General features: G+C 37.2%; 9 protein-coding genes and 1 non-coding gene across 12 annotated transcripts; 5 read left to right on the top strand and 5 right to left on the bottom strand.

Moving 5' to 3' along the window:
• The first annotated feature begins 686 nt into the window (after positions 1-686).
• LOC108996740 (UPF0057 membrane protein At4g30660-like) lies at positions 687-3,016 on the top strand. Of its 2 annotated transcripts, none has more exons than XM_018972761.2 (3): positions 687-904; positions 1,217-1,382; positions 2,435-3,016. In XM_018972761.2, exons 1-2 carry the CDS (start codon positions 815-817, stop codon positions 1,352-1,354), a joined length of 228 nt encoding a protein of 75 aa, XP_018828306.1. In that variant the 5' UTR covers positions 687-814; the 3' UTR covers positions 1,355-1,382; positions 2,435-3,016. The 2 variants fall into 2 exon arrangements, with proteins under 2 accessions (XP_018828306.1, XP_018828305.1); XM_018972760.2 differs by having other exon boundaries at positions 704-904; positions 2,791-3,016.
• A 1,704-nt stretch (positions 3,017-4,720) lies between these two features.
• Positions 4,721-6,352, top strand: LOC108996828 (F-box protein SKIP1). Its single transcript, XM_018972858.2, has 2 exons — positions 4,721-5,143; positions 5,531-6,352. The coding sequence occupies exons 1-2, from the start codon at positions 4,779-4,781 to the stop codon at positions 6,099-6,101; spliced, it is 936 nt and encodes a 311-aa protein (XP_018828403.1). The 5' UTR covers positions 4,721-4,778; the 3' UTR covers positions 6,102-6,352.
• A 772-nt stretch (positions 6,353-7,124) lies between these two features.
• Positions 7,125-7,869, bottom strand: LOC108996829. The gene is made up of 2 exons (XM_018972859.2): positions 7,534-7,869; positions 7,125-7,434 (listed from the first exon to the last, which is right to left on the bottom strand). The coding sequence occupies exons 1-2, from the start codon at positions 7,664-7,666 to the stop codon at positions 7,196-7,198; spliced, it is 372 nt and encodes a 123-aa protein (XP_018828404.1). The 5' UTR covers positions 7,667-7,869; the 3' UTR covers positions 7,125-7,195.
• Positions 7,870-13,652: 5,783 nt separating this feature from the next.
• Positions 13,653-22,760, bottom strand: LOC108996818 (eukaryotic translation initiation factor-like). Its single transcript, XM_018972838.2, has 9 exons — positions 22,366-22,760; positions 21,079-21,150; positions 20,713-20,808; positions 19,682-19,882; positions 18,706-18,803; positions 16,018-16,105; positions 15,561-15,911; positions 15,192-15,437; positions 13,653-15,052 (listed from the first exon to the last, which is right to left on the bottom strand). Exons 1-9 carry the CDS (start codon positions 22,540-22,542, stop codon positions 14,000-14,002), a joined length of 2,382 nt encoding a protein of 793 aa, XP_018828383.1. The 5' UTR covers positions 22,543-22,760; the 3' UTR covers positions 13,653-13,999.
• LOC118348852 lies at positions 21,600-21,704 on the bottom strand. The gene has a single exon (XR_004801859.1). It is a non-coding gene; the product is annotated as a small nucleolar RNA snoR103 (small nucleolar RNA).
• A 15,926-nt stretch (positions 22,761-38,686) lies between the features above and the next one.
• LOC108996805 (heat shock 70 kDa protein-like) lies at positions 38,687-41,176 on the top strand. Its single transcript, XM_018972821.2, has one exon. It carries the CDS (start codon positions 38,919-38,921, stop codon positions 40,875-40,877), a length of 1,959 nt encoding a protein of 652 aa, XP_018828366.2. The 5' UTR covers positions 38,687-38,918; the 3' UTR covers positions 40,878-41,176.
• Positions 41,177-42,490: 1,314 nt separating this feature from the next.
• On the top strand, positions 42,491-48,338 carry LOC108996806 (translation initiation factor IF3-4, chloroplastic-like). Its single transcript, XM_018972822.2, has 9 exons — positions 42,491-42,813; positions 42,900-42,939; positions 43,126-43,185; positions 44,568-44,620; positions 45,254-45,309; positions 45,407-45,440; positions 47,066-47,138; positions 47,230-47,322; positions 47,616-48,338. Exons 1-9 carry the CDS (start codon positions 42,542-42,544, stop codon positions 47,757-47,759), a joined length of 825 nt encoding a protein of 274 aa, XP_018828367.1. The 5' UTR covers positions 42,491-42,541; the 3' UTR covers positions 47,760-48,338.
• A 2,652-nt stretch (positions 48,339-50,990) lies between these two features.
• On the top strand, positions 50,991-56,598 carry LOC108996803 (cellulose synthase A catalytic subunit 7 [UDP-forming]-like). Its single transcript, XM_018972819.2, has 13 exons — positions 50,991-51,123; positions 51,262-51,457; positions 51,649-51,854; positions 52,011-52,113; positions 52,453-52,573; positions 52,698-52,964; positions 53,202-53,547; positions 53,644-53,907; positions 54,010-54,222; positions 54,327-54,537; positions 54,640-54,839; positions 54,933-55,286; positions 55,800-56,598. Exons 1-13 carry the CDS (start codon positions 51,049-51,051, stop codon positions 56,379-56,381), a joined length of 3,138 nt encoding a protein of 1,045 aa, XP_018828364.1. The 5' UTR covers positions 50,991-51,048; the 3' UTR covers positions 56,382-56,598.
• On the bottom strand, positions 55,690-60,179 carry LOC108996804 (pentatricopeptide repeat-containing protein At4g30700). The gene is made up of 3 exons (XM_018972820.2): positions 57,708-60,179; positions 56,911-56,983; positions 55,690-56,349 (listed from the first exon to the last, which is right to left on the bottom strand). The coding sequence occupies exon 1, from the start codon at positions 60,101-60,103 to the stop codon at positions 57,734-57,736; it is 2,370 nt and encodes a 789-aa protein (XP_018828365.1). The 5' UTR covers positions 60,104-60,179; the 3' UTR covers positions 55,690-56,349; positions 56,911-56,983; positions 57,708-57,733.
• A 1,535-nt stretch (positions 60,180-61,714) lies between these two features.
• Positions 61,715-68,052, bottom strand: LOC108996841 (AUGMIN subunit 8-like). 2 transcript variants are annotated; one of them, XM_035691348.1, is made up of 7 exons: positions 67,841-68,052; positions 65,057-66,526; positions 64,277-64,399; positions 63,554-63,670; positions 63,379-63,468; positions 62,596-62,703; positions 61,715-62,093 (listed from the first exon to the last, which is right to left on the bottom strand). In XM_035691348.1, exons 2-7 carry the CDS (start codon positions 66,380-66,382, stop codon positions 61,992-61,994), a joined length of 1,866 nt encoding a protein of 621 aa, XP_035547241.1. In that variant the 5' UTR covers positions 66,383-66,526; positions 67,841-68,052; the 3' UTR covers positions 61,715-61,991. The 2 variants fall into 2 exon arrangements, with proteins under 2 accessions (XP_035547241.1, XP_035547240.1); XM_035691347.1 differs by lacking the exon at positions 67,841-68,052 and adding an exon at positions 66,632-67,086.
• Between the last annotated feature and the right edge of the window lie 1,103 nt (positions 68,053-69,155).

The raw sequence follows: 69,155 nt of genomic DNA, 5'->3' as shown, positions 1-69,155 counted from the left end.
TAATATATAATATAATATAATATAATATATATATAGAAATAGACCTGTCTCGAACTTTCATTCCTAAAATTTTATAAGTAGATTTACTAAAATTGATATTAAAGAATAATTAAGTATATAATTTAATATAATAAGTTAAACTTATTTTAGATTAAGAAATGAGACCTCAACTAATAAAAATAATGATATATACAAATTCTAAATGTACAAGCCCGATGCAGATATTTTATAAAAAACTAGATTTTACTGTAAAAATGTATAAAACAAAAATTCAATTTTAAACCGTTAATATTCCATGATTTAATTTACCACGGATGGCAAAATAATATGTAAACTCTTAAATTAGACTATTGTTTTTTTACATATATTTTTATAGGAAAATATTCTACTTACAAAAAAAAATTTATAAAAAAAATTTTATAAATTAATATAATTTGACGTGGTTCATCAATTTATAAAATAATTTTTATATTTGAGCAGTACTATTTTTGTACGAGCTGTTGGGTCGGTTAGATATTGGTGGACCAAATTCCTTAATGGGTTCCCCACACCGTTTTGATGAGATGTCAAAGTTTGATAGGTCAATGAATGATCCTCAACTACCGTTTTTGTCCGTTGTTGCCGCGGTCGCAGAGAAGTCCGTAGTCCTTACAAGATCGGAACCTCTCTCTCTCTGTCTCTCTCTCTCCCTACCTCCTATTTGACTCTTTTGTTCCCTTCTCCATTAAGATTCCTCACCGCTATTCTCTTATCTCAAAAATCGCAACCGAACGAACTCTGTTTCTCTCTCGGTATTTACGGACACCAGTTGAAAATGCCGAGTCGCTGTGAGATCTTCTGCGAGATACTCATCGCAATCTTGCTCCCTCCTTTGGGCGTTTGTTTCCGCCACGGTTGTTGCAGCGTATCTTTCTATCTCTCTCGCTCGCTCTCTGTTTCTTAGAAACTAAAAAGACAACGAACTGAATACAATTTTATTTTTTTTGTCTGGAATTCAGGAGTAATTGAAGCTATTCTTTTCTTTTTATTGTCTTCTGAGCTCCATGATTACTATCTTCGTAAAAGTTTTGAGAAATTTTGCTATGTGCTAAGATCCACCGATGAAATCAATAAAATTTCTTGCTTGCCTATTAAAAAAGATATTATTGATGTTCGTTTTTGCTTGTATGCATTTTGATGAAACAAAGTATGAATCTCTCCGTTTGTGATTTTCCAGGTTGAGTTCTGCATTTGTTTGCTCCTGACTATTCTAGGTTACATTCCCGGAATCATCTATGCTCTCTATGCCATCGTGTTTGTGGATCGCGATCAGTACTTCGACGAGTACAGGCGTCCCCTCTACGCCCCCGCCTAGTCGCGTTCGCTCGCATGCTCGCCCTTATGTATGAGTTGATTTCGTTTCTATCCAATTCATTCCTTAATTATTTCAGATGTTGCTTGTTCACTTGGATGGAAGTATTTGAAGAGAGTGATCTAAATTTCAGTTTTAAGTTTAAATATAGTTTGAATGAAGAAGGGAAAATGCGAGATTTGATGCAATTAATATTGTTTTAAGCCTTACGCAGATAAAATTTGAAATAATTAGATGTTCGATGTTCATCATATTTCAAGTATTTGTACTTGGGAGTAAATTTGCCCAAATCCATTGATTATGCGTTGTTAAAGTTGATGTCGAGCCATTCATAAACAATTGCCATTCAAAATTATTTGATTTCCGATGCTCAACTACTGCTGCTGCTTGAAATTGCTAAATACAGTGAAGTTTTCAATGTTTTGTGGTTTTATCAAGACATGGTACAGGAGCATCTCTCTCTCTCTCAAATCGTTCCGTTTTTCTCTTGGCTTTTTTTAATAGTTCTTTATTTGGTTCTTTAATATTGCTTTCCGTATTGCGTAAAGCAAATCAAAGTCCTTTCATCTTGAGATTTCTCCTTTGTCAGTCCATGGAATGTGCCCCAATGTTATTGGATTACATTTTTCTTTAAAACCCCTCATTTGACCGATAAAAAAAATATTTCTTTATTTGGTTTAGACAATGGCGGAGAAGAACAGAGAGCAGCAAGTTCATATTCTCTTTTCTCTGTATTATTTAGTTTGGATTTCAAAATGTGTTGAAATGGTTTGTGAATAGTAAAATAAAATTTTAATTGTTAATTATATTTTATGTAAAAATTAAAAAAAAAAAATTTGAGATTTGAAAAAATTGAATTGTTTATTATATTTTATGTAAAAATTTAAAAAAATTATAATGATAAAATGAGATAAATTGAGATGAATTTAGATGAGTTTTGAATTCAAACGAGGCAATATGTTTAGCATCCATGTGTTCTCAAGTCTTAATAAATTTATTGCCCCAAAATTTGTTCGTTTCTATCTTTTCTTTTCCACCTTCAATGAATGTATAGAAATACCTTTGATTTTATGTTTCTTGCAGGTGGAGTTCTGTATTGGCTTCCATCTGTGTCTGCTATGTTATATGTTCATGGACGAATTTGCCCTTTATATACCATTTTTGTTTGACATCATGATCTGTACTGTATAAAACAGCACCAACTCATGCCTAGCTAGTTGCTCTTCATCTCTTTGCCTCTCATCTTGTGTACACTTTAAGTTGATGATATTCAATTCTTTTAACATGTAAGCCTCTCTATTTGCCCTTAGTTTCCCACCTTTTTGCCGAGAAGAGCCTCTGCATACATACGGTCTGCATGTGTTTGCACACACATCTGCATTTGATTCAGATGTTACCAATTTATGTTTGATTTGTTTCATTTGGGAAAATTTATTCAGATCACATGATGAAGCAGAACTATCAGATGGATTTTTCAGGTGATTGATTATATAAACAAACTAATGGAAACTTCAGCCAAGGATGTAAATGATGGCAACCGGTTCTTGGTTGAGGCTACAGTTAAACTTGTGTAAGATGTAAATGATGGCAACCCATTAGCTTTTCTTCATAATTGTTCCTTCATAAGAACAGGGCAATATTTTTTAACACGAAGGTTTTTGTTAATTTCCATTCATATGTTCACCTACGAAAAACCATACACTTGGGAACATTGTTTAAATCAATTCAAATTGCTCTCTCTCTCTCTCTCTCTCTCTCTCTCTCTATATATATATATATATATATATATATTAAACATAATCATACAAGATTGAATCTGAGAGCCTTGGAGATTTTATTCACCTTGAAGAAGAAGACACCACACAAAATCAGTTAGCAACAGATATTGAGATGGAAATGCAATAAGATTTGCTTAGTACTTTGAGCTGGTACTTGAATATGTTGCCTAGGCTGGTTCATACTATCTTCATTACAAGAATTTCTTTTTTTTTTCTAAGCAAGCAAATTTCATTAGAAAATGAAAAGATGATACATGAGGAGGGGGTGGGGGTGGGGTTTCCCAACAAACACCCAAATACAATAATCACAGTACAAAAGTGATAGAAGAAAACAAAAATAAAATAGGTTTTGGGACCAATTTCTTGGTCTTCACCTATTAATGGTCTTGAACAACATTGTTAGCTCAGAAGGACTTTGTTGTGAAATGGACAATTTCTTGAAGAGTAATGTTATGGAATGTGCATTGTCGAAAAAGGTGTAGTGATTTGTGAAGAATTTTCATCAATCTATTTTTAATTAACTGGAAATTGTCATGAAGGGCGTTCATGTAACGATGTCCTCCAAAAATGACATTATCATAGGATAGGTAATGATTTGAAGGTAGAATCTCTAGGAAACATAACCATCGACAAAATTCACTATTTGGAAATGATTTATACAATTTTTAACTGTGCAAGTTCTGTATATTCATATTAAAAAGAAAAATTTTACTAATCATTTCTACATTATACACTACACATGAATTTTTTTTTTACCAAATATGTGAAGTATAGATGATAAGTAGAAGAACTCAATTAATTTAACAAGAATAAAATCAAAAAATATGAGAAATATAAGATTCATATGAGAAAATTAACTTTTTTATGATGAATCTTGCATCTTTCAAAAGAAATGTACAAAATTTACACACATGATATTGGATTAAACTTATCACTACATTTCATGTTCACAAACTATTCTTTAAAGAAGGTTTGAGGATGTTTGCCGACTTTTAGAGCATTGGCATTGAACTCATCAAATAAGTTCAATATTCAAAATTTGATAAATTCATGTTTAAAATCACTGTATTGGATTAACCAAATTCTAAAATTTGAAACTTTGAACTCTAGTGCATTATAATTCATCTTTAAATTTGAAGACTCACTATTCACACTTTATAACTATTATTTTATTTACTTAAATTATTATTTTCTAATTTTGAGTCAAAATATATTTAAGTTAGAAAATAATAATTTAAGTATCAAATTAAATTATTAATTAACATATAGTTAATATAATTATAAAATATGAAAAAAATAATAAATTAAGAATATTACTATTAAAAAAATAATATTATATTATTATTTTGATAAATCTAATAGCTAATTCAATATAAAATTTTAAATAGAAAAATTTTAAATTTATAAAAAGTATATATTTTTTAAGAAATTTTAAATATGAAAATAATGAATTCTCTAAAATTTTGTTGTCATTTTTTTCACGTCTTAAACGCCAGGCGGGGTGGGGAGGCAAAAACAGCAAACAGGAAAAATGAATGAGCGACAGCGCCGACACGTGTGTGGCGAGATGGCTACTAAAGTCTATAGAAGCTCTATCCACAAGACAAGCAAAACTACCGACAGACACTTTCGAACCAACCACCCTCGAAATGGACACCGAGGACGTAGGAGCAGAGACCGATTCAGGAACCGGACCCGGGCCCGACTGGGCGGAATTGACCCATGAGTGTCTCGCCAACATCCTCTCCCGGCTCACCCTGGAGCACCGATGGCGCGGAACCATGCTCGTCTGCAAGTCCTGGTTCCAAGCCTGCAAAGACCCTTGTCTCCACTCGTCTTTCGACCTTGAGCCCCACTTCGACTCGGCCGCCGATTCGGCTAGCTGGTGGGCCCCCGATTTCGAGAGGAAGATGGATTCCATGCTCCAATCCGTCGTCGTTTGGAGCGACGGATCCCTCTCTGAGATCCGCACCCGTCACTGCTCTGATCCCTCTCTCTTATTCGTCGCTGAAAGGTATACTCATCAGCGCACTCATATTCATACATATATATATGCTTTTATTGGTTCTCTTGTTATAGGACCCGTTGGGTTTTTGTTTTTGAATTTGTACTTGAATTATTGAATTGTTCTTTCCAAGTTTTGACCTTTGTTGTGATGCTATATAGCTTTTTTTTTAATGAAAAACTTAGAGAGCAGGGAAAAAAACTACCTCTTTGTCTTTCTGTTAATGAAGTCATCTTTCTCTCATACAGAATTCAGATTTATCAGTTTTTCTGTTGTAGCTTCTTAGTATAGTTATAGATCGTTATCCCCGTTGAGAAGTTTGCTCTTGTTGGATTGCTGTTGGTTAATTAGGATATAAATAAACAAATTGAATTTCGACATATATTTCATGTTCAGGTGCCCAAACCTTGAGGTTCTTTCAATCAAGAGCTGTCCGAACGTTACTGATAGATCAATGGCTAATATAGCTTTCCATTGCACCAAGCTTAGGGAACTGGATATCAGCTATTGCTACGAGATTTCTCATGCATCGTTGCTACTGATTGGAAGCAATTGCCCAAACCTTAAAGTTCTGAAGAGAAACCTTATGAATTGGTTGGATCCTTCCCAACATGTGGGAGTTGTCCCTGACGAGTATCTAAATGCATGTCCACAAGATGGGGACTCGGAAGCTGCCGCCATTGGAAAATCTTTGCCTTATTTGGAGCATCTTGAAATTCAGTTCTCCAAGTTGTCTGGTAGGGGCCTTACTTGGATATGTGAAGGGTGTCCAAACCTCAAGTACTTGGATTTGTCTGGTTGTATGAACTTGACTGGTCGGGATATCACCAATGCATCATTGGGTCTGAAGGATATGGAGATTAAAAAGCCAAATTTCTATATTCCAAGGTCAGTCTTTCACACAGAGAGGTATGGTCATTGGAGATTGTATGATGAGAGGTTTCAAACAGATGTTTTCCGAATTTGATCAGGCAGAATTGAGATTTGAATGGTTTACAGAAAGCAGCTTCTCCATGCTGGTCTATGGAGCTCTTGACAAAGATTCTGTAGTCTAAGTTACCATTTATGTCTAATTAACTCATGTCCGGTTGATTTCGGTAGTGATTGTTTTGTTCTGTTTAATTTGTAATGGATTTGTGTATCAAGGATCATACTTTCATCTACTCCTGTATGGTGAATCGATATTTACCAAAGATATGCGTATTAAATTTCCATAGACATACTACTTCTAATTTATCTTTTCAAAGCACTGCTGCTTAGCTTCTGCCAAGAGCAATCTAGAATATGAACATCTTTTGTTACCAAAGATATGCCTTGAGCTACTTCTAATTTATCTTTTCAAAGCACTGCTGCTTAGCTTCTGCCAAGAGCAATCTAGAATCCGAACTCCTCCTTTTGTTCTTTTAAACGTGTTAGTGACCATTTAATATAATATGTGACAGCTTTTGAATTATGCATAATAGCGGATTTGTGCTACCAAATGGATGGGGAAGGATTCCATATTCCTTTTTATAGATAATTGGAGGCTTGCCTAAGCTGCCGACCAAGGAATTCTCCAATGTTTAATTTAGTAAGGGAACTAAGAGTAATATAAGAAGAAAGAGAGCAAGAAGGTGAGGTATATTGAAATCTTGGCAATCGTTACTTGGTGTCACGTCTCATTTCCTGCTTGAGAAAAGTTCTTTATTTTGGATTTTGTTATTCTTTGAGCTGATGGGGCCAATATTTTGTAAATCAGCTCTGCATTATTTGATTGCTATTGGCATGTTGATAAATTTAGATTATGCAGACATTGGGGCTAATAGGTGGGGAGTTGTAGTTTGGTTGAGCTAGGAAATTATTAGGTTTGGCTTCTTTCCATGCAGTGCTTCATGTTCATAGAGCTCAAGGTCTAAACATCTTATGGCAGTGTTGAGTTCATTAGATCATCACCTTAAAGCTAGTTTGGTGATAAACAGAGGTCTTTTGGACTGTAATATAATCTGAAGAATTGAGAAAGCTGGTCCTTAACATTGGGGAAAAAAGGGCACAAGTGAAGTTTAATGATCACATCCGTGGAGTTCAAAAGAAGAAAACAAGAAGGAGCAATCCAAGTACAACATGCCTAAGCAACACTGAAAACCCCAAACAGGGTCGAACAAAAATGGAGTTTGCTCCACTACGGGAATTACGAGGGTGCTTAAGGTCATTGGCACCACCATAAATTGCTTTCGCCTTCTGGGAAACCCTTAGAGGACGTGCTGCTTGAACTACATCATTTCTTCTTTGATCACCTGCTTCTCTGTTCCTGTCATTCATGTCTGAATAGAAAGACAATATAATTACTGACTAATTTTGGTCTTAATTGGTTACTTTATTACACAGATCAACCTAAAAAACAGAGATTATGAAGTGCTTACAGTTAAGCTGTTTTCTTGGATTCATATACGGCTTATCTTCTGCTTGTGGGGTGAAAGTGCTTTGGCATGCTGAATAAGTAAGAAGTTTGAGGGATACAATGAAGAAAAGCCATACAAGTACTGCTATCTTCATGTGCTCTTGATTTTGTTGTTGCCAACTCTATCTTAGGTGCTGGGGGGCTGTCAAGGAATGAGAAAGGAAGTTTAGGCTGCTGCTAATGAATGAGGACTTAGAAGCAGTAAGCTCATCATTTATAGTGTTCATGGGTGTCCTAGCCTGATGTGAAAAATGTCCCAAAAGACATGGTTTTGGGTTCTTTAACTTGAATGGGAATGCATTTTTTGATGAAGAAGAAAAGATTGAGATTCTTTGCATTTTCTCTTTTCTCTTTTCTTCTCATTTTTTGGGTGGCCATTGATGGGCTTCTTTCTAGGAAATGAAAAGAATAAAGAGGTTTTTATTCCAAGGAATATTTAAAGTCTTCTTTCGGCTTAAAAAAAAAATAGTAATCGAATATGTTTTATTCGTAGAGAAATCCCAAAGCAATTGCATGGCACTGTATCCCCATGTGCGTTATATTCGAACCTCTCCTATAAAAAAGTGATTTTTTTTTCTTTTTTACTTCAATTTTCTTTCATGTTTGGATCTGCCCTTTTAGACTCCCCAATAGATCAGCATATGATGCTTGAAAGTACTTGTATCTCTAAAATCTACATGCAATTTGGTAAAATAATATTTGTACAATCCAATTGAGTTATTTATCCCTAAATATCAAATTTTGTCAGATTATACCGTTCATTGTGTTGATGCAATTTTTCGACATGGTTGTAGCCCAACAAATTGGTTGAATGACCCACAATGATAACCCAGGTGTTGATACAGCACTTAGATGTTTATCTATAAAATAAATAATAAATAAAGCGTAGAAAATGTAAATAAAAAGATATTTACGTGGTCAACATAAAAGGGTACATCCACATGTCGTTTGGGTGCAAAATCTACTATGTTTGATGATTCTACAGTCTCTCATGGCCTCTAACAGCCCTCAATACAATGAAAAAAATAAGATTAAAGTGAGGTTAAAGAAGATATTTTCCTTCAGGAGAGGGAGGATTCCGCGAGTTGTAGACAAATTGTAGAGATTATTTCATTTTATATATAGTCTCCGACTCTCCATCCTTTTTTAGAGTAGCTGAGTCATACTTGCCTTATGTCACTTTCATATTTTTGTATGTCAATCAATCACTTTTAACTTTATCTCTTTTTTATCTTTTTTTTTTTATTCTTGACAATGAGATTCGAATTAAGGAGTGGACCCTAGTTCATTTTGTTTGGCGCATTCAATCATAATAGCTAAGATTGATTAAAAAAGAGTGAGATAAGGAATTTGGCCCTTCAATCACTTTTTTTTTTTTTTTGGTGTTTAAAGATGTAGTGTCTCAGCAATATTAAAAATGATTGACTACCAAATTACGAGTCATATCACTCATTACATGAATATGATTTCACTCATCATGCATGGTCCATCTTGTTGCATTACATATTTCGTCCTCCTTCTGTTATTCTTTCTCAGTGGTCATTAGGGTCCTCTTCCAAAATTGTAAATCTTTTGGTATTCTGATTTGATTTTCTTAAGATCAACCATTCAAATAACAAAATAATTTACGAGCTTCATTGTATTTTGGAGACTCTTTTCCCTTAGCACAGTGCACACCAATTAATTCAAAAGAAAAATATTTTAATCACAAAAAAATCTTCTAAAAGTAAATCCACAAATCGAGTTATTTAATATGGTATGTTAGATTATAAAATAGATCTAATATATCACGTGAAACTACTAATTTATAAATTTACTTTTACGTGATCTCTTTATAACCGTATGTATAACTTCTCTTTCATTTCCTTTCATATTTTCAACACATATTTATTGGTAAACTAGATTATTCAATAACTTGTAAGTGAGACTCATTATTCTATACATTATTCATAGAAAGGACAGCAAACCACGTCTTCTGAAGTAAGAAAAACAAGCTTTGCTATAGCACAAAATTGCCTGTGCAAGTAGCCAATCGAGCTTTTGTTTATTTCATTGGTAGAGATTCTGAGTTAATGGATAGGCATGAACTTGGCGTTCAACTTCAGGCCACCTACCAATCTTAATTAATCAACCTTTCTATCTATGGCCATCTCTATACTCGAAAATTAAAACACACTTTATATTATCAAAGGAGTAATAATTTGTATAAGTTTCAGATATACAAGTTATGTACAGTTTTTTTTTTTGTAAAAAATGGACTTCTGTATGAAAAAAACTATTCTTTTTTAACGAGATCTATTTTTTTTATAATTTATATGCACAGAACTTGTTTATTTGAGAGTTATAAGCTTAAAAAACTAAAATAAAATAAAATTCTTGCAAGAGAAACCAGTACTTAGATCTTATAACACAGCATCAGCAAAGTTTACAAACTGAATTCAACTTTACACATTATGAAAAAGCAAAAAAAAAAAAAAAGTCTCAAATATAATTAACCTGACAAGAAAAAGAACATAAACAAGGAACACTTAATGCTAGCTTGCAATCAAATAAAGCAATTATGATCTTCTGTGTTTGAGAAAAGAGCTTAAAAGATGTTTGAAGAAGAAATAAAAACTAGTTGTTACATGAACAAACCAAGGCAAAGGGAGAAGCAAAGAAGAGAGCCAACATGGAAAGAAGATAACTGGTTTCGAGCTGCTGAAGATCCCTTGACACCAGGAGTACGTGTTCCGAATGACCCCTTTTTTCTAATGTAAACTCCAAGCTTCCGGTTGTAAAACGAATCGTCTGTCAATGGCGTCTCTTCCTGTTGCAGATGCTGCCGGCCAAGAATTCTGCCAAGGCCGGGATTCAAAGCCCTTTTCTCTTGATGAGCAGCCTCAGAACTTGGAAAAGTTTGACAGAACAAGAGGAGAGCAACTAGTACTGAGAGACAGAATATCCTTCTCATCTCAATCATCATGTCTGTCGAGAGAAAAAAAGCAAAGCTTCTGGTGTACAAAAGATGCCTAATATTCAATGGAGAACTTGAACTTTGGTGCGAAGGAAAAAGATGATGGGAGATGGGAGCAAACAATAGCTTGACAATGATATATATAGTATTTGGATTCAACAGTGGAAGATGGATACGACAAGATGGAGTTTCTTGTCGTTACGCTAACCGAGGTTGTGACAAAGTCAAGCTGTCAAGACAGACCAAAAATGAACAAACGTGCTGCTTTCTCATGACTTCCTACGACATATTTCATCCTTATATTAATTAGTATTCAATCCACATGGTGTGCGTCTTATTATATTTCGAAAGATTTTTTCTCCAGATTTGGGTTCATTTTTAGAAGAAAAATTGACCATTCTATTTGACTCTCATTTTGATAATCATGTATTTTAATTTTTTTTATTTAATAATTAAAAAATAATTATTAGTATATTAATATTTTTTTAAAATATTTTAAAATAATATAAAAATATAAAAATTAAAAAAATTATTTAACTAGTAGTAAGATAGAACGGTGTGCTCTGAACGGCAAAGTAGCACCGTTCTTTTTTAAAATGGTAAGTGTCCATTGAGCATGTGTGATAAACACGTATTTTTTTTTTTTAACCGTTCCAAATTAATTTTTTTTTATATGTAATAACTACTATAAAATGCTACTTTGTTCCATGATAGAACAAAGTATAACTACTTTGTAATGGGCATACCTCTCATTTTGATTTATTTATGTATTTTTTTAATAATTAAAAAAATAACTATTAATAAATTAATGTATTTTTTAAAAAATATTTAAAATAAAAATATATATAAATGTACTAGAAGGTATGTGTCTTTTTATCTTTATTGAATTAGTAATCATGAATAGTAGGAAACCTTTCATTTTTAATTTTTTATTAATCTTGTAAGAAAATCGAGTGGATTTATTGTGATAATAAAAATAATATAATAAAAACTAAATAATATTTATAATTTTAAGCTGTCCAAATCCCACTAGCTTTTTGTGAAAAAAAAAAATAGAATCCATTAAAAACGAATCCGATACATACTCTCATACTATATCTAGTATTATTTAAAATAATAATAATAAAAAAATATTCAGTCAATCTAACGAAGGGGCGATAGGGATAGAGGGTAGAAGTAGGTCATGAATTCCGGCACAGTGATTTCCCGAAGATAAATTTGAATTGGATTAAAAATTAACAAAATTAATAATACGTCAAAAGAAAATGATAGAGAAAATAAAGACAACTTGGTCAAAAAAGTCAAGACCTACGGTAAGAAGATATCTGAGAAGCTACCTTGATCCTATCAGATAAAAAATTCTATCAGATATTTTTAAAAAATCTAAAAAAATATTTTAAAATATCTCATCTAATCTCATCCTTATTAAATATCATTTAAATCTTTAACATTTTTTATCTAATCATATTATCTAATCATTATAATTTTTTTAAATTTTTACAAAAAGTATAAAAAATAATTAATCTTTTACAAATTCTAAAATAAAATTAATATTAAAAAATTATAATCTAACAATATTTCACATTTATAATATTTTTATTTAATTTTTTCTCTCATTTTTCAACATTTCATAAAACATCATGAATAAAACATTTTTGTTACTATTCACAATTCTCATCATAAAACATGAATAAAACATTTTTGTTACTATTCACAATTCTCATCGCATCTCATTGTTCTTCAATTATCCTTATTTATGAGACCTTTTATCCGTACACCAAGAAATAATTGAAGACAGTCCGCTCTTTTTGTTCCGTTTGGATAGTAAAGTATTTTGAAATTTTGTTAATAATAATAAAAAAATAATTATAGACTAGTAAATAGTAAGTAAAAATAATAATAAGATATTCTTCTCAGTACCCAAACTACTAAGTCTTAGGAATGATTTAGATTTAAAGATGAATTAAAATAGACTGAAATAGTTTGTGAATAGTAGAATAAAAATTAAATTATTTATTATATTTTGTGAAAAAATTTGAAAACATTATTTTAAAATTTGAAAATTAAATTTTTTATTATATTTTGTGTGAGAATTTGAAAAAATTGTAATGATAAAATGAATTGAGATGAGTTACGAATACAAACGAGGCCTAAGCTTATGTAATACAAATTTAAAATGCCATACATGCAAAACTATTTTTAAAGAGAATTAAAAGATTTAAAAAAAAAAAAAAAACTATAATTTAGTAAAAACATCATTCGTAACAAAAGAATACCGTAAGAACAACTCAAAACACACCTTGACGAATAACAAGTCAAGAACATGGGATTTCAAATCCCGATGCCAAATATTAGACCGAATTGCACAAAATGTGAGAGAGCTGGAGACTTCCCTTGGTTTAAATCAAGATGGAACAAGCCAATCAGGTTATCCACATCCAAAAATCATGCATTCTTCGAGTAAATAATAATCTCAAGAGTGAGACAGGTTCTCAAGAATCTCCTGTTGGAGCTTCTGTAGTGATGAAGATTTTTGCCTACTTGTTTAGCCAACTCAAACTCACCTGTTAACTCTATCCATGTAAAGCACATCAAGTCCATTTCTGATTTTCCAAAAGTTCTATGGCTTTTCTTGCATGAAGAATTACATCCAATAGCAGGCAACACAGCATATGCCTTGCCGAGTTGCCAATGATAGACTCCGACGATAAAATACTATTCATCCTCCTTTTATTCATCAATGATATGGCATTAAATGATTGGTAGATAAAATCATTTCACTTGTTTAATACAACATCAAGAGATGAATGCTATATAATTGAATAAAGGAAAAATCTATTCCCCATCTCTTTTCTTATCATCATCTCATGGTGTGGCATTAGATGATAGGTTCACAAATGAAATATAATAAATAATCTCCAATCATCTAATGCCACATCATAGGATGATAAGAAGATGATGAGTAGAATTACTTTTGAATAAAACACCAACCCTGGAAACCTAGCCCACATGAAGAATACAAAAAGCACCATGCCAACCCACAACAGAACCCCCCACAGAAGTAAAAAAGACAGTCAAATCTTAAGCAAGTATGGAGACACTGAAATGATCGGTTTCCTCTGAAGTGAAAGGTAAAAACGCGGCATTTATGATCTATCATGTTTAACAATAAACTAAAATTACTCAGTCAAGACAATAAAAAATTGATTGGAAAAAACTAATCGAATACAAAACAACTGGAACCCTTAAAGGGCCACCACTCTTCTCGAGCTATGTGGATTAGCCAAACTCGAGAACAAAATCCATGGCATTTATGGTTTGATTTCTTTCCTCAACAACACACTGCTATGACCTCGAGAAAAAAAAAATATACAACTTGATAAAAATACCTGCTTTTGCAGCTCCACCTTATCACATATTGTAGTGCAAATTGCTCTCCTCATTCAGAAGTACGTCTAGTTCTATATTAGGCTTACTGGAACAAACTCCGGCAAGCCTCAATATCAGATGCTTGTGAGTCCAACACACTTTGCCCAGCCCGAGAGGAACTAACAACTTGGACAGCTGCTTCAAAAATAGCCTTCTGAAACCGGTCATCTTCTACCTTCTTAAGAACCTCCTTCACCACCTTAAAATCCAATCCCCCAGCCAAAACTAATTTCCCGATAATTTCACCAAAATTATTTGGTGCTTTAGGTAAGTCGATGCCAATATCATCCAACATTAAGCCATAGTGCAAACATCCAGTCCCTATATCTCTAGCTGTGATAACCTTCCTAGCAAGCAAATACTCCAGAAGCTTGGCGACTGCTTCAACACATGGAGGACTTTTCTCTAGTCCAAGGGAGATGGCTTCCTTGACAACTTCGGGATGGTACACTGGAGACTTTAGTTCCTCCACACATTGTAATGCTTCATCCAAAAGCCGGATGCTGAAATATTCCTCCAGAAGAGAGATCGTTTTTCTCCGCAGATCATCCACATTCAACCTTGCAGCTGGAGCCTGTGGCTTCTCAGCGAGTGGAAGTGTAGATGCAGCAGGAACAGGTTTAGCAGGTACAGGGACCTGGGGTGCAGGCTCAGCACCCAAACCAAAGTTGGAAGGACGAGCAGAAAGGGGCCCACTGCCCTGCAATAGGGCACTGGTCTTCCCACTTATAACACTGCCACTACCCTGAGGTAACAGCTTTGTGTTCAGTGATGCCGACTTGCCAATTAGTGGTGACTGACCACGTCCAGCAGGCTGCACAACTGAACCATAACCCCTTGACATTGAACGGTTGCGAGGTACCTCCCAATTGTCATTATCAAATCCAGGCATCCCAGGCATCTTCCTGGTTCCTGGCATTCCAGGCATCAAACCCCCAGAACCAGGTCGGGCTATAGAGAAACCCCCAGGGCTGGTATTCCCTTGAGCACCAGAAGTAATACCACGACTATTCCGAATGCTTGCAGTAGCACCAGGACGCAATCCAAGATTTTTCTCTGCTTCGGAATGTATTTCGGTGATGGTTTTCGCTGTTACCTGCAAAAGACAAGGTAGTAAAGAAATGATTAGAAGTTACAATCCAACACAAAATTACATTCATATTCATACCATCTTTTTATAAGTAATACCAGCTGATTATCTATATATAAAATAATGATGATAATAAGATGTCAACCTCTTCACGCCTGGGGACCCAATTGTTTGCTCTCAAATCAATAACATCACGAAGCATGAACCTCAAGCGTGGGACCAGCTGTGGGTTTGTGCTCAGTTCCTTCAATCGGCTGATGTACATGTCATTAATGCGCCGCGATCTTGGACCCTCATCAAGCTGTTTACCAATGGTGTTGAAGAACTGACATATGGCTTCCACATTTTCCTCAGCAGGACAGGACTTGCTATCACGTGGTCCAAGAAGCTCCTGTTTCACATATTTAAGCGACCAAAAGCAATATTAATGACAGTAAAGATATTTCAAGTATCAAAAGTTGAAAGCACATCTAAAAATTTAGAGATCAAGCAACAAAGATGGGTAATTGAGAACCTGAACAATGTGGTGGACAATCTTTTCAGGTACCATCTTCTGCTTCAGGAGCTCTCCAATTAAACGGATGTTTCCAAGAGTCCGAAGTTTGATCAATCTCTCTTTATCCCTCCGTTCCATCTCTTGCTCAGGTGCAGTCATCTGCCTCACTTCTTCCCTCAATTTGCCAGCATTTTCAAAAGCCTCCTGGCACTTATCCAAGAGGACTCGCTTGAACGTAATTTCTCTACCACCAGGTTCATTAGATGGGAATGGTGGAAGCTTTTCATCAAGATCAAAACACAGAAGTGCATACATAGGACAAAATGTGGGTTCCAGCACAGCTTTTTCAAATATTAGCGAAATAACCTCCTGTGCAGCAAGTTAATTGTGAGTGGAATTTAAGACACAGGTAGAAGTAAACAATAACACTACTTGGGTGGAGACTATAAATATGTGAATTATTAAATTTCAAAACCTGCAAGATATCAGTTGACGTAATGCCGGAGTCAATGAGCTGACCCTTAAGCAGATCAAACTTCTCTGGGGTAAGTTTGTTCAAAATTCTGCATATGAATTGAAATTAATCCCTGTCAACCTCAAAAGCTTTTAAGCCAAGGCTATGCAATGGAGGAAAAAAAAGGGAGAGGTACAGAGGTTATTACATCTAATAAGTCACCAATAAAGAGGAGAGGTATAAAGTTTTTAAGAGCTTTTTCTTTTTTCTTTTTTAAGACAAGACAGCTGATGGTTTGACATGTATGTTTACTGATTTGTTATGAGAAGAAATAAAAGTTTATTTATACACGTCTTATCTTGGGCCAAGACAGCTGATGCTTTGACATGTATGTTTACTGATTTTATCTGCTAAGTAATAAAGGTTTATTTATCCTCGTCTTATCTTGGATTATGTCTTCTTATCTGAGGCAAATATTAATCATTGTGCAGGGATAGAATTCATGCATTAGATTGCATAATTAGAAATTTCCTTGCAAAACTAGCATGCGAACATTTTACATAACCTAGTTAGACTAGAATACTTTTAACATTCAAGATCCTAAAGCATTTTCCAGTAGTATTCTTGAATTCCAGATAGCATACCCCAGAGTTCCAAAATTTGGATACCAAAAATCTAGTCAGAAATATTGCAGAAATCATAGTTGACAATACTTTGTTCCTATTTACTCCAACTTTTAAACAATCCACATCACTCTGACTAATTCATAAAGTGAAAGCACTTTTTATGGGTAAAATCAATATTAGTAATAACCCAGAGGGATGCAACCCATGTACACAAGAGGTATACAAGAGAAACACACCCGACTAACTAGATGATGAAAAAGAACGAAAGTGCATAAAATCTCTATATGCTAGCAAATTAAAAACTATTATGGGCAACCATCCAACTATGAAGAGATTAGAGCATAATGGCTTTCAACTCTAACATTGTCCTCTAGCCATCCTCAAGGTTCTAGTAGCACACCTAGGGGTGTACAAAAACCGCCTAAACCGGCCGGGAACTGATCAGACTGGCCGCCGGAGTCAGGAACCGGCCGAAACCGGCAAGGAACCAATCAGCAGGCGACAGGAATTGTTGAAAACCGATATCGGCCGGTTCGGTGCCTATTCGAACCCTTGGAAAACTGCTGAACCAGCCGACCCTTTATATATATATATATATTTTTTTTTTAAATATATGTATATAAAACGACGTCGTTTTCCATTGGAACTTAAAAAAAAAACATATGGAACGGCGCCGTTTGGCTTTTAAGCCAAACGGTGCCTTTAAGCCAAACGGTGCCTTTAAGCCAAACGGCGCCGTATCAAAATGGATTTAATAAACCCCTGGCCCCTCTTCTTCTTCTTCCCCACGTCTTCTTCCTTCCCCCATTTCACCTGCAACTTTCTTCTGCTCTCATGGTAAACGGCGGCGCATCCCTCCTCCGTCATAGAGATGCCGACGGCAGACCGAGGAACCAAACCGCACCGCGCCGAGACCGATAATATCAATTTTCTCTCCCCCAATCGACCGGTTTCGGCCGGTTTTTTCCTCTCATGCAGACATTGGTTCGGCGTCGATTTTCGACCCTAAGCCCGCCACTCCTGCCAAATGCTCTGCATCAAAAATAAAAAAGCCATCCTCCAAACATCAATGCTACTATGCCTTTCCAAAGGGTTTTTGCAACACATCAACCCTAGTCACCTCACAATCTAGCAAGAGATGATCGATATTTTCTCTACTCCACTTGCACATACATGTGACACCCCAGATTGTGAATAGGAGGGTAGTGAACGGGATCCTACATTACTTAAGAAAGAGAAGTTTTTGCCTTTATAATGATTCCAATGGCTCCAATCGTATCTTTAACTGGTCCCTTTGCAGACCTTCTTTGGGTCATTATAATACAAAACCACACCATTATGAAGATCTATCTTTTTTCTCATAATGTCCTTCATAAGAATCTTCTCAGGGTTTACCAATCAAAAAAGACTCTTCTCAGGGTTTACCGATCAAAAAATAATCTTCTCAGGGTTTATCATATGACAAAAAAATCTAACCCTCGAAAGAGCGTTGTTCCTTCATAAAATCTTCCAAGGGGGTGAAAATCCAGCTTGAAGGATGAATGCACGGTTGAAAGATTTGACCTTGTTTGTTCATTTTTAGGAAGGAATCCCACATATTTTATCCTCCCCCCTTCCTCCCACCCTTACAGACCCTTACAGAATATACTTGACGCGTACTGAAGAGATTTCCTCCCAATCATATACTATCTGATAAAAGTAATATCCCGCTATGATCTTTTGTCTTGAGAAATGCATAATTTCTGCTACCAAAGCCAACTTACAGCTTTGAAATACTAAACAAAACGGAGAATACTACCTTCAAAGGTTGATCTCTGCACCAAGCATCAATCAACTCATCACCCACCACAAACTAACAAAACGAGAAAAACCCCCCAACCCCTTCTAATATTTTCCCATATACCAGCCCCAAAAGGCCAATTACACTTGGTCAAGATGACTCTTGTACGAATCTCATTGCACTTGGATTGTACTTTTGCACTCTTTAATGAATTCTTATTAGTAAACAAAAAAACGTCAGCACACAATACAGAAAAGACAAATTATGCAACAATTAAAACAAAAGATCTCCATGGTAAATTACCCCTTTACAGTCTTCAAGACACGATCCTTCTCAGAGAGACTTCCCCTTCTTACCGACCATGGCACCTCAGCCTTGACTAAAGCAGGAGTAGGTCCTCCCTGGTAATAAAAAACAACAACAAAACCAATAACTATGCAAAATCCATGAGAGAGCCAACAATACAAAAAGACAGAATTTTAAATGAGAACATGTAAAAGCAGTTTAGATTAGAGTATTAGGTGTACACCTTACAATTTACATGATCAAGTTGATCCTGTAAGTTTAACGACCTCAAAATCAAAACATTACCAAACATATTATGCAAAACTAGTACATACCACGCAAGAATATTCTAAATGTGCACCCTTGGGATTAGGGATTAGTCGAGACTTTGTCCCAGGCACCCAATGCCAATTAAAAAAAAGAATACTCTCAACACCTTATTGAAAGTTAAGAATGACCAATAAATGGTATACACACTTCTTGCCCTGGAAGCAACACTATCGCAGAAAGGAGCTACAGAAAGCATTTACGGGAGACCAACACTAAAGAAATGTTATGGTAGAAGCTAAAACTTCATTTAGAACAATGGGATAGAAAGAATGTGCAACTCGCAGTTCCTTCACTGAGCACAACAGAATGAACTAGTGCAAACCACATGACCCATATAGTCTAGGAGATGTTCCATATGTAGTAAAATACATTTTTTTTCATATCAGCAGTAACTTATGGCTGTATGCAACAGAAAAAAGGTAGTTCATTGTCCAATTAAATAAACAAATATCACCCATAACAGATATTGCACAAGTAATGACACAACATACTTTTGTTTGTCTATTATAATACCATAAGAAATTTTGATGCAACACCCAAGTAGATATCAACTTCAATCAGTGTAACAGTTCAAAAAATACTCTATGGTGAAGCTCACACCAATAGGATTTCAGAAGCCCAAACATAAACAGGCAATAATTATATTTCTTCATATATAACTTACCCCTTGGTTGGAAGAGATCTGGGCCCTCCCAAATTGAGAGTTGAGTTGGTCTTGGCGGTTAAATTGATTGTCTTCCTGCAGTCTGGAGTCAAATCGGCCACCAAATTCCCTGCTCTCTCCAGAGGTAGGAAACTGTGCAGATCGAACACGCCAGTCACGAGTATCTGGCTCAGAAGAACGGATCTGAGGATTCTGAGGGGGCTGGAGAAGGAATTAAAAAAAAAAGATTACACATAATATAACTATTCACAAAAGATGAATGTGGGAAAACTTCAAAGCTAAACAGAAGATGAATAATATCATCGTTACTATTGCAAATTATGAATGCACAGATAACTTACGAACACTCACTCATATACAATTTCTCGAAAGAGAGAATTTTTGGGCCTTCATTCAATTTGTCAGCAAGTTTTCCCCAGTGCCATTAAAGGCATGCCTAGCTGTGCTTATAGCGCAAAGAGCCAGAGGAAAATATTTCTTGCCTCAAAGAAAAAAAGTGCGGAACTTTTTTCTTACATGCAAAAAGCAGCAAGCAATCATGCTTAAAAAATGGCAAAGCGCTAAAACGCACACTTTCATTTTTTTTATTGGAAAAAAAAACCCTGGGTTTGAAGCCAATTAAATTTTACGGACAACTCATTACAACTCAATTTTTAAATTCAATTACACTATACAGCATTTCAGGAGATCAGAGTCTTTTCCGCATAAACAAAAAAATATGAAAAAATGCAATTTTTAAAAAAGCACTTTGATTTTGTTTGCTCTTTATTTAGAAGTCAAACTGATCAATTAGTATACAGAACATTCTGACAGTTTAATTACGCCACATTGTGCTCACCAAGAATTCCAAAAAATGATCCTGCATGGTAGTATGCCTATCTAGCAAACTTGAAGAACATAAATGACTTGCCCTATATATAAAATCATGAACTTTATTTCATTAACTTTGTGCCTAGGCACAAGGCTTTTAAGCGCAACTGGAGCTTTTAACAACACTAATCATCCGTGTTGGAAGTTGGACAGAAACTCACATTGGTTTCTCCACGACCCCAATTTTGTTCTTCACCAAAAAACTCAGCTTCGATTTCTCGTTTGATCTTTAGAACATCATCAGGTACTTCAACAGCCTGCAGGAAGAAAAAGAGTATAATAATCAAGCACACAATGAACATAAACGATAGTAAAATGAACATGCAACTGCTCAAAAAATGACGATCAACTCTCTCCTCATATGACCCATAAGTATGGTGGTACAAGTGAAAGAAGAAGACAATGATAACATATTAAGAATACTGGAAGTTATTAGAAATACAAAACACGGTAGCCAAGAGTATAGGGAAAAAAAGGAAAGGAAAAGGGAAAACAATTAAGCTGAAACAGCTGGAAGTTATTATTACCTCTCTAAGCTGCAACAGCTGGTCACGGGTGTACCGCACACGCTCATGACCCTCAAACCTCAAGTCTCCACTCTACAACAACAAAACAATTAAGGAGTCAAGAAGCTTCAAACATATTATAGTTCAATAGGCAGGATAGAATATAAATAAGCTGTAAAGAGAAGTTCAAGATAAGAGGAAGGCATTCGTGCATGAACAGTTAAGTTAACTATAACCCATAACAAGATGGAATAAATCACATGGTCATACACATTGACATACTAAGTTTACACATAAAATAACTGCTGCAAGTATCCCAATTGTCTTGCCTCATGACCTAGTATGTGCACATTCAAAAAAAAAAAAACTCAACAGGTTGCCAAGTCTTAACAAAAGTCAAGAAAGATCAAAAAACAAGAAAATTCTTATGTGTATGCCACACCGACTACAAAAGAGAGAACCACCAACCGCCATAGACCTGATTCTCGTATCCTAAAATGAGCTTGCCCTATTCCATCCAAATCCCTCATATTGACGTCTATGTTTGTTTGTAGGTCCTTTGTGAGCAACACGGAACTCACTGCATGCCCACCTAAAGCCTACATATTGCTGTCTGTCCATATTTACAGCAGGTACACATACTGAGTGGCCCACCAAGAATTAGGACATTACCCTCAACTATGGCATCGCATTGAGCCCTCTGATGATGGCCTCAACTTCAAAAACCAGTTTTGATGCTTAAAAGGCATTCTCCCGTTAATTAATAGATAATAAGAAGATAAGATAGCAAAAGTGATACCGGGCTTGCGTATTTAAAGCGCCCTTCTCACTTTTAGAAAGTAAAGCGTTACACATTTTAGGCCCCTGAAAGCAAAACAGTGATTTCTAAACGCAAATCAAACAGTACCAAAAGCAGTTGTATTTATTCCCACCCTAACTCTTACCGAAAAAAGAGAATAAAAATAGCTAACAACAGTAACCCCATAATTTTCCAAATCAATCACATCCCTGTGGCCCTTTAAAATTTGTATAAGAACCATAATAAAAGTATATAAATCTCTCATATACATACGTATGCCCTATAAAAGATCGAGAATTTCACGGAGCCCAACCCATCCCAGCACAGAGCTCAATTCAAACAACAAAACCAGTATATTTTTCAGTATAAATTCCTCCACTAAAGTAAGAATAAGGGCAACTCATATCCAAATCCAATAAGAAACAGTAGTAAGCAAACAAAAACAAAATCAATAACTATATGTTAAGAAAAATTAGATCCAAAAATATGAGTTGGGATTGGATGTGGACCTTCAGAGAGAAAGGAGGAGGAGCGCCGCCATGACGGAGGAGGGGAAGATCGGAGGAAAAAGAACCGAAAGAAGTGGCAGAATTGGAAGAGGATGAAGAAGAAGAAGGACCAAGGAGTCTGCCGCCGCGACCACCACCAGGTCTCAAGCTCAGCACCGTCTGATCACCTTGCTGCATACCTCGGATCTTTCGCTCAGATGAAAATGGATAACAATCTCAGCCGCCCGATCAAGAACTTGGAAAGCGAGAAGATTCAGCTGCCCGAGACGCTGAATCAGAAGAAACAGATATCAGATAGAGAGATTTTTAGAGATAGCGGCTTCAGGGTTCTCTCTCTTCTGCGAGAGAGAAAAGAAGAGAAGTGAAAGAAAGAGTGGCCGATGGAGAGGAAAAGCAAACCCTTGTATCTGTTTAGGTGAGTGACTGTGCGTCCGTGCGTTGTCCGTTGGATTACGAAATTTCCCTTTTCTTTATTCCAAATTATTTTTGAAATACTCTAGAAATTCATTTTTTCTAATAATTTGTCTCGATTTCTTTAATTAATCAAATATAAAAAGTAAGCTTTTAAAAAAATAAAAATTCAAATAAATCTAACAAAATTTTGTCTCAAATATTTAAAAAGAAATTATATTTGCAATCGTGGAGTTAAGCGTCGCGCAATACCTTTGAAAAAATGAGTAAACACAAATTCATATAAAAAAAATTAAATTTTTAATAGTAAATTTTACTCTTTTTTAAAAATATTACGCATAACATGTACATTCTACGACTGTATTTAATATTATTCATATCTAAATATTATATTTTTTTGTGCAAATCGTAGTGTATGTTTTCGTTCTTCAGGATTGTACATGGAGAAAGACACTGTGTGTGTTGAAGGTTGTTAGATAAGTTGATCTTTGAACTGTGGTGTTCTCGGGCGTGAACATTTGGCGTTGGAATGAGCTTCAGTGCCACTTTCATAATGTGACGGAAGTCCATTTGGTTGGAGGGACAATTGAGAACCAATATGGTGCTGTTGATATGGCACTTGGTGAATTGTTGTATTGTCGATACAGTACTTGGTGGGGGTGATTGCTGGGTAGCGAACTACTGGGTCATCCTGATGAGGAGTCAAGGAAGTGACTCTCATCAAAGCTGGGAGGTGGAGTGTCTTCCCCGATCCGTTGCTGAACCTACTGCTATTGGTTCACTTCGCGCTTGAACCTGTCAATGAAGAAGTTGCTTTGAGCCCTTGGTATGTCTTTGGCATTGGCAAAGGACAAGGATTTGGGAATAGATCTAGCTCCTTCCTCGGTTGAGCATTTTCGCCTCTCTCCCAGTCGGTGGTTGAGCGACTTGAAGCTTCTTCTAGAAATTGTAGATTCCACTCAATTGTAACATTTTCAATTTGTCCAAATGTTCATGGACATCGATGGAATGTGTTAATTCCATTGGATCCATCTTTGAAGACCAAGACAAATCAATTTCATATAGATCAATGATATATTATTTAGGGATGATGGTTCAATAGTCTTTAATCTAGCATGTAATATGTATTGAATTCAAATCCAAATATGAATTATTGTTCTGACTTCTAATCGTTTAGATCTATTATATCTAGTTTAAGCGGATATGATGATATTATGATCACCATCAATTGCCTTTTTTTTTTTAATCTTCAACCGGCTTACCTTTTAAAGATATAAGTATTGTTATTTGATCATTTGAAACTTATTGCTCAGATAACCACTTTGACGTGGTATTACTATGTGGTGCCACGTTATTTATTAAAAAACTAAACAAAAAGCAAACTCAAAATAAAATAGTGTTTGAAAACACAAAAAATAAAGACTGAAACCTTAGTTTTTCTCTACCACTTTTGTATTTGTGTATTTTATTAATAAATTACGTTCCACCACGTGTTATATTAATAGAATCATCTGAACGGTAAATTTTGAATAGTCAAATAGTATTATTATAAAGACATTTGTTTCTAGTTATAAACCACGCACTCCATCACTTGTGAAGATATGTTGACTCTTTTCGAGACTAACATGATAATATTTTGAGTTGTGGTTAGTAATTTGGAAAATACTCTAATTATAAAGGGATTAGGTAAAAATAATATTACAAACTGACGTGATTTGATATAGTTTGTCAGATTATAAAGTTATTTTTATTGTCACGTAAATTTAACAGATCAGATAAAGACACGCTAATTTATATGATTATTTTGTATAAATCCTTTGTAGATGTAGTAGTCCTCTAATAATTCTATTGCCAACATATTAATATCATTTAGATGGGCTAAACAATTACACGAGTACACCATTAATGTTTCCTTTTTTTCTTGTGGGCAAGGACAATATTGGTGTTTCACAAACAAGATAAAGGGTATCTTTGGTGCTGAGCTGTCTCAACTTATCTCAAACTTATTATTAATGGGACACATTATTTTTTCAATTTTTTATAAAAAGTTAGAACATATTTAAATCTACTTTATGCATTCAAACACGTTTATCTCAATAGATCTACAAAATTCACTCAAATATCTTAATTCATTAGTAATCATAAATCAAGTCAAATAACTTGAGATCATTTCAGGACCAACTAAGGTGCGGTTTGGATAGTGAGATCATGAGATAAAATGGTTTTAGATAAAAATTAAAAGTTAAATAAAATATTATTATAATATTATTTTTTAATAATATTATTATTATTTTAATATTTAAAAAAATTAAATTATTTATTATATTTTATGTAAAAATTTTAAAAAATTATAATAATAAAATTAAATTAAATTATACAAACGGTTTCTTATCTTTCCCAAAATTCCATTTGCTTCCTTAAAAAGGTTTTTACCTTTTCCCACAAAAACCCCACCGTTTTCAAACAAACACACACGAGAGGGTGTTTGGAGTTTCAACTTCTATAGCCGGTTTGCCCTAACTATTGCCGGTTACAGGTTATGGTCCCCACAATCTCAACGCGACAGCAACTCACCCGAACCCACACGTGCCGGTCAACTTCGGCTTCCAATCATCCTATAATCCAACTTCTGTCGGTGACTCGTGGTAGGGGTAGGGTTTGGGACTACACGGTCGTGCCACGTGTAATAATCGTACGTCACCTTCTCATTAATTAATAATTGAATTAAGTATTTTTTTAATAATATTATAATTTTATTTTAATATTAAAAAATATGAAAAATATATATTTAAAAAAATATAATATCAACGAGGGCTCCTGGCGGAGCCATCCTTCTTTCACATCTGATGGATTACGATTCCGTCTTTTTGCCAGATCTGGAAAAGCCTTTTGTACTGTTCCCCGAATCCCCAGTCCATTGCATTTCCAAATCTTCTGGTCTTGTGCTACTTCTTGGTTTCTTTCCTTTCGGCTTTCGGCTTTCGGCCTTTGCAACTTTTTTTTTTTTTTTAGTACATATAAATAGTAAATTACTATTACAATTTTTTAAAATTTTTATATAAAATATAATAAATAATTTAATTTTTTCAATTCATAAAATAATAATAATATTAAAAAATAATATTCTAACAATATTTTATTCAATTTTCATGTCAACTCATCGCATCTCAACTTACTATCCAAAACACACCAGAGTTTCTAGACGTATAGGTCAATGCATAATTCTTTATAAAAAGATGAGACTCTTATTAAAAAATAAAAGTATTACAATCCCAAAGAAATTTCATAAAAATAAATCTATAAATTGACATGGTTTCATATGAAGATATATTTTACAATAAAAATAGATTTACAATATAACGTACAAAATCAAATCCGTCAATTTATGAGTTTACTTTTATATAATGTACCGAAAAGAAGCAATGGTTGAATCTAGAAGCTAACAGTCAAAGAATAGATTGTAAAGTAAAACGAAGCGTTTAACTTTAATAAAACGAGACATTTAACATGTTAGAGTTTGTATGTAGAAGTTAATAAAATGATATGTTTTATTAAGGATGGCAATATGTGACACGACTCGTTAACTCAATACAAACACAACACGATAAAAGAGGGTTAGCGTTTAGCATTAAAGGGTTCGGGTCAAAACGGGGTTCACCTGTTAAGACACAATTGTTTAACGGATCAACCCGTTAAGAAAATTGAATTTACCTTTATACTTTTAGACCAAATAAATTCAAAAAACCCTAAACTACCTAACCCACTTTATTCTTCAAGTTCTAAATTTGTTTAGATTTGTGTTTTTAATTTTTTATTATATTTAGGATTGTAACATTAATATATTTACAATGTATGTTTTGTTTATTATATTTGGGATGTAATTTTAATAATGAATATTATTACAAATTGTGTGGATCATATTTGTTTGGATTGTAATTTTAGAATTATAGTTAGTTTTTTATTTTTTATAGATATTATTTATATTTAAATATTTATATAAAACCAATCAGGTCAAACGGGTCGTGTCGTGTTGTGTCAATAAACGATGTGTTGTATGTTTAGTATAAAAGGGGAAATAACAATGCTCAATAAATCATATTGGAGATTAGTTTGTTCTTGTATGGAGGTTGGATCTTGCCTCAAATCAGATCCTCATTCTTTCAAGAATTGAATCCAAAGTCATTCTTGATTCCATTCTTATTCTTGTTTCTTTTCTTAAGATTCTTCTTAATATTTTGCAAGATCTCTTCGTGGTTAAAACATTTTTATTAAATATCCGATAATAATAAATTGAATTGAATAAATATGACTCAAGTATAATTTGTTCCTCAACTTTACGTTCTAACCAAAGGGAAATGCCTACCCAAAAAAGATAATGATTGCCTTTTTTTTTTTTTTTTTCTACTTAATTGTTAGGGTGAGGCTACTAGGGCTGTACAGAAACCGACAGCACCGGCCGCCACCGACGCGAACCGACCGGCCGCGTCAGGAACCGGCCGGAACCGGTGGAGAACCGGTCGGCGTGCGGTGGAAATTTCAAGAAACCGATGTTCAGCGGTTCGGTCTCGGTTTGAAGCTGGACCGGACCGCTGAACCGACTGATATAATAAAATCTTTTTTTTTTTAATATACCCTTATCAAAACGGCGTTGTTCCACTTAAGTTTAAGTTGCACGTCACCGTTTTAGTTAAGAAGTACTGTAACTGATACGAGAAACGACGCCGTTTGGCATTAAACCAAACATCGTTGTTTTATTAAGGACGTAAGCAAAAAATAATAAGTCTGAAACGACGTCGTTCCACTTAAACTTAAGTGAAACGGCGTCGTTTCGTTAAGAGTATTCTTCTTCTCCCGATCTTCTTCTTCCCGAACTCGCCTCTGTAACCCTCTCTCTCTCTCTCTTCTGTAAGTCTCTCTCTCTCCTATGCATCTCTCCCTCCCTCATTCTCTCTCATAATTATCTCACTAGAACCGCCAAAGAACCGACGCCGACCGAGAACCGGCAGAGAACTGCCTCGATCGGTGTCCTCCTCGCCATCGACCGGTTACGGTCGGCACCTCATCCATTTTTCCAGACGTCGGTCGGCGTCGGTTTTGCCCAAAAACCGCGCCGACGACGTCGATTTTCACCCCTAGAGGCTACAATGCCGTCTAACCTTTATCGTTGGGCATATCGCCCAGGTTTTATTTATTTATTTAATACATTTAAATATTTTAAAAAATAAAAAAAATATATCAATACATTTAAAATTATTAAATAAAAATAAAATAAAATTTGACTAGCAGTCAAATAGGATCAAACAAAGTGGGCAAAGTAATGTTTTCCTAATTGTTAATAAAGTGTTTTTAAATAAGTTAGTATTTAGTAAAAAAATATTTAAAGGAATTTAAAAAATATCTGAAAGAAAAAAATTGAACTCATACAAATATTTAGTAGGGCTGTCGGTGGCCTAACACCACCCCTAACCAAATTGACATCGAAATTTTAAATTATCAAAATTTGACCTTTTACATCTTTTATCAGGATCTAATCACCACGATTGTATCATATCACCTGCAATATGTCAATTTCAGTAATATTTTTACATTAAAAAACAAGATCATTTGGTTGAATGCTTTTATGGCCCAATGTTTTTATTCATATTTTGTTTTTCGAGAGAATATTTAGAATATACAAATTCTGTATATTTTTTTTGAAAAGTGAATAAATTTTAGACTTATATGTAAAAATTCAAAAGACTTACAAACTGTATGTAACATTACTCATTTATTTTGTAGATGGAGGGGCGCCCACATGAGCTCTTATGTCGTAACAGCATGTAACATTAAGAATTAAAGGGTCAAACGGTCACTTTATTGTATGGTTTAAAGGCTGACTTTTAAGGCTAGTCGTATGAGATGTACATGGAGGAATAATCTCTCTCTTTTGTTCTTTCTTGTAAAAGTATCTAAACAGTAGATTTGTTGAGTATTACTCTAATTTATTCTGTATAGTATACTTTATCATTAAGAGGAGACGCTTGATGTTTGTTGGATTATTTATATTTCGTTGTGTTCTCTAACATGTTTTCTATGAGAAGACTCAGTACATGTTTAGCTAAAGTATGAGCTTGTGAGTTTAGCTGCGGCTGTTATTAATGACAAACACTCTAATTTTAGTAATTATTGGATTGTTGTGATTTCTACTTATATATTTAAAAGACTCAGTTATTATGGATAACTTCCTTTCCCCACATTGTATATCGGAAGTGGGCATCCAAATTTTCTTTGTTGAGGACTTGGAGAAAGAGTTTGTAACTTACGTCGGTACGGTACATCTCAACTAGCTGCGGTCTCCAACTATGGCATTCAACTTGGCGGATAGTTTGCCTCAAAGAGTTATATTACTTGCAAATCTAGACATGGATCAGAAATACTGCATGAACCTATTTTATACTCTTTTATCTGCTTTTTCCTTACGTATATATGGGTGTATGTTGGTATTTCTCGCCTTTTTTGTGTGTGTAAATGCACTTTTTATCAGGTTGGGTCATTTCTTATTTCTTGTCACTTTTAGGCTTCGTTTGTTTTATAAACTCATCTCAATTCATCATTATAATTTTTTTAAATTTTAATATAAAATATAATAAATAATTCAATTTTTTCAAATTCTAAAATAATAATAATATTAAAAAATAATATTCTAATAATATTTTATTATCTCAACTTAACTCAGTTCGAGATCCAAATGCAACCTTCATTCTTGAATAATCTCTTATTTATTTTAAAAATAAATTTAAACATGACATGTAATTAGGAGGGAGTTATCTCTTTCAGTCTGTGTTAATGCATAAAACCGACAATAGGCCAAAACGAAGGAAATAGTCATCTCGGCCCACGATGACGATTCAAGTGTTGATGATTTAGTTTGAAGCTCACGATGACGGGTTGGGACGTTGAAACGATATCTGTATATACATCCATAGCAGTATATAATTAAAGAATACATGAAATGTAAATAAAGAAGGAGACACACGGATTTACATAGTTCGCACAGATTTACATAGTTAGGCACAAAGCTTACGTCTACGGGTCATTTGAATGACAAATCCACTATGATAGGGGCATTTTACAGTCTCTCATGACCTCTCGTATCTTACAGTATAATGGGGGTTGATGACCCCTGTGGAGGGATAAAACACCAAGGCTCAAAGATCAAGCCCAACCCACCTGGTTAGGAGCTAAAGGACAAGAGGGGACATGAGGCATGGGGCTATCAAGGGGTTAGGAGGTATGGGGAACTGTCAGGGTGTTAGGAGGTATGAGAGGATGTCAGAGGAAATGAGAAAAAGGGAAGCTGACACACGTAAAGGGGTCCAATCCCCTCACTACAGGCCGGCACATGCAACAAGGAGATAGATAAAAAGCCTCCAGACAGATGACCAACAGACTTCTTCCTCTTCCTCTTCATCTTCATCTTTAACCCCAGAAATTAGTGTTTTAGTGAGATTTTCTTCTCCAACAAGTGGATCTCTAGCTTTCTTTGTACAGTGAGATGTGAGAGACCATGAGTGACTGTAAACAAATATTATAGTGAAAGCTCACCAAACCCCATGGACGTAGGCCTAGTGCCGAACCACTTAAATTTATGTGTGTCTCTCTCTCTTTGTTTTCTTTACACTTGTCAGTCATGGATGTACACACCGTCACCTTACAGTCGTAGCGGAATATCGTCGGGGGCCCCAAACAACACCAATCGAGGCTCAAGTCGCCATAGTAGACCGGGAATGACTCTTTCTTTCATTCCGGCATGTTGTGCAATTTTTACAGCATCAACATTGATTCCGTTTGTGGGATCTGACTTCCTCTCTATGGCGTAGGTGGAAAAATGACGATTTTTCTACACACTAAATAAATCATCAGACGAACAGATAACACCCTCCCAGGTGAGTATTCTCAAATTTTTAAACTTTTACGTTTACAAAAATGGGTGGACAATGAGGAAAGATTAATTTTCCAAGCGAGAAACCAAGCTCCTCGCTGTTGCTTTCAATCCACTTTAACACACTATGCAAGAGAAAAACACAATCCTGAGCACTTACACTTCCGAGTCACTAGCGGTCAAATATCACACGAGACAATGTAAAAGTGCAGTGCATGGGTCGGCACCGTGCATTTAAGTGCACAGTGTCATGCACGTCCTCTGTGCATGCATGTTTGCCAGGCATGCACAGTGCTCGAGAGCATGCCAGGCGCACCAGAGTTTCGCAGCACCACGCCACAAGTCCAGTTGGGCCGTTGGCGATCAGCTACTGGATCGCCGACGGTTTCTGGCATTGTGACCATGGCCCCTATCTCCGAGGGCCGTGAACAATGCCCTTGCGCACCCACTGTGGGAAAGGAAACCATCGCGCAACTCCACCTTGCCGCTGTAAGAGAGGGCACTGTTGTCCACCACCTGGGTTGCCCGCATTTTCTGCCTCCACCAACACCTCATCAACCGTTCCCCAGCAGTGGTAGCTTCACCGGAACAGCCACATGTGTAGTGGTGCATGGAAACTACAGAGCCCAGCCCCACTAGCGCACGGTTGGGCTGCCTGCGACCACCCGACGACTCGACGAAGCTCTCTGCCACCAGAGGGTGGTTTCCATGCACCCCGGACGCGCACGCAATTAAAACAACATGTGCCAAAATAGGCCTAGCTCACGACACTGCCGCGAGCACTATGCTCCCATCGGTGACCGTCACTTGGACCGCCGGCACCTTCTACCGCACCTGAGGTGGTCCCCCAACCACCATGGCAGGCGGGAGGGCCCCATCCAGTAGCAGGACCACCCAAGAACTCCCCTTCGTTCACCCTTCCCGGTGGCCAGCTCCTCTCCACAATGTTTAAGCAGGACTGCAGCGGGCTCTCTCCTCTGCTCCGGGCCCTCCACGGCCATTCCATGGCGGACAACACCTCCACCGCATGGGAGCAACCTACAAACTCCCATTAGCTCGGGCAACACCTCCACCGCACGTGAACAACCTGCAAACTCTCATCAGCACGAGAGTGAGCTGCACCGAGCCCTCCTCAGCTTGGGCAACCACCTCAATTACACAGGACTTGGGCGCCACTACTCAGTGCTTGGACACAATCTCCACTTGCATGGGGCTCAGACGCTATTGCACAGGGCTCAGACAGGACTCGCTTACTAGGTTGGGACAATGCCCCATTTGCAAGGCTCGCATAGTGTCGTGCTTCCACGGCTCAAACAATACCCCGTTTGTAGGGCTCGTGCATGACACGCTTACATGGCTTGAACCATTCCTCACTTGCTCAAACACATTTCCTCGATTTATCAAGACTTGTCAGACCCCATGTTGGGTTGAACCTGTGTGTCCTAGGCAATGGTGCTCACGGATTCTAGAGAGAGAGAGAGAGAGAGGAAGAGAAGCAAACAATGGAGAAGCGACGGACAATTGCAGAAAATTTTCGGTCAAGCAAAATTTGACTACTGCAACTAAAAACTTCCCAATATTATATCTCTCAAAATTTGTGTGAATTTATTTCTACTGACAAAACTGCTTCCTAGGATGTGGAGCACCGGCCATGTAGCCTGGGCAGGGCGCGGCCCATAGGTCATAATATGACCATCGGGACAAATTTTTTTTGCACTGACGTGCATGTGGACGGAGTCACCTCACTCGGCGGGCAACTTCCTGACAACTAACGACTAGTGTTTTAAGCGTGTGCCATGCATGTGAAATATGCACCGTGCATGAGCCCCACACGAAACATGTAGTGCAAGGAATAACCCTGCCCCATGCAACATGCTCCACCAACTTGCTCCCCCAGTGGGCTCACCCAGACTCCCCTAGCCGACTCTCCCAGCGGATTCACTCGGACTTCCCAATCAGGCTCTCCCGCCAGGCTCTCCCTGTGGACTCTCCCAGCGGGCTCACTAGGACTCTCGGCAGGCTCACCTAGACTCTTCTAGTGGGCTCATCCAGACTCCCGAAGCGGACTCTCCCAGCGAACTCACCTTGGCTCCCCCAGCGGGCTCTCCTAGAGGGCTCACCTGGACTCCTCCAACGGACTCTCACCCGAACTCTCCTAGTGGGCACATGCTGACTATTTTAGTCGAACCTCAACAATGACACATCTACAACCTTCATCTCGCTTCGATAGAGTAATTCAGCATGGACAAAGTGTGTCACGCTACAAGCCCAGTCTCTCGATTGACCACGATGCATTGGCTAAGGGCCAGGGCCCCCTGAGCTCTGCCCCAACACAACCAATTGGACACGAGTAACTTGATTCGCCGACCGTCGTGCAATGCATGGTCGCAATGCATTGGCTAAGGGCCAGGGCCCCCTGAGCTCTGCCCCAACACAGCCAATTGGACACGAGTAACTTGATTCGCCGACCGTCGTGCAATGCATGGTCGCAATGCATTGGCTAAGGGCCAGGGCCCCCTGAGCTCTGCTCTTCACAGCCAGTTGGACTAACTTGATTCGCCGACCTTCGTGCAATGCATGGTCGCAATGCATTGGCTAAGGGCCAAAGCCTCTCAAGCTTTCCCCTTCACAAGCCAGTCGGGCACAAGTCTCTTGACTTGCTGACCTTCGTGCACCACAAGCCCAGTCTCTCGGCTGGCCACAATGCATTGGTTAAGGGCCAGGGTCTCCCGAGCTCTGCCCCTTCACATCCAGAAGGACACGAGTCACTTGACTTGCCTACCTTCGTGCGATGCATTGGCTAAGGGCCAAAGCCTCTCGAGCTTTCCCCTTCACAGCCAGTCAGACACAAGTCCCTTGACTTGTCGACCTTCATGCACCACAAGCCCAGTCCCTCGGCTAGCCGCGATGCATTGGCTAAGGGTTTGGGCCTCCCGAGCTCTGCCCCTTTTCAGCCAGTCGGACACGAGTCACTTGACTCGCCGACCTTCGTGCAATGCATGGTTGCGATGCATTGGCTAAGGGCCAAAGCCTCTCGAGCATTCCCCTTCATAGCTAGTTAGATAGAAGTTCCTTGACTTACCGACCTAGGTGCACCACAAGTCCAGTCCCTTGGCTGGTTGTGATGCATTAGCTAAGGGTCAGTGCCTCTCGAGCTTTACCCCTTCACAGTCAGTCGGGCACGAGTCCCTCGACTTGCCGACCTTCGAGCTACAAGCCGAGTCTCTAGACTCACCATCGTGCATAACCGTAGCTAGCGGGTCACCTAAGGGAACGAGCCTTCAGAGTTAACAGGCCTCCAGGCTCCACAACCGCCTAGAGCGGGTTACCTTCGGGAAGGAGCCGACGGGCTCGGCAACTGCCTAAAGTGGATCCAGGGGTTCAACAGGCCCTTTGACCGTTTTGCGTGGGTTACTTAACACTAAAAACAGATCGGAAACGAAGACATCAAACAAACATACACTTTACAAATAAACATCTGGACTCAGTGCTCATATCATATGCGGTCAAACCAATCTCCCGCCATATTTAAGCTCTGTGCTCGCATCGTATGCAATCAAATACTCCCAGCCTAAATTTGCCCTTGGAGGCACTTATTACTTAACACAAGAAGATTATTTTGTTTTTTTATTGACGACTCTTTGCTGCATATTTTATCCTAAAGATTTTCAATGACTTTTGTTAAAACAAATTGTCTTTAAGAATTGCATGCGGGCTTCTGTGAAGGGATAAAAAACCAGGGTCCAAAGATCAGGCCCAACCCACCTGGTTAGGAGCTAGGGGACATGAGGCATGGAGTTGTTAGGGGATTAGGAGGTAGGGGCTATTAGGAGGTATAAGAGGTTGTCAGAGGAAATGAGAAAAAGGGAAGTTGACACACGCAAAGTCGTCCGGTCCCCTCACTGCACGTCGGCATGCGCAACAAGGAGAAAAATAAAAAGCCTTCAGCCAGATGACCAATGGACTTCTTCTTCTTCCTCTTTTTTTTCAACCCCGGAAAGGAGCACTCCAGTAGGATTTTCTTCTTCAACAAGTGGATATTCAGCTTTCTTTGTTCAGTGAGATGTGAGGGACAATAAGTGACTGTAAACAAATATATTATAGTAAAAGCTCACCAAATCCCGTGGTCGTAGGCTTAGTGCCGAACCACGTAAATCTTTATATCTTTCTCTTTGTCTTATCTACACTTGTCTGCCATGAATATACGCACCGTCACCGTACAGCTGCACCGGAACTCCGCGTCACTATACAGCTGCACCGGAACACCGCCAAGGGCCCCAAACAACACCAATCGAGGCCCAAGTTACCATAGTGGCCGTGAATGACTCTTTCTCTCATTCTAACATATTGTGTGATTTTTACAGCATCAACAATCCCTTTAGCCTAAAGAAGATAATCTCTTAAATCTCTCGTGGTAAGGTTGAAGAAGAAGATCCCTTAGTCCTCTCGCCAAAGTTCCTTTTCTCTGATCCCAGATCCTCCCTTTTATGGAGGCCTTTAGAGCGATGAATGTCCGCTTTATATCACTTCATTATCTACTTTTGTGTGTCTGCATGCCTTCCTTAGCTCTATCTATTTGTCTTGTCTTGTTCATTACTTTTTTTCTCTGATGATAATTTTATGGTGGATTGAGACTGGTGTGTCTTGGGTAAATACCAGTTGATGAGGCTAAAATTAACTTTGGTAGTCAGTTTTTTTTTTAATATATATTTATTGACAATTCTTGATGATATTCGTCACTCGAGTCGTGGGTGGAACTATTAGCACACGTTACATTCATTTCTCTTGAACATATACAATCACATTTGAAGACGTACGACATTAGCTTCGTTGATGGAAAGGACAAATAAAAGGGACCAAAATATTAATTACAGAGCTATATATGCGAGGGAGTCAACCTGATATTGTATATAAATATATATATATATATATATATATTTTCAATCACTTTTATTTTATTTTTCCCTTTTAAAAAGGAGAAGTGTTGAGAAATCTAAAAACTGAACATATTTATAATCTAACATAATACATTAATTTATAAATTTATTTTTGTAATAATGTTACATGTATTTAGATTTTTATGTAAAAGATTTATTTTTTTAATTTTATTTTAAAATTTAAATTTATCATTTTTAGCATATAAATGTTGGATTATTTCAAATATCTCATATTGGAAAAGACAATAAAACTTTTAGCGGTTTATAAGTGAATGAATTTCACTATACATAAAATGGAATTCAAGGATAGATGCACGCGCGCACGATGCATTGACGCTTTAGACGCACTTAGCACTTACACAAGTGACAAAAATTTTTACTTCAATGAAATGATGTGTTCTTTCATCCTTTTTACAGTTATTGTTAATTGTCAATTATAGTTATTTTAACTCATTTTCAGATAGTAACTGTTTTATTTAAATTCAAATTGAAACATTGCAACTATTGATATTGCATCTAGGAGTGTAATCGATCCGGTTTGATATGATTTTGGATAAAATTTAGGACCGAACTGATATGTACCGATTTTGCTTTGCCAAAACCGATCACACACCGGTTACCCTCCTAAATCGGTATTTATGATTTTATCGATTTCCAGTCCGATTTTTCAATTTTTTAAAATGTTAGTTTGTCATTAAAAATCTGTTAATAAAAAAAAACTGCTTCAAAAAATTTGTTTTATACTTTTATTCCAAAATCTGTTCCAAATACTATTACAAAAATCTGCTTTACTAAAAAAATCTGTTTTATTAAAAAAATATGATTTACTAAAATATGTTTTACTAAAAATTGCCTTTTCAAAAATTTGCTACAAGCCTATAAATATAACTACTACAAAAATTGAAAAAAGAAAGAGCTACAATAAAACAAAAATGTCCAAAAGTCCAACAAATTGGAAGTCCAAATTCCAAAAGTCTAAATTACAAGTCCAAATACCAAAAGTCTAACAAATTATAAGTCCAAATTAAAAGTTCAACAAATTACAAGTCCAAATTAAAAGTCCAAATCATCTTCAACCAAAGAAGTAGATCTTGAAGAACTCCCTAGGTCTTCCATGAGCTCTATACAAAAGAGGAAAAAAATAAACATAACAATTAAAACAAATTACGAATATGATATACACTTTAGAGACAGTTAAAGAATAGATGAATGATTTTACATACTTGTATCAAATTTTCAAACTTCTCAACATCATCCATTAAAGTGCGAATGTTAATCGGAGTAGAAGAACTGAGCCAAAACAAACCTCTAATCAACATGCCATAACACACCTCTGATCTATGTGATCATTAGTCAAGTTGGCCCAAATCAAACACACCTCTAATCTACATGGCATAATTCATCAGAGAGGTCACGTGCATGTCCCCCACATACCTTAATAACATTGCACTTTTGGGTAATTTCACAGTCACAGACTCACAATCACAAAACCCTAATAATTATAACACAATCACGAACCTCTGATCTACATGCCATAACAAACCTCTGATCTACATGCCACAACACACCTCTGATTTATGTGATCATTAGTCAAGTTGGCCCAAATCAAACACACCTTTTATCTATAACACAATCACAAAATCCTAATGATTCATATCAGGTTTTAAATAACAAGTAATGAAATGAAAAAAAAAATGGAGAAACATTACTGTGAGGTGAGGCCGTAAGTCTGTGAGGGGAGAGGTTCGGCTAAGAGGCGAGGCAGAGAGACAGAGAGGCGAGGCGGGTTCAATAGTGAGGTTCAACGACGAGAGAGAGGCAGAGAGGCAAGGTGGCGAGGTTCGGCAGTGAGGTTCGACGTTAAGAGAGAGGTAGAGAGGTGAGGAAGACATGTTCTAGGGTTTATTGAATTTATTCAAGCATTCTTTGCACCTTCGTTGGAGTCTAAACAGCGTCGTTCCCTATTGGTTTCTGGACAATAGGAGAGGAAACGACGTCGCTTCCTGTTGGTTTCTTGAATTTCTTCAATGGTTTGGTTCTTCTTTATTATTACATTAGTATAAATATAACTATAGTCTATATTTATATTAATATAAGTATAACTATAGTCTATATTAGACTATTAGTATTAGTTATATATTAGTATTGGTTATAATAATTTAGTATAACTATATTAGTATAACTATAGTCTATATTAGACTATTAATATTAGTTATATATTAGTATTAGTTATAATGATTTAGTATAACTATAGTAATATAACTATAACTATAACTATAGTCTATATTAGGCTATTAATATTAGTTCTATATTAGTATTGTTATAGTAATTTAGTATAATTATATTAGTATAACTATAACTATAGTCTATATCAAGTATAACTACTAATGTCTTATGTACTTATCAAAATTTAGTAATAATATTTGAGTGATTTTCTTTCTTTTTATATATTATATATAAAACTTATATATATAAAATATTTAAATAGTGGTGTATCTTGAGAACAAAATTGCCAATTCTCTTTTGTAAAATTCAATTTGAGTGCGAGACAATATTTATCTAAGAGACAGATTAACAATTGCCTTACAGTATACTATTTGCAATCTCTATTTGCTATTATTATTTTCTAACAATAAATAGCTGATATAAATTTTTTTTTAATTTTTCTTAAATGTAATTAACATTTTTCTTATTTTCTTGACAGGTGGCTAAAATTTTTCACCCTTAAAAATGACATTCGAAGAACGATCAAAACAATTATTATTTTTGAAGAAAACAATTATTATTATTTTTTTAGAAGTGAAAAATCGGTACTTTTGTGTTGTATGCCACCGGATAGCCACGTGTACAAGAATCTGTAAGCAAGCTGCCACCTCTTCACCCACCATCACTCTACTCACGTCGAAAAAAGCTACCGCCTGACCGACTCAAAATGTGAAGGCCACATTTCCGAAGTACCCTCCGTAGTTCCCCGTAATTCAGTCCTACAAAACAATGGTACTTTAGTAAATTATATCAACTTCAGCCCTAATTGTTTTTCGAGCTAACCTTCGTCCCCGCGCTCAGAGTCTCCAGAACTCTCCAGTCCACACTCTGATTCTACACTCAAATTTTTCCGAACTTCCTCAGACATCTTTCTATATAGAAGATACTATAAATTCGCGGTTTCTATTCTAGACTCACCTCCAGATTCTTGTACTCAAAGCAACTCAAAAACAGCTTTCGAAGCTCTGAAACATAGACCGACTTTTTTTTCTTTGTTGTGTGAATTGAGAGTTTTTAGTATGGCGGCCAATCCTGAAAAAGGTATAGGCATCGACCTGGGCACAACCTACAGCTGCGTAGGAGCTTGGATTAACGACCGCGTCGAGATCATCCCCAACGACCAAGGCAACCGTACTACCCCGTCGTACGTAGCGTTCACCGACACCGAGAGACTGGTCGGCGATGCAGCGAAGAACCAGGTGGCCATGAACCCGGAGAACACAGTTTACGACGCCAAGCGTCTCATCGGTCGGCGATATTCCGACCATTCTGTCCAGAACGACATGAAGCTCTGGCCCTTCAAGTTGATCCCTGGTCCCGGCGACAAGCCTCTGATCGTGGTCAGGTACAAGGGTGAAGAGAAAAAGTTTACCCCAGAGGAAATATCCTCCATGATACTGGCGAAGATGAGGGAGATAGCAGAGGCTTTTCTGGGTCAGCCTATAAAGAACGCAGTGATCACGGTCCCGGCTTATTTCAACGATTCGCAGAGGCAGGCCACGAAGGACGCTGGGGTCATTGCGGGGGTCAATGTTATGAGGATTATCAACGAGCCAACTGCGGCTGCTATCGCTTACGGGCTGGACAAGAAGGGCACGAGGAAAGGTGAGCAGAACGTGCTCATTTTCGACCTTGGTGGCAGCACTTTCGATGTATCTATGTTGTCGATCGAGGAGGGTATTTTCGAGGTTAAGGCCACGGCGGGTGATACTCATCTTGGGGGTGAAGATTTCGACAACAGGCTGGTGAATCACTGCGTGTCCGAGTTTCGGAGGAAGCACAAGAAGGAAATCAGTGGCAATGCGAGAGCGTTGAGACGGCTGAAGAATGCGTGCGAGAGAGCCAAGAGGGCGCTGTCTTCGACGACGCAGACTACCATAGAGATCGATTCTCTGTACAAAGGGATTGATTTCTACACGACGATCACGAGGGCGAGGTTCGAGGAATTGAACATGGATTTGTTCCTGAAATGTATTGAGACGGTGGAGAAATGCCTGCGAGATGCGAAGATCGACAAAGGCCAAGTTCATGACGTGGTTCTTGTAGGCGGGTCCACGAGGATTCCCAAAATTCAGAACAAGTTGCAGGACTTTTTCAATGGGAAGGAGCTTTGTAAGAGTATTAACCCCGATGAAGCTGTGGCTTACGGTGCTGCGGTTCAGGCAGCGATTCTGACCGGCGAAGGGAGCGAGAAGGTGCAGGACTTGTTGCTGCTCGATGTCACGCCGCTTAGTCTTGGGCTCGAAACTGCTGGTGGTGTTATGACAACTCTGATTCCGAGGAACACGACGATTCCGACGAAGAAAGAACAGATTTTCTCTACGTATTCGGATAATCAGCCTGGGGTTTTGATCCAAGTCTATGAAGGAGAGCGAGCTCGGACCAAGGACAACAATCTTCTCGGCAAATTCGAGCTCTCGGGCATCCCTCCCGCACCCAGAGGGGTTCCTCAGATCAATGTCACCTTCGACATAGACGCGAATGGAATTTTGAATGTCGCGGCAGAGGACAAGACAGCTGGTGTGAAGAACAAGATCACCATCACAAACGAGAAGGGAAGGCTAAGCAAAGACGAGATTGATAAGCTGGTGCGAGATGCAGAGAAGTACAAGGCAGAGGATGAGGAGGTGAAGAAGAAGGTGGACGCAAAGAACGCACTGGAGAACTACGCGTATAACATGAGGAACACGCTGCGGGACGAGAAGATAGCGAGCAAGTTGGACCCGGCAGACAAGGAAAAGATCGAGAAGGCGGTGAACGAGGCATTAGAGTGGCTGGAGAAGAACCAGTTGGCGGAGGTGGACGAGCTCGAGGACAAGCTGAAGGAGCTGGAGGGGATATGCGGTCCTGTCATTGCTAAGATGTATCAGGAGGGTGGTGGTGGTACTGGACATATGCCACCCGGTGGCGGCGGCGGCAGCGGCAGCTCAACTGGTTCAGGTTCAGGACCAGGGCCGAAGATTGAAGAGGTTGATTGAGGTTAAAGACTGAGGTTTATTTACGTATGCAAGTGGCTGCATCTGCATGGGGTTAGCTATTTGTGAGTTAAGTGGGTGGGCATATGGAGTCGGTCGAGTCTATCTATGTCTAGTTATATGTAAATTAAGGTTGTAATGTTGGGTTTTCTAGTTTTATTAGCCTCTATAAATAAAGCTACCTTTTCAGTTATGGTACCAAACTGACCGTTCAAACTTCTACTTTGTATTCCAGTTTGGCACATTTAGCACGTGTGTTTATCTTATCCTTGCCAATACTAAATAACTATGCCTGTTCTGGATATGTTTGCTCTATGTTTTGATGTCTTTCTTAGTCATGACCAAAGTTAGGATTTTTATTTGCTGTATGTCGTACCAGTGACAGGCGTGATTACGTCGTTTCATCTGGGCCGGGTTGATATAAAATTGGTAAGGAAAATAACATTTCGTCAATCGAGTTTATTTTCTCAATTTGACTGCTCATCTATTTTATTTATTTAATAATTAAGAAAGTGAATAAACCAACAACGTGACTAAAATAATTTATCCGAATCAATGTCAAATGTTATTTTTTTCTAGAATTTCTATACATAGAACAGTAATGCTTTATAGTTTATTCTAGGACTTCATATAGCTATAATCTTGAGTTTATCTTTATTTCCTATTGAAAATGCTATTTTTGAGGTTTGGCTTGACTTTTGCTTGATCCTAGCTCCATCCTAGTTTAAGCAACCTTAGCTCGACATTTTGTTTGAGCGAACTCTTTGTCAGCTTGAGCAAGCGCCTGTCATAAAACGTCTGCTTGACACCATTCGACAATTCGCTCGAGTGAATATTCTGAAATTTGGATTCTCGCGCTGTGGACTATAGATACACGCTTTTCTAATGTATTTTTTAACTCATTAGCAACCAAACATTGTAGAGAAATGATCATTTTGTAAAGAATCCCGAGAGTTCTATTGAGTATATTGAGACTTTAAAATTGAGAATTTTGTAATTAATCTCTTGTATTCCACCTTTGTTGATAATAAATTCATTGAGACTGATTCCGACAGTGGACATAGGCTTACATTAAGCCAAATCACTTAAATATTGACATTTTTTGTGTGATTGTCGTTATTTCTTTTGTCTACTTTTACTGTTGTACTTGAATTTAACATTTAATAACCTGTTTATCCCAACATATAAATTGTCATTAAAATTTATAAAATTTAAATGAATAAGAACTTCACTCATTATTGAGTGAGAATGACAAATTGATTTCATGAAGGTCAATCGTAACCAAATTCAATAGAGAAATACTTTTTATTCCGAAAATGTATTCCGAATTTGTATCTCGAATGACTTTTTTTTTTTTTTTATACTCAGTGATTAAAGAAGTATTTTTTAATAATATTGTGAATTTTTTTTTTAAAAAAATGTTTATGATGATTAAAAAAATATATGAAAAAAAATAAAAAAATAAAAAATAAAATAGCTGTTTATTCGGAATGCATAGCAGTGCTCAACTCAATAACTAACCCGGCTCGGCCCAAGACACAGCCCAGCCATGGCCCACCACGCATATTCAGAAAAAATGTGGATAAGAATAAAGAAGTTCGGTAAATATCATGCGCCAACGGCCAAACCCACAGCAAAGGCACACTCTTTTCTTCTTTCCCGAAGCCATGGCTGGGATCACCAGCAGCTTTGCCTGCAAGCCCCTCATAACGCGGGCCACCAAAACGAAGCCGTCGCTTCTCGAGTCCAACCTCTTCGGAGTCCGCCTCTACAATTCGGATACCATCAGGTCTAGCTCCATCTCTCTCTCCTCAAGTCTTGGGGGATCCATCACCGCCCGGTACGGCGGTGGGTCACGCTCCTCGGGCTCTGGAAATTCGAGGCAGTACCGGAAGAGCGACTCGGATGATGAAAAAGCCCTCGACATCTCCACCATTAGGTGGTTATTTATGGCTGTGTATATGTGTGCGTATTTGAAGTTGGATTCGATGGAGATTGAAACTAAGCTTCTTGGTTTTGAAACAGGTCCGCTACTGTCAGGCTAATTGATGACAAGCAGAATATGGTGAGTGGCATTGGTTTTATTTTGTTAAGGTTCGCTTGGCAGCTGAAACAACACAGGAAGAGGAGAAAATTGCGAGAAGTCTGATCTTTTGTAGCGCTCTTAGTGAAGCGACAGTGTGCTTGGTCGAGCTGTTCTTAATTTCTGAGCTTTTTTATAGTTGGGAGATTGATGTCTTTATATTTGTAGGTGGGGTTGGTGTCCAAAAGTGAGGCTATTCAAATGGCTGAGGATGCGGAGCTTGATCTGGTATTTCCGAATTTAAGTGTGCTTTATTTCTTTTCTTTCCGAATTTAAATGTAGTGGCTGAAAAGTGTGCAAAACAGGGAGTACACGTTTTTTTTTTTTTGCTTGCTAAAATATGTGGTAATAAACTTGTTAATTCATTATATTGTCAATTCACATATGGAATCCAGTTCTTTGGTTGGCTAGACTCACGGCCAGGAGTTTCTATGTGCTTGTGTTGTGTGTATGCCTACGGTAGGTGTTAAGAATCATTTAGAATAGTTTGCATCCCAGATGGGTCATTAGCCAAGAACTGCTTTTGTTCAGTTTTTATATTTTCTTTCAAATGAACTACTGGTTCTTTGTTAGTTTCTGGCATCTTGGTCATTTGAGTAATTGGGTTGCTATTGTTTGTTTTATTAGCTGCCCGTTTTCTTACTGCACTGTTAGTTGATATTAGCCAATGAGCTATAGCTCAAATAACTCTTCCTCCTCTTATAGTGTGAAATCGCCACTTATTCCAAAAGTTTAAGCTAATGGGAAGAGGTAGATTTTATTATTTATTTTATATCTTAACACTCCCCCTCATGTGTGGGTCAGACTCCTCCTCAATGGATGACCCAACACGTGAAATATTTAATTAAATGGGATAGAGTGTAGAGTCAGGGTTCGAACTCAGGACCTCTGCTCTAATACCATATGAATTCACCATTTGTCCCAAAAGCTTAAGCTAATGGGAAGAGGTAGATTTTATTATTTATTTTATATCTTAACGTAAGGAATAGGGTGGAAGAAAAGGTCGTGAGACCTGCTGGGTTTATGAGTAGCTTTTCAATAAGGGGAAAAAAAGTAAGAAAAAAGGTTGTTTTTAAAGTCATGTGATGATAATGATATATTTCAGATGAGTTGCTGCTAGTTTGAAGAACTACCGATTCATCCGTGAATTGGCTAACCCGTGAATCAGATGGAATTTTACTTAAATAATGGATTCTCTTCTGGTTTTTTCGACATATGCATCAGTTGATTGGGTCATGCTAGGTCTCCAGTATTAAGTTCTGCTTCATTTGTCTTTCACTATAAATAGACGGGAATTTTAATAACTTCCTAGAATGGAAGCTGTTAAGCTGGTATAGGAGCTATCAATAGGTTATTATAGTTTAATAATTGTTATTGAGAAGCTAATGTCATCCGCAAAGAACTGATTCTATCCCGCAACCTATGCTTCTTTGCATCCAATACACTGAATGTGACACACAACAGGGGAGGCAATGTGGTCTCAAGTATATTCAATGTGTTGCTTTACATACAAGAGAATGAAGGTTTTCCTTTTGAGCTGCTTCTAGAGTGATGCATGATTATATCCACTCATTTATGCCGAAACTTATTTCTACTCATGTTTTTTGCAGGTTATATTATCCCCGGATGCAGACCCCCCAGTTGTGAAAATGATGGATTATAAGTACGATGTACTGTACTATATTTTTTTTTACGTATTGTTATTACATACAATATATATATATATATATTTAATGTCAATTTTGTTTTATTCTATCTTTTAATTTTTAAGAAAGAGTGGATTCTTCTTTCATGCATCTGCTACAATTTTTTTTTCAAGTTATAATTGCATGTTGACTTTCTGAAATGAAAATAAGTTGATGCAATTCATGCGTGTTTATATCAAGTGTGTTTAGAAATACATTGACCAATATATCAAGTGTCAAGCAGTAAATGGGATTTTGGATCTTAAATTCTTTGTTTTTTATTTCAAAATGCTAATACTTCAAAAAATGAAGGCTTTATATACCAATATATCAAGTGTCGAGCAGTAGATGGGATTTTGAATCTTAAATTCTTTGTTTGTGATTTCAAAATGTTAATACTTCAAAAAATGAAGGCTTTATATGTTTCGTTAGGTTGTAGTATTGTCTCTTTTTATAGCATAATTAATGTTTTTTTGCCTCTTTCCCTTCTAATTTTTCTTTTCCTTTTTTCTATATTATCTCATTTCGATTTTTTTTTTCTTTTGTTGAATGCTAACCTCAAGAGGGTTTTTGAAAAAGTCTCTTGATGCTTATATTTTCTTTTCTTTCAGTAAATATAAATATGAACAGCAAAAGAAGAAAAGAGAACAGCAGAAGAAAAGTGCTGGTGAATGTCTTCCCTAATTAGAGTTTGCTGATTTTCTCTGATTTACGTTTCTCAGATTTCAGAAAAGTTATTGACAAAGTGTGCTCTTAAATGTTAGCCAATCGCATGGATTTGAAGGAGCTCAAAATGGGGTATATTATATTTCTCTTTGATTTCATTTTTGGTCGTTGCTATCTTTGGTCTGAATTTCACTTTTGTAATCAATTTGAATATGCAGTTTCATTTTGAAATTATAAAAGTGCATTTTCACCAAGGTTGTCTGGCCATCTAATTTTAATCAGAAAACTGAAATGTCATGGTTGGAATTATGTCATGCAAAAAGATCTGTTGCTATGAAGGAAAGATTCCATGAAGGTGGGTGAATGCCGCACCGTCTTTGTTTGGGATTTTAGGTAGATTGAAATACCTTAAAGGTATAAATGTCTATTAGCCATTCTGTCGCTCACAGACACACACACACACACAACCTCATATCCATATAGGAAAATGTAATCTGATATAGCATCCTTTTTATAAGTAAAATAGCATCCTAGAAAGACTTCATCGCCGTGTCATAGTTGTTTGGTCTGGCTGGCATCAGTTGGATTAGGGAAGTTCAAGTACTGACTTACTTGGTTAAATTGCTGAATAGTGAACCTAGTGGACAGCACATTGTAATATAAAAATGTGACTATAATTTTAAGTATTTGAAATGGTAAGTAAAATGTTAAAAATGGCCATAGTAGTGGCAGGGTAGCCTTCTCACAGTATGGGTTGGGGTTGGTTGTTTGTCTGTAAAAATAATTCTATTTTTTAAGTGCTTTAGCTAATTACTTGATTAACTGAAGGTCAATATTCCACTATAAATTTGACCTTGGGATAATTTTGGTTCCTTGCCTCGGGTTAAAGGGTTGGACTTCCAATGTGCAGGCTATTTCACTATCTAACAAATCCTCTACTTATCCCCCTCAGGAAAAAATTGCTTATATTTAGTTTCTTTATTCTAATTACTCTCCCTCTCCCTGTCTCTCTTTTGCCTGCCTCAGATTCTGTTTAGGATCCGAAAAGCTAATGCCTGATTGGTAACGAACAAATCCAGTAGTGTGAACCTTCTGTCAAGTTTCAACATCTAGTCATCAGATTAGGGGACCTGGCTACATGCACTTGTTCGTGCTTTAGGAGAAGAGAAGTGGCCTTCTTATAGAGAATTTGGTAGCTTTTCACATTCATGAATTACCTATATAAAAGCTGAAGCAATGTCTTCACAAAAGAATGAGCCACGTTATCAACCATTTTCATAAATTTAATTATTTATTCATTCTTTTGTATTAGAAACCTTTCGGTTTCCCAACTTATCCCTTCTTGCTGGAAAAAACTTTTCCTCTCCTGTGATATACACTGTTCAGTTTCTCAACCTTTCCTCTACTTTTCAGATAATTGAAAAAAAAAACCCTTCAGCTTCCACCTCAGGTTCTTGACTAAATAGTACTAGCAGTTTAGTTATTCCGGCCCATGCATTGCATGGGACAACTAGTGTATCTAATAATGGGCAATCATCACAAGGGAAAGCCCTTTTGTAGTCTCCCAACTCATCTCATTTTTAGGTGTTACCTGGACAAGTGTGACTTGTTTCCTTGGTCTGGGCACACGTGGAGGTAACTGGATGTTAATAGGCCACAAGGCATGTGATAATTTCTCGACATAGGAAGCTGGATCATCCAAATATTTTATATCTGGCGGTGTCACTCTGTAATTTATTAATTGATTTTCAATGCAGTTACAACATTGATCAACATGACTATTCCGTGCGTTTGAAAGCTGCAAGGAAGTTTTTGAATGATGGCGACAAGGTTGCTGAGATTTTCTTATGATGTCAGTATGTAGCTACTTATATCAAAATTGTCTCTATGATTTAAACATTTGAGATATTACATCATGCAGGTTAAGATTATGGTGAACTTGAAAGGTCGTGAAAATGAATTCAGGAATATAGCCATCGAGCTTATTAGAAGATTTCAGAATGATGTTGGAGAGGTACTCATAACATAAGTGTTCTTTCCCTTTCTGTGCATGTTCTCTTTAGGTGTATCTACTGTCACGAACAGGTATATAATATACACTTGGTCAAAAAATTGACTAATATGTTTTGAGTGGAACAATCACCAATGGGTGTGGTTTTCACTAAACATTAGGATAAATGTTTTTGCATTTTATTATCTCTCTACATTTTCACATTCTGTCTGTATTTAGTATTGGTTATGGTGATTTTGAATTATAGTAACTCCGTTAATTATCTTTCTTCTACCCCCTGTTGGGTTGACATGCAGCTTGCAACCGAGGAGGTCAAAAACTTTCGTGACCGGAACATTTACATACTTTTGGTTCCAAATAAGGCTGTTTTACAAAAAGCTCAAGAACCACCAAAGAAACGAGATAAGCCAGCTGCAAATGAAGTATCAGCTAATGTCTGAGTGGGCTCGAAAGTTTCATTTGTCCGTGGGGTTTTGAGAGAGAACAGTTACTGGGTGATCTTCATATATATTCTTCAGCTTGATTGAGGATCCAGAGGTCTTGTATAGCATCAGTGTAACATATGTGCGAGAATATTTTAACTGAGTTTTTAATTATATAATCTACCTTCTCAGTTCCAATACAAGTAGAGTTCTGGAAGCTGACTAGTTTGGACCATTCTTTAAAGGCTGAGTTATTAGGCGTATGTCTATTCCATCACATTGTCGATTCAAGCAAGCCTTTTGTGATGGGTCCAAAGGAGATCAAGTACACAAGTGGTTGTGTCCAACTACTGGATAGGAACTGTGGAGAAAATGATTCATAGATCAAGTAAGAACGTAAAGGCAGAGTTTGGACACCAGTAGGATGTGAAATTCACATTTCCTTTTGTGGCATTTAACAATATCAATCTCTATTTTTTTATGGTGGTATCAAATGGGCAGAGATTGCTTATATCCTAAAATTGATACCACTGACAGAAGAAACTACTCTTTGAATACATATTGTTTAATATTATTCTGTGTTACTGGGTTTGAATCTTTGTCTATGGTACTTTCATACTTTGTATTGTAGTGTTCTGCTCTTGCATTCTATGCAGTCTTATCCTCGTTGATCCTTCTTTAGAGTCTAATGGGAATTCATGTCAATGATTTACAGCAACGACTACCCTATTCTCAGTTTTGGTGTAGCTTTCCTGTTTTGATTGGACTGATTAAGCTTGCTTACCATATATATATATATATATATATATATATATATATATATATTCCCAAAGACATTTTTCAGGGGGATAAAACTCCGTTGGAATTGCTACATTCCTTTGAAAATGCTAGGCCAACTCTCTTCTTAAAAACCAATTTTGCACGTGCATATTCTAAGCTTTCTGGTTTTATGCATTGAATTTTGTTTTTTTTACAAGCAATCAATCTGTAAGCATGCTACTTACTATATAGATTCATTACAGTTATAAAGAGGTCAAAAGACCAATACTTTTTCATGCTAGTTTGTTAAAGATCCAACTATTTTTTCAAAAGTCCTAAGACTGTTGGATATTAATTTAGTTTAATCTTTAACTCAGGTTACATATAGTCATTTTTACGTACTTCTTGCACATTCTATTGATGTGATAGACGGTATTAATTTTTTTTTAATATGCAGTCAATTACATCAGTAGAGTGCTCAAAGAGTACGTAAAAATAACTATACATAAAATTTTTGTTATAAACATAATTGATATGGCAGGCTTACACATCAGCATTATATTTGCTGTGACAATAAATATGTACAAGTAGGAGCAGCAACTAGATGGAGAGACTTTAACCTATATCCACCTAACGATTTGGCCTGGCTTCTTTTCTAAGTTCTTAAGATTGCAAGCTTGCCTAGTACTCTGTCATGAAACCGGTAAACCGCTGAGGGTCTGAAAGCAATGGGTTTGTTGCTATTTTAAGTACATTGGTTGGCATGAGAAGGTGGACTTTCAAGTCTCAGCTAGCCAGGCATGTAATTCCCAGATAAATGTTTCAATTTCCGAATATATTTCTAATTTGATTTGCATTATCCCAAAACAAATAATTGTCTGTTGACAGTTAAGGTTTCACGGTTTAGGTAAGAAATGGACTTGAGGGACATGAATTCAAAAGCCAATGATTCTTCTATTGTCAACCATCTTATACCATTTACCTAATAATAAAAACCTATAGCACAAGATTAGCATAACATATCTTTCAGCGCTTTTATTATCTGGAAAAACTGGAAAAAAAGAGAGAAAGAAAAATCATAGGATGTCATGACAAGTAGTTGTTCATGTGGAAAGCATGTGTTGTGTATGTAAAAAATAAGGCTTATAAATAGAGTTTTACTACGTACAAGCAAGTTTGCGTACCAATCTGCATACTAATGTTGTTGCATTCATATCCTAAATTCAAATTAGCATTATTTTCATTAAAATCTATTTTATGACCAATTATATTGAATGAGTGTACGTATTAGTACACAGAATTACTTACAATTAGATTTTTCTTTATAAATATATATTACTTGGAGTATATCATGCAGCATTGAGCTCCCAAGTTGAACCCTCAAATTGATATTAGTTTGATAACTCGATCCATAAAGTAGTAGTAGTAGTACTTCTAGCTGACTGTGTGTAGAGCAAATTTCCCATGCAATTTGATCTTTAGCTTTATGGCCAGCTAATTAGCCAACGTGCAATCCCATTATTAATAATGATCGAAGGCGGAGCGGCCAATTCATTGGCAAATGAAAGACCCATCATTAATTCTCTACCTTCCTATACACAGCACCATGATTTGAATTATGAGATCAGAAGTTCAATTTATTTTGCAATCATGTCATATTATGTCAACGATCGATAAAGTATGTCATTCTTACACTGATTTAATTGTAATTAGTAGATGAACTTCGTATTTGCACATTTACATGATCAAATGAGTGCTTATTCCTAACGACTACGGTCACTAACTAGCTTGTGAAGAGCTTCATGGTCTGATGACATATGACCCGGTTTTCAAATGGAAAATTTGGGTTGAAATCTCCCCCCCCTTGATAAAAAAAAAAAAAAAAGGTTCACTAAATAGCTTTAATATAGTAATGATCTCTAGTCATACACTTCCACCCTCAAGATGGAGATTATATATTGCGAAATGATATTTGCAATCGTGAATGTGCAAGCGTCGTGCAATCGTTTTGAAAAAAAGTGAATAAATATGAGACCCACATGAAAAGAAATTAATTTTTTAATAGTATATTCCACTCTTTTTCAAAATGACTGTACGGTATTTGTGCATTTCACGACTGTATGTAACATTACTCTTATATATTTATCAGGCTTATCAATACATGCATATAATATGAATTAGTGTGATGCATGCACAACCAATACATGACATATATAAATGAAGGTAACACTATTTATTTAAAATCAAATTATTGGAAAAAAATAAAAGAAAAGAAAATGGACATCTAGGTGGTCGTTAGAAAAAGCCTGAAGAAAGACGTGGATGGGAGTTGAAAAATAGAGGAAGCTTCACTTCAAGGCAATGGAGACCCTGCAACCAACAATATTGCACATGACCACCCGGCCCTCATGTGGACGCTTTAGGTGAAAGGAACCAAGCTCTTATGCTCGTCATTCTTTCATAAAAAAAGAGACTCAGCGCACTGATCAGCAGCAGTACCTGATCAGTAGTACTTTCAGCTCCTAATTCTCGTAGACCGCCAGCCACCATGGAAGCCAGCGCTGGACTTGTCGCTGGCTCTCACAACCGAAACGAGCTCGTTGTCATTCATGGCCATGAAGAGGTAAACCATACAAGGATAATCACAAAAAGAAAAACAAATAGCCCAGCTAGCTAGGTCGTTTGTAAATTGTATGTGTTGTAAAGCTAGCTAGCTAGAGTAATTATATGAATTATCTTGGGTTTTGTGATTTTGGTGCAGCGAAAGGCTTTGAGGAACTTGGATGGTCAAGTCTGTGAGATATGCGGGGATGAGGTGGGGCTAACTGTGGATGGAGACCTGTTTGTGGCCTGCAATGAGTGTGGTTTTCCAGTTTGCCGGCCATGCTATGAATATGAGAGGAGAGAAGGGAGCCAGCTTTGTCCTCAGTGCAGGACAAGATACAAGCGTCTCAAAGGTAAGTAAAGCATGCATAACATGCATGCATAATCTTAGGCACACTGTATGTATAACCACTAGAAAGAGAACATGCCTGCGGAGATCACAAGCATGAGGTTAACTGGTTAAGTTTACACTCATTATTAATGGCGCAAAATTACAAAAAGCACGCTGATTTTCTTTCTTTCTTTTTGTGGAAATATTGTGAAGGGAGCCCAAGGGTTGAAGGAGATGAAGATGAAGAGGATGTTGACGATATTGAGCATGAATTCAAAATCGAGGATCAGCGGAACAAGCATAACCATATTGCAGAAGCGATGCTTCATGGGAAGATGAGCTACGGAAGAGGCCCAGAAGACAATGAAAATGGCCACTTACCGATCCCACCAGTTATCGCTGGTGCTAGATCCCGACCGGTAATGAAAAAAAGCTCATCATGATATTAATCATTGAAATGCATATATAATGAACTGAAGCTTTTGCTCCAATATTTGCTTAGATTTCGATCAAAACAGATCCTTCTAATTACTATGTAAGTAAATTAAGCTATATATTTGCATGCACGCGTGCAGGTGAGCGGTGAATTTCCAATATCATTTCATGCTCATGGAGAGCAGAATACGCTATCTTCCTCGTTGCATAAACGGGTGCATCCGTATCCAGTTTCTGAACCTGGTGTGTATCAGTCTTTCCATTATTGGTTGGATCTTTGAAATTATCTCGATTCCATATGAATCTACCACCTTCCATTGGCTGGAAATATTCATAAAGTTCTATGAATATCTTTTAGCAAACCGATTGGTTGTGTGTTGCACTTGCACCACAGATGTATATTAATCAAGTCGCTGATGTCAAAGCTTCAAAGCCACCTTTGTTAATACGCCCGTTTCAGTTTCTTAGTTATATTAATACTGCAATTTTTGTAAGTTTTTATTCGTAACCTTTCATATTACGTAGCAGATGAAAAAAAGGCTAATTCCAGACAATATGTATGGTGCTTGGACAATATTGCAGGAAGTGCAAGGTGGGATGAAAAGAAAGCAGAAGATAGTTGGAAAGAGAGGATGGATGACTGGAAAATGCAGCAAGGCAGCCTGGGGCCTGAACCGGATGACTATGACCCTGACATGGATATGTGCGTACCAAATCTTCCAACTGCATTCATTTAAGACTTTCTCATACAAACCCTTCATCCCTACCGAACTTAAAATGAAAAATCTACAGTCAAGCTAGATCCTAATATATTTTAACTGATGCAGGATAGATGAAGCTAGGCAGCCTCTGTCAAGGAAAGTACCGATTGCTTCTAGCAAAATCAATCCTTATCGGATGGTGATCATGGCCCGGCTTCTAATTTTGGCCTTGTTCCTCCGATATAGACTTATGAATCCGGTGCATGATGCCTTTGGGCTCTGGTTAACGTCTGTGATATGTGAAATTTGGTTTGCATTTTCATGGATCCTTGATCAGTTCCCAAAATGGTTCCCAATTGATCGTGAGACCTACCTTGATCGTCTCTCTCTCAGGTACACAAATTTGTTTATTTTTCGTTATCAGATCAAGTCCTAAAAGTTCTACATGATCATTTATAACAGTTTCCATGACATTTATTGAAAGAATAAAGGAAAAAGAACAAAAAAAATTAAAAAAACAAAGCACTAGCCGTTGGTGTTCTTCCAATAGCTTCAAGACTAGAAATTCTTCTGCCAACTGTCTCTAGAAGCTCTATATATTCTGAGGTTTAATGATCATAAATGACGCAGGTATGAGAGGGAAGGCGAACCAAATCAGCTGGCACCAGTTGATATCTTTGTCAGTACTGTGGATCCCATGAAGGAACCTCCTCTTGTTACAGCCAACACAGTTCTTTCAATCTTGGCCATGGACTACCCGGTTGATAAGATCTCATGCTACATTTCGGATGATGGTGCTTCCATGCTCACGTTTGAAGCCTTGTCTGAAACTGCAGAATTTGGGCGGAAATGGGTACCTTTCTGCAAGAAATTTTCTATAGAGCCTCGAGCCCCCGAGATGTACTTCTCCGAGAAGATTGATTATCTCAAGGACAAAGTTCAGCCTACCTTTGTTAAGGAGCGTCGAGCTATGAAGGTTTGTACTAAACCCATTAATGTCATCCATTCCAAAATTAGTACATCCTGTAAGCTGTTTAACATTCGATTTTATTGTTTTTTGGTGTTTTGAAAGAGAGAGTATGAAGAATTCAAGGTTAGGATAAATGCACTTGTGGCCAAAGCTGTGAAGATTCCTCCAGAAGGATGGATCATGCAAGATGGGACACCATGGCCAGGAAACAATACTAAGGATCACCCTGGTATGATTCAGGTCTTTCTTGGTCACAGTGGAGGTCTTGATGCTGAAGGAAATGAGCTTCCTCGTCTTGTCTATGTTTCTCGTGAGAAAAGGCCTGGTTTTCAACACCACAAGAAAGCAGGAGCCATGAATGCTTTAGTAAAGATTTTCCAGCTCCCTCTATCATGTCTTTGATCAGAATTCCCTCACCTTTATAAGTTTCAATATTTATACTTCTTCTAATACTTTGATAATATTCAGATTCGGGTCTCTGCTGTGCTTACCAATGCTCCTTTCATGCTAAACTTGGACTGTGACCACTATATTAACAACAGCAAAGCTGCGAGAGAGGCCATGTGTTTCTTGATGGACCCCCAGATTGGAAGAAAGGTTTGCTATGTCCAATTCCCTCAAAGATTCGATGGTATTGATAGGCATGATCGTTATGCAAACAGAAACACAGTCTTCTTCGATGTAAGTCAGTGATACAATATTACTGCTACAATGATCTTTGTTGCTCATTTTATTTCTTGGATTGTCTTGAAACGAGATAATAATGTTCCTTTACTCTTATGCAGATTAACATGAAAGGTCTAGATGGAATTCAAGGTCCTGTATATGTGGGCACAGGATGTGTTTTCAGAAGGCAAGCTTTGTATGGGTATAATCCTCCAAAAGGTTCTAAGCGCCCAAAGATGGTAAGCTGTGACTGCTGCCCATGTTTCGGACGCCGCAAGAAGCTAAAATATGCCAAACATGGGGCAAGTGGAGATGATTCAAGTGTACAAGGTTATCTGAGATCTCTGTCTTGTTACTATTATTTTCAATGCGAATTCACTCCCTACCATGTATCTTTTCTTCATTAACTTGTAATCATATTCCTTTGATCAGTTGATATGGATGGTGACAAGGAGCTACTGCTGTCCCAAATGAATTTCGAAAAGAAATTTGGACAGTCTGCAATTTTTGTGACTTCAACCTTAATGGAACAGGGCGGAGTTCCTCCTTCCTCTAGTCCTGCAGCCCTGCTCAAAGAAGCCATACATGTAATCAGCTGTGGCTATGAAGACAAAACTGAATGGGGTACTGAGGTAATGTTAGCCACTCTATTCAGCATACCCTACAGATTTCCCATGATCAATATCTCGAATATGTAATCAGGTTTGTCACTTTTGCATGAGCAGGTTGGTTGGATTTACGGGTCTATTACAGAGGATATCCTCACTGGTTTCAAGATGCATTGCCGGGGTTGGAGGTCGATATACTGTATGCCAAAGAGACCTGCATTCAAGGGCACAGCTCCAATCAATCTGTCGGATCGGCTGAATCAGGTCCTTCGGTGGGCACTTGGTTCCATTGAGATATTTTTCAGTCATCACTGCCCTGTTTGGTACGGCTACAAGAAAGGGAAACTCAAGTGGCTCGAGAGATTTGCCTATGTCAACACCACTGTCTATCCCTTCACCTCCTTACCTCTCCTTGCATACTGTACCCTCCCTGCCATCTGCTTGCTCACTGATAAATTCATCATGCCACCGGTACCGTTCTAACCGCTGTTCTTTATATTTAAACTTAGAAATATGATAATTAGGAAATAGTTAGACCAAGGATGATTATGGTTTTCAATGGAATCTAGTTGAAAAGAACCATATGATGAATTATAGCCATCTCTTTAGATACAAGAGTTAAGCATTACTCTAGCCCTAAGAAATGAAATTAACATTTAAATTTACACCCCCCCCAACCCAACACGAGGACCAAACTTCCTCTTAATATGTGCACTTAGAACATAGAATATCTAACTAAAATTGGAGGTGAAGAGTGGAGTCATAATTCAAATTTAGGAACTCAAACTTCGATATGATGTCGGATTACTAATTGTACAAAATATTTAAGTCGATGAGAAGATGAGAATTTGCATTTTAACATATTCCAATCATATGAAAGTTGGAGAAACTGTTTAATAAAGCGTGTATAGCTTTCAGAGTGAGTTCTAAATGTTTTTCCTGTGCCCACTAATGATATTATTCTCGATATATACATGAAACCAGATAAGCACTTTTGCAAGTCTCTACTTTATTGCCCTGTTCATCTCAATCTTTGCTACTGGTATTCTTGAGCTGAGATGGAGCGGAGTCACCATTGAGGAATGGTGGAGAAATGAGCAATTTTGGGTCATTGGAGGTGTCTCAGCACATCTCTTTGCTGTTGTGCAAGGCCTACTGAAGGTTTTGGCTGGAATTGATACTAACTTCACTGTCACATCCAAGGCATCAGACGATGAGGATTTTGGAGAATTATACACCTTTAAATGGACAACGCTTCTAATCCCTCCGACCACCATCTTAATCATCAACCTTGTTGGAGTTGTCGCTGGGATCTCAGATGCCATAAACAATGGATATGAATCATGGGGACCTTTATTTGGCAAGCTCTTCTTTTCCTTCTGGGTGATTGTCCATCTCTATCCATTCCTTAAAGGTTTGATGGGGAGGCAGAACCGAACACCGACCATTGTTGTCATATGGTCAATCCTTTTGGCTTCCATTTTCTCCTTGCTTTGGGTCCGCATTGATCCATTTGTGTTAAAAACCAAGGGACCTAACACCAAACAATGTGGAATTAACTGCTAAGATCTGAGCCACTAGAAGATACGTGACAATCTTCTTTTGTTAGTGTAGTGTATGCACCAACAAATGAGAGATGCAGAGGATCGAATAAAGAAAGAGAAGTTTTTTGTGCAGTATATATGCTAGGTACCCAGTTTAGAGAGTGAAGGAAAGAAAATGTTGCTTATAATGCTTTTGCCAAAACGTTGCAAATTTATTCACAGTTAATTTGTTTTTATCAGTAACGTTGCCAATTTATTCACAATTAATGCGTCAGAAACTTCAGTTTTCCTTATCTGGTAAACTTGCAGCACTGGCATTTAGTTAATGGAACCTAACACAAGTACAAAAACAGGAAAACTTAAGTGCATAACGGTAAACAAAGCTAAAATAAAGAGGGAGCAAAAAGAAGGTAAATATTGTGAACAGAGTTCAGGGCAAAGGTGAAGTATAATTTAGTAACTTCTTTTTGGATCATTGTCAAAGGCAAACTTCAAAAATTGCTTAAAACTCCATGCATCTTCAGCTAAAGTTCAATTGAAATGCGTTATACCTTCTTTGCTTGCTCCAAAACAGAATTGTCCCGCCTTCATTGTCCCTGGCTGTGAAGCTTTATTCAGGAACATCTAAGAAAGAAAGGGAAGCAGAGAAAAGTGCAATAAACATCAATCCCGTCTCCTTAATCAAACAAAACACATGCACGCCCAAATAAAAGTTTGCACAAAAGCTTGACATGTGTAAAATCATCTACTGTGAATGTGAACTATGTTTCCCACAAGATATTAAGAGAAGCTAACTTATTTCAATTTTGAAGGGAAAAGAAAAGTTCCTTTTTGCACCGAAATGAAAAAATTATCACAAGGTTTTGAATTTGTAGAATCCCAATGGCATGAAATTGAACCCAACAGCATGACAAGAAAAATAACCTGATTAATCTAGCAATATCCTGATGGAGCTTGAAAATTGAAGAGAAAAAAGCTGGCTCAAGATTAATATTGAAAAATCGGATGAGTCCAAATATAAGGATAAAATTAAACAAAATGTTGAAAGAGCTTAAAAGTTTAATTATGGAGAAGAGTTGACTATATTAGTCTTCATTATGCTTTGCTACAAGGCAATTGCTCACATTTCATATTTATATTCAGTTTTTACTTCCCACATTAGAAATAAAAATAGCATTCAAATATAAAAACACAATTTAAAAACATTTTTGGGCAGGAAACTTTTGATCATCCTAGCAAACTGGTGTGAAATGCCATCATGATGCCTCTTTGGATGGGAACTAGTTTCTTCCGTTGCAATATAAAGAGTACGAAACCGGAAAGTTAGATGCTTGTTCCACCCACATACCTTGACCAGCGTGGAAAACAATCTTTTCACCAATAGTCTCCACATGAACAGATGCCATCCTTGAAATGATGAAATCTATTCGCATCTCTAACCACAATGATTCTCTGTGTAATTTTGGATATAAATTTAGTTGCATTATGGCAATCTAAACAAACTCGGAGATTCTTAATGATTCTGATTTCAGTTCCAGGTTCAGTGGCAATGAGGCCAAATGCAATGGCCAACTTCTCACTGTGAACCTTGACCATTAGCTCCTTCTCTTCCTCCTCCACGTCATGCAAAGCAGTGACAGTGTGTGACTGAAATCCAGCCTCCCTCATCTTTCCAGTCAACTTCTCTAGCATTTTGTAGATTGCTGTTGCTTGTGGATGGGACAGATCACCAGAGGTAAAGACATGTGGAGTCCCACCAACTTCAATTAGAGTGCACCCAGGGGTCTTTGCCAACCTTCTTCTCTTAACTACTTGTCGTACTGTAGCAGCCTTTAGAAAATTCTTGTCAGCTGAGTAAATATTAGAAAGCAAGACATGATATCCAACATTTTCTGGGTCCAATTCAAATAGTCTTTCAGAAGCCACATGGGCTATGTTTGTGTCTTTGTGAATCATGCAAGCACCAAGTAATGCACCCCAGACAATAGGACCTGGCTCAACTGGCATTTTTTCTATAAATTTCAAGGCCTCATTTAATTTTCCAGCCCGACCAAGGATGTCAACCATGCAAGCATAATGCTCAGGTAATGGTTGGAATCCATGATCATGGACCATAGAATGGAAAATTTCGTATCCTTTCCTCACCAAGCCAGCATGGCTACAAGCATACAACACAGAGAGAAATGTAACCCCAGTAGGGGGAACCCCAGAATGCAGCATCTCATTGAAGAGTCTTAGTGCTTCATTCCCATGTCCGTGGAGGCCATAACCAGCAATAATGGCATTCCAAGTGACTGAATTTTTATCTTTCATCAAGTCAAATAATTGCCGAGCCTCCAAAATGCTCCCACACTTTGCATACATGTCAATTAGAGCAGTTGAGACATATATGTTAGACTCAAGATTCTCGCTTTTAATCAGATTGTGAACCCATTTGCCAAGACTCAACGCTCCAAGTTGAGCACAAGCTGAAAGAATACTTGTAATCGTTACAGGATTTGGATGGACTTCAAGCATCATTTCCCGGAAAAGAGAAATTGCCATCTCAGTTAACCCATTTTGGGTATAACCAGATATCATGGCATTCCAAGATGCCAAACTTTTCTCTGGAGTTTCATCAAAAAGTAGCCGTGCCGTTTCAATTTCATTTAGCCTACTATAAACAGTAGTTAATGCAGTTGAAACAGTAGCATGTGAAACAACACCAGACTTAACACAGAAACCATGAATACAACAAGTGAGCTGAAGATGCCCGAAAGGTGAATGTACAGGAATCAACCCCACCAATGTGCTTGAATTGACTTTCTGCCCAGAAGCAAGCAGCTCCGCAAATAGCCTCACTGAAGATTCAGACTCACCATTGTAAGTATACCCAGAAATCATCGAATTATAAGATACCAAATCTGGTCGATCAATCTGCTCGAACAACCACCTCACCGTGTCAATCTCCCCAAATTTTGAATATAACGAAATCAAACCCGTAATTACAAACACATCATAACCAAACCCGACTTTTAGAGCCAAACACTGGATGCCCATCCCGACTTCCAAGTCCTGCAACTCTGCTGCAGCCGGAAGCACAGTAGACACAGTCGTAGAATCCAATTCCACACCTCCCTTAACCAGTTCCCGAAAAACTTCTATTGAATCGCTAAAACAACAGTTCCTCACCAACCCGGATACCATTGTATTCCACAAAACAGTATCCCTCTCCGGCATCGAATCAAACACCTTCCTTGCCACATCAACCCGCGAAAACTTGAAGTAAAAGTCAACCACCACAGATCCAACAAACAGATCGAATCCCAATCCATCCACAATCGCATTTGAGTGCAACAAAATCCCAAACCTCTCAGACTCGTGACCCATGGCGGCCCATATCGCAAAGGCGTAAGTAAACTTATCAGGCTTAAGATTAGTCCTGGTTCTCAAATGGGTATAGAGCGAAATCGCAGATAGAGGAGAGTTATTGGTGGCGAAGCCTTTGATGAGGACGTTGAAGAGGAAAAGGTCGGGTTTTGGGGTGGAGAGAAAGAGGCGATGCGCGTGTTGGATGGCCTTGTAGTCGGAGAGCTTGTGAGTGAGTTTGGTGAGAGTGGAGAGGTCGTGGTGGAGGCCGTGGAGGATGATCTGGGCGTGGGTTTGGGAGAGGTGGGAGAGAGTGGTGGCCTTTTTGAGGAGGTCCAAGAAGAAGTTGCGGTCGCGTGGTGTACAAGAAGCTGCGGCTATGTTCCTGCAAATCATTATCTGTGCGAGCCGTCAGCCTTGCAAGATGTTCGATAAAATGTTTATTTAAGTGACCGTTAAATAAAAGGTTCCGGTCATTTTCGTATTAGATCATAGACTATTTGTACAAAATTGGGCGGGAAACTCTCTCTCTCTCTCTCTCAGTCCTCATAGTTCTATTTTTAAGGATTTATTTATTTATTTATAATGAAGTTCCAAATTCTTCTAAATGTTTTGAAAAAAAATAATGAATAACACTTCTTTTAAATGTGAAAATTTATTTCTCATCCTTTATTTATTATCCAATCATCTAATATAATATAAGGAAATGGCGATAAGATGATAATTAAGAAGATGATCGAACAAAATCTTTCTTACAATTATGCCTTGTGTGTCATTTTATTTTCTATTCAACTCCACTCATAACATTGTATTTCTACTTGCTGAAAAGAAAATAAAAGTTGTCAAAAGATCTTTTTTTTTCCTTTTTTTTTTAGGCCAGGTTCCAGCAACTTGAAACTTCAAAGCTAGGCTGGCGACAACGAAGAAGAGAGAAGATGGAAGAGGGCGGCCTTGGGGTTAGGAAGTCTCCGATGCTAAAGTCAATAGAGTATTTTAGAAGTTTGTAAATAATGAGAGTCTAGAGAGCTTTTCTTGTACTTGAAAATCGTTATTTATACCGAGAGTTTAGGGGGACAGGTTCTGCCTGCCCCTGTGGAGCCCATGTCATTTTTATTGTTCCATTTGTCATGGTTATTTAATGCGGCGTACCTTTGCGACGACGTCATTAATGTGACGTGTTCTTCGGGTAATACGTAGTTTTCCAATTTGCCTTACTCTACTAGTGTCTTCAGTGGTCTGTTGATATCACAGTGTCAGAGGATCGAGAGTTCCCCTTACTTCCCGCACGTTCATGTGGGCAGGTACTCAAGGGCTAAACATTATTCGAGGGATCTTCAAGACGACGAGTCCCATCCCCCTGTAGTCTATTCCCATATGGGGGTTGCATCTAGAAGAGTCTACCTGCAGGCCAGGCCGATGAGCCTATTTGTTCTAGACTAGGCCTTCTTTTCTCATTCTCTTATTTGGTCCTCACAAGCCCACTAAAAGGAAGAAAAACCCCTTACAACTATCATATTAGAAAAATTCTAATTATTATCCATTTTAGCATCATCCCTTTAACATCTTATAACGTGACATCGAATGATTGACTCACATGTTAGGCATAACAAATAACCTCCAATAATTTAATACCACGTAATGGAATGGTGGAATGATGATAATAAAAAGGATGGTAGGTGGTAGCATTACCCATCAAAATATAAGTGTAGCATATTCTTCTTAAACTCATCGCTTTAAGAGAAAATTAGGATAGCCTTACTACACAGGTCAAAATATTAGGCCAACTAGGCAAGGGTATGCTCATGGAGTTACATGAAGTCATTATTAGTATGAAACATCCTAGAAGGTGCATAATCACAAAATGTTATGGGGGTGTTTGCCAAAGAACCAGAAACCCTAAGTTTTTTGTTCCCTGCTGCCATGAATATGGCCATTTGGCAGTTTATGAGTGTACTGAGATATGCAAATCCATGGTGAATGTTCATAATAATGGCTTACAACTTACAAAGCCTACAAATCTCAGTGAATTTCATTTTTTTTGCTTCCTTTGCATTTTCTTTTCATGTGCATGATACAAAAATTACAAGTAGAAGATGGAGCCAATAGCTCGTGTTGAGGAAAGGGTAAAAAATGAGATAAAACATGATTAATTATCATAAAAAAAAACTTTAAAAAAGAAAAGAAGAGAAAAAATAATAATAATTTACATTCACAATGAACCGAGCAGACAATTATTTGTATCTGCTGAAGTGACAAAGCAGTAAGTTGTTAGCTTAGCAGCCGGTCAGGGCCATGGAAGCGCCTTGATTGACAAAATTGGTTGCTTACCATTCTCCAGATCTTGTTCCATTTGCATGAGATGTGTCCTAAGGCTGTATTCCTCTACCTGCTTCAAGCCAAAAGTACTCAGAAATTCTACCATGTATGTATTGTCAAGGAGCAAGCAGTGACATGTATTTGAAAAAAGAAAAAACACAAGTAGTTCAAGCTAAGCAATTGCAATGAAAGACTATCCATATGATCCAATTTGATAGGCGATACTCCAAATTGCTTACATCTAATGAGTAATAAGACCAGCATGCCGCAGGGCAAAATAAGTCATAAGCAAGCCACCCATCTCATGAGTTCTAATGGTTCAAAAAGCATTAATTTTAGAACAATTCTGCACTGAAATATCAAACCTTGCAACACTACAACTGATTTTTTGACATCCTTAAAGCATTAGGTTTCAATCATAAAGTAATTGCAGCACTGAGTTTCTAATGATATGGAACTGTCACAATAATTGCCTACTTATATTCTGTTCACTAAAACGGCAGTCTCAAGTACTAGAGCTTCAAGCGCACAGATTTACATTTTGCTCCTGCAACCATATATTATCGTCTCACCTGCATAGCGGCCATTGAAGCCAACATTGCTTCACATTCATCAACTGTGGCTTTCTCCTTTGCTGCCATGACAGCAAGTTCGGAAACCAGAATGTTCATGCCCTCCACCTAAACACATGAATATATATATCAAAGGTAGCATTCAGCATCAATTATTAACAATTGGATTTGCTTAAATATAAGCAAGAACACATATCAGCATAGTAGTCATGACATCTTGTAAACACAGGAGTAGCACTGGTCTTGCCATTTGTGTGATGGTTCAAGAGGTGAAAGCGTGAAATGCTGCTGGGGTAGATCTCAGTTCTATAAAAAGTGGAAGAAAATGGTTGCATCTATAAGGTCCTAATTCTTAAATTTATGGTGACAATGAAACCCCCTAAATCAAGCTTTGTCGGATATAAAAACATATAATTGCAGGAAATCACAGGCAAATATTGCACCTAATACCTTTATCATCAACCTTTCCTGCTACATATTAAACTTGTCAAAACACAGAAGAGCAATCAGATATTCCAGAACAGTTATAATCTTACAGAGTTAGGTTCATTCTCTTAACTATCCAACTACAAACATCGGAACAATCAATTTACAAAAACACTTGGAAGTTCTGAATTATGGCATGTAACTTTGAGTGCCACACACAAATAGGACAAACCACTTTGAAAAATGAGACCAGTCCGGTAACAAAAAGAAGTGGGGTAAAGAGAAATTTATTCACACATAGAATCTGCAACACAATATAAGCGACAGAAATTGTTGTATCAACAATGCAAATCTCACCCTTGAGAGCAAAGAGCCTATAGAGGATCCCATTGCCTGCATAACATCAACAGCAGAGGAAATGGCAGCCTTCAAAGATTCAATATCTGCCTGTAAAAGTAAAAATCTAAAAATGAGGGCAAAGAGCTCTTTCTCCACAAATGAAATCCAATAAGTTTTTACAAACTTAACATACCCATGCCCCTGTGGTTACTGGAAGACGAACAGTGCTTGCCTCTAAATCTTCCACAGCCCCAGATAAAGAATGAATATGATCGTTTTCAAGTAGAGCCCAATCATTGAGGTGGGCCATCTGAAAGATCATTACACATTCGAGCACTTAGAAAAGGCGTTTGTCAAGAAAAGAAGATCAGGTACTTAATCTCGCATGTTCCAACAAGTGAATTCAATCCACCCCAACCAGAATCAGAGGGAACCCGAAAGAGGTAGGACTGAAGACATATAAGTTTATCAGATTTGACTCTCATTTTTTCCTCATGATCAGATCACGATTTGGAAAACATAAGTGAGATCTTAATATATTCAATCTCTATGCGCACAACTGAGAAACTTGGACTTGGAAGGCAACTTCAACACCAATTTTGCTAACTGCATCTTAAATTCGTAAAATCACTTCATGTCTTTTAAAATGAAGATATATGGAAGTAAAGAGGAAACTAAAAAAATATATATGCAAGTAAAGAGGGGACTGTCCGCAACTATGCCCCACATATTATGTACAAACACAAAGAAATATAGATCCTCCCTCCATATGCTTCATAGACTTGCAACTTTTGGAAAAAAGATCATAAAGAACTTAAAATTATAATATGTTCCTGACCAGAAAGAATTGTGATCTACTCCATTAAATAGAAGCTTATACTAACATGATAAAATTATAGAGAGAAAGACGCATTACTTGATCATTCAAAACTGAGTTTAGCTTAAGCTTTAGCTTCAACTGTTGGAGATTGATTCTTTTCCTGATTACTGAATCCCACAGATCTAGTGTAGTGTTGTTCCAAACATTAAATAAAGTTCTCTGCACCATCAAACAGAGTTCAGATAAATATTAACATATAACTTAAAAACAAAAATCTATATTCAATGCTTAACAAATGAAGATAAGTATGGCACTAAATAACCGATATTCAAAGTTACAACTAGAGGACACGGGATGTTAACTTCAATCTGTGATTAGTAAAACATGTTTGATAAAACCATAAAAAGTATTCTGTCTTCTCCACAAGACTTAACATATTCTGACAGTATTGTTTTTCTGTTATTCTCTAAGATCAAAACCACTACTGTGGATAACATACAACACTACCATGTTGCGGCATAAAATAAAAAATACTAGTTATGGACTGCAAATCAATGACCAATAGAATCGGAAGCAAATGTGTACGAGTGTGTGTAAATCTATGCATGAATGTACGGGATACATAATGTAGTATGTACTGCAAACTCAGATACTTTATGTACTGCAAATCATTGACCAAGATAATTTGAAGTGAATGTGTGCGTGTACAAGTGTATGTATACATATATCTACATAAGTCATCAAGATTATCTTTCTCAACCTAGATATGATACTATTAAACAGAATAACACAAGGATATAGGCAATCAAACATATGGCAAAACCAGAGGGCCTGCATTATAAAAGGTTTGTTAATTCCTTAGATATCAAAACCTACCTCTGCAATTACATTCTGAATATAAAATACAGCCTTGGCCCGGGCATTTGCAAATCTCCATTGCAAACATCTGTTGTATAGCAGTCGCAGTTGATGAGCATCTTCTATGTAGCTTGTACCCTTTTTTCCCTTTTTAACATCCGCAATAAAACTAAGCACAGAAGCAGTACCGTTGGATTGAGTAGAAGGATTGGAAGGCCGAATCCGAGATGGACTAATCCCAACTGGAGGAGGAGTTGATGGTCTGGTCCGAGATGGACTGACACCTCTATTAACAGAGGATGACACCACCAAGGCCTTATTAGGAGAAGGTATCCGTGATCTAGGACTGGGTAAGGACTGGGATCGAGCTGCAGGCGTCACTGATGTTGTCCTATCTGATAAACTAGTAGAAACAGACTTGTGAGGTCCAACTGCCTGCAGTGGATTACCGCCAATTGAATTTGCCTCAAATCCTAATCCAGCACTCCCATTGAGTGTTGATAACAGCCTCGTGCCATCACTTGCAGACTTTTGTAACTGTTTACCTATACCATCAGATGTAGTAGGTGTTCTCCTCGACAGAGATAACCCAATTCCCGGGACTGGGGCACTTAAAGCGCCGATTGTCTTTTCACCAAGATCCACAATTTTACTCAAAGCATTGGAATTTACCTTCCCACCTATTCTACTTGGCCATCGATGCTGATCTCTGAGTCGGGTATGTAAACCATCAACTGGTCTAGAATTCTCCAACTGATCAGGCACATTCTTTCCTTTAAGAGGACTCCTCTTCCTCTCCGGCGTAGTTTTGCGCGCCATAGAAGGTGTCTCTACCTGTTTATGTGCAACATTTGATGCCGGCCGCAAAGTGCGATCTGAAGAAGCATTCACCGGTTTTTCCTTCTTACCAATAGGAATTGATATAGCATCAGATTGAAATGAAACACTCAAACTACGCATCGTGGAAGGCCATAAACCCTCTGGTGACCGACCATGCCCTATTCTTCTGGATGACAATTGTATATTAACCGTTGAATCATGGACTGGTGTGGACGGCCTAGATGGGGAAGAGGGTGTAGAAGGCCGCTTCCTCTCGGCTGATTGGGCTCGCTTAGATGCCACATGGGAGGAAGTCGGCGGTGTTCTTGTGAGGTTCGGAGAAGGGAAACGCCGGGGAGTGGCCGGCCTTGCAGGGGAAGGTGACTTGTACCTAGAACTAACGTCCCTCGTCCAAAGGCGGCCGGTGGAGACTGCATTGTTCTTTTCGGCCGGGACCAACGGTGGTCTTGGCGTCCCCACTGCCCTGTGCTTCCGCAATGCTTGCTGTGACTCGCATACATCCATCCACACAAAACAAATTAGACCACATTGACACAAATTTTCACATGACTAAACCACATTGGACAGCCTTGGCATTCATGTACCCCAAGAATTCAAAGGAATGGCACCAGCTGCTCAAAAAGAAAGATCCTTTTCTCTGCAATAAATCTGTCACAAACGCACAACCTAAAGTAATAAAGATACTAAAGCAAAGAATAACAAAACCCATAAAACATAAGAAATAGAAAAATAAAATAAAATTCAAAAGCATACATCTTTACAGAGACCCAGATCTGAAAGAGAATGAATTCGAGAATCACAGCCAATAAGCGCAAATGGGTCTTGTTCTTTCATCAAAGTAAGCCCAAATCCAAGCAGATCAGGGCGTGACGAAGCGGTTAGAGAGTGATAAGAAAACCAGGTACAAATGGGGTCACATAAATTTTGCGGAAAGTGCAACAACGTGCACTGACGATAATCATTAGAGGTTTGCATTCGCAGGGGAGGGGTCCCCTTGGAGAAATTGAGGAGACCACCAGGGAGTGGACTGGGGTGGTAGTTGGTGCAGGAAAAGAGAGAGGTGCGCAGGATAAGGAGGTTGATCCTATAATACTATTTGTTTTCCCTTTTGTCCCTCTCACGGGAGTGCCATGGTCACTGCACAGCACAACACGACGCCAAATCAATTCAATGAAAGTGAATACAAAAATGCAACCAAAACTCTCTCTCTCTCTCTCTCTCTTTCCCTGTGAAGAAACACAATTTTCTTGGATCCACTGTGACTCCCAGAGACGAAGTACCCGATTACTTTACTAACTATTGGTTTTTTTTTTTTTTTTCAAGAAAAACAGTGAATTATGTATTTTGTTTGTATTCTTTGATTAGCAGAAAGTTTTGAGCTTGGAGGTGCTAATGTTCTTAGCGAAATGGAAAGAGGCAATGGAGGCCACATGCAAGGAAGATCATCGTCCATCAACATGAACTATGAAGTTACGTTTGCAAACATAAAGCACAGAGTTTTATTAAAAAATTAATTCAAGCAAAAAGTATTAACAAAGACCAATGAGATTAACAAAACAAAACAAAACAAAAAAAATAGTTTCCGTTTTGACGATCAGGTGGTAAATCGTGGAGATTTAGGAACGGAAATCGATGAAACACAGGTTTACCGAATTGTGACACACTGAATGCGTTCGACAGGTTGTCTCCGGTTTTGAAGACATGCTCTAGTGAGTGAGTGAGAGAGTTCATTGAATCTCTATGATAAACTTTCAGATATATTCCTAAAGTAGCAACAATCTGACATCTATAAATAAAATAAAATTTTTAATTTTCATTTTTTTTAACTCAATCTGGAACTTGAAATAACACCGACGATCAGATCGATTAGTACTTTGGGTGAACTGATTTTCACTTTCAGTATTCAACAACAAAGCGAATCTCCCATCTTTAAAAAACATCAAAACCAATCAATATTCTCACCTTGAAACTATGCCAAATTTTCTGCAACAACGTCAAAACTCGAAACGCTCACAAGCTGTATGCATTCACCGAAAAACACCAAACCACCAAAGCCTTCTAGTTTTCCCAGTGGCAGTAATCACTCCGTCATCTTCAAATTACGAAAATATTAGCATCGGAAGAAAACGCTGAGGCATCAGAGGAATCGCCGGACTTCGGTCGGAGAGTCAATTTTCCTGCGGGGAGTGTACATATATATATATATATATATAAAATAAAAGAAATTAAAAGAGAGAGAGAAAGAAAGAAAGGAAACGGTTTGATTCAGTTGGGAGTTAGGGACGACGACGTTGTTTTCGCGCCACCTACTTCGATTAGCGCTTACTTAACTTGAACACTCTTTTATTTTATTTTTTTCCTAACCCAAAGCTTTTTCAGGTAATGCTATTGAGACGGATGATGAATCCATAAAATTTGACCGACAAGAATAAATATACTTTTTTTCTTTTTTCTTTTTTAATTTAAATTTTTTTATATATTTTTAAAAAATAAAAAAAATATCAATTATTAATAATTATTTTCTTAATCTTTAAATAAAAAAAATAAAAAATTCAATCGATGACTTTTATTGATAACTTTTACCGATTCAAATAGTATTTTTTATTTTTTATTTTCTTTTCCGAAAGAAGATGTTATATTGCTATTATTTGCTTCTATCTTTTGTTTTGGCTTTTAATTTCCTATTTTCCTTTTTTCAAGTCTACTACGTAATTATTTTAAAATAATAAATTCTATTTTTTTCTTTTAAAGTCAAATAAAAAGATATTTTAAATATTATGCATTTAAATTATTAAAAATTGATATCTTAATTGATATCAAAATTGCTTTGTTATTTTTTTCATCCATTTTAGTGGTAAAAAATCATAATTGAATGCCAATAAAAAAATGCCAAATTTTTATAAATAGAATGTTCAATGTGTTAATTTGATGGTTGGAGACATAAAGTGTAAAACACTAATCATTTGAGGATACAAAATATATAAATCCCCACAATAGTGACCCTTATATATTAACATTTTTTAAAATTTAAATTCAACATATTATATATGAAAATGGGAAATATCATCTACACTTATAATTTTGCATACATAATCATAACGGCTGGCATATTAGCTATTGAAATAGTGAAAATTTTAAAATTTAAAATTTGAAAGTCGAATTAAAAAACTGATAAAATGAGACTGACACTGATCAATACGTATAATATTGTATGTAAAGTTGTACCTATATATAACACGATAGATGCTAATGTGGGTGATCAAATTTAGAAAGGATG

Source organism: Juglans regia, chromosome 6 (genome assembly GCF_001411555.2).
Source record: "Juglans regia cultivar Chandler chromosome 6, Walnut 2.0, whole genome shotgun sequence".
NCBI lineage: Eukaryota > Viridiplantae > Streptophyta > Magnoliopsida > Fagales > Juglandaceae > Juglans > Juglans regia.
The sequence above is the reverse complement of the archived record's forward strand: the minus strand, read 5'-3'. Positions and strand labels throughout refer to the sequence as shown.

What these genes read in the sequence shown, in the direction of transcription:
- LOC108996740 (XM_018972761.2), top strand. Translation starts at nt 815, where the DNA reads ATGCCGAGTCGCTGTGAGATCTTCTGCGAGATACTCATCGCAATCTTG. An exon ending in TCCGCCACGGTTGTTGCAGC is followed by an intron (nt 905 to 1,216) that starts GTATCTTTCTAT and finishes GTGATTTTCCAG; the next exon opens with GTTGAGTTCTGCATTTGTTT.
- LOC108996828 (XM_018972858.2), top strand. Translation starts at nt 4,779, where the DNA reads ATGGACACCGAGGACGTAGGAGCAGAGACCGATTCAGGAACCGGACCC. An exon ending in CTCTTATTCGTCGCTGAAAG is followed by an intron (nt 5,144 to 5,530) that starts GTATACTCATCA and finishes TTTCATGTTCAG; the next exon opens with GTGCCCAAACCTTGAGGTTC.
- LOC108996829 (XM_018972859.2), bottom strand. Translation starts at nt 7,666, where the DNA reads ATGAAGATAGCAGTACTTGTATGGCTTTTCTTCATTGTATCCCTCAAA. An exon ending in TCCAAGAAAACAGCTTAACT is followed by an intron (nt 7,435 to 7,533) that starts GTAAGCACTTCA and finishes CTTTCTATTCAG; the next exon opens with ACATGAATGACAGGAACAGA.
- LOC108996818 (XM_018972838.2), bottom strand. Translation starts at nt 22,542, where the DNA reads ATGCAGCAAGGTGATCAGACGGTGCTGAGCTTGAGACCTGGTGGTGGT. An exon ending in TTGTCCACCACATTGTTCAG is followed by an intron (nt 15,438 to 15,560) that starts GTTCTCAATTAC and finishes TATGTGAAACAG; the next exon opens with GAGCTTCTTGGACCACGTGA. An exon ending in GGGTCCCCAGGCGTGAAGAG is followed by an intron (nt 15,053 to 15,191) that starts GTTGACATCTTA and finishes TGTCTTTTGCAG; the next exon opens with GTAACAGCGAAAACCATCAC.
- LOC108996805 (XM_018972821.2), top strand. Translation starts at nt 38,919, where the DNA reads ATGGCGGCCAATCCTGAAAAAGGTATAGGCATCGACCTGGGCACAACC.
- LOC108996806 (XM_018972822.2), top strand. Translation starts at nt 42,542, where the DNA reads ATGGCTGGGATCACCAGCAGCTTTGCCTGCAAGCCCCTCATAACGCGG. An exon ending in GTGAAAATGATGGATTATAA is followed by an intron (nt 44,621 to 45,253) that starts GTACGATGTACT and finishes CTTTTCTTTCAG; the next exon opens with TAAATATAAATATGAACAGC. An exon ending in TTTTGAATGATGGCGACAAG is followed by an intron (nt 47,139 to 47,229) that starts GTTGCTGAGATT and finishes TACATCATGCAG; the next exon opens with GTTAAGATTATGGTGAACTT.
- LOC108996803 (XM_018972819.2), top strand. Translation starts at nt 51,049, where the DNA reads ATGGAAGCCAGCGCTGGACTTGTCGCTGGCTCTCACAACCGAAACGAG. An exon ending in TCATTCATGGCCATGAAGAG is followed by an intron (nt 51,124 to 51,261) that starts GTAAACCATACA and finishes ATTTTGGTGCAG; the next exon opens with CGAAAGGCTTTGAGGAACTT. An exon ending in ATAAATTCATCATGCCACCG is followed by an intron (nt 55,287 to 55,799) that starts GTACCGTTCTAA and finishes ACATGAAACCAG; the next exon opens with ATAAGCACTTTTGCAAGTCT.
- LOC108996804 (XM_018972820.2), bottom strand. Translation starts at nt 60,103, where the DNA reads ATGATTTGCAGGAACATAGCCGCAGCTTCTTGTACACCACGCGACCGC.
- LOC108996841 (XM_035691348.1), bottom strand. Translation starts at nt 66,382, where the DNA reads ATGGATGTATGCGAGTCACAGCAAGCATTGCGGAAGCACAGGGCAGTG. An exon ending in CAGTAACCACAGGGGCATGG is followed by an intron (nt 63,469 to 63,553) that starts GTATGTTAAGTT and finishes TTACTTTTACAG; the next exon opens with GCAGATATTGAATCTTTGAA. An exon ending in TAGGCTCTTTGCTCTCAAGG is followed by an intron (nt 62,704 to 63,378) that starts GTGAGATTTGCA and finishes TCATGTGTTTAG; the next exon opens with GTGGAGGGCATGAACATTCT.